Raw genomic sequence first — 72,089 nt, 5'->3', positions numbered from 1 at the left:
GTTCTTTGACACATATTACAGTTGCACTACCTTGTTTGAAGAGGAAAATGTCAAAGAAGAGGGTAGTGAGGAAAATGTCGAAGACGAGGATAGTGAGTCTAAGGGTGATGATTCTAGCTCAGGTGATGATAAGGATGAGCTCTTACACCAAGAAGAAATCCGCACAAAGAATAAGGGTGATCAATTGTCAACTAGAGTCAAGGAGGTTCCACTCATCATACGAGAAGGCCCGTGGTAGCAAGAAGTAGTAGTATAGCACGTCGTAGGAAAAGGTAAGGCTAAAGAAGTGGAAGCACTTCCCTTGAAATTAAAAGTGAGGAAGGCACCCTTGATCTTGGGTGAAGGACATGCAAGTGGATCAAGTAAGGAAGCCTTACCCAAAGAAGGTATGGACGAGGCAAAGCATGACCAGGAGGAGTTACCAGAAGGCATAGATGGTTCTTCAACCATGACCTTACACACTCTAGAGCAGCCTACTAGTCAGGTGCTTGGAATTGAAGAGCCAACTACTGAGACTCCAGTCTTAGAGCAGCTTATTAGTCAGGACCTTGGTAGTCAAGGGCGCATTGAGGACATTGATACTGTCTTAGAGCAGCCTATTAGTCAGGACCCTGGTAGTCAAGGGCCTAGCATTGAAGACATTGGTATTGAGGAACATGATGGCTGATGGCTTTGTAATCACAAGTTTTGAACTTCGCAAGTTTTAAACTTCTATGTAAAGCGAATATCTAATAAAAAGTTAACTACTTTTTTGATTTCTTTACTCTCATTATTGTCTATAAAGATTGTTTATGAGGTCCATTTTATACTTAATGGTGTATTTTAAACTTTATGTCAATGTACTTTTATAGTTAAGGGTGTTTTTTAATACCAATTAGTGAGGTGTATATGTACACCACTTACACATAAAAGGATTCAATATGTACACTACCTTTCTAGGGGGTTTATGTACACCACCTTTCTAAAAGAAATGGTCATAAAGGTGTGCACACCACTAATACATAACGCTGTTTATTTACACCACCTTTTAATAAGAGAATTGGTCATCTATTGATGTTCTTAGGTAATAATAGCTCAACTCATAAGAAGTTATGAAGATGTTTATGTAGACCACCTTTGTAAGAGATTTGGTTATGCATTGATGTTCTTAGTACGTAATCACCAAATCTTTTGTTTTGAGCTGTCAAATCTAGTTTAAAAAACAACATTACTAGTATATTAAAAAATTTTGGACTATTTTTTAGTCCATTTCTCAAATTGGACTTTACACAAGTCCAAAAGTTTTGAATATTGTGTTAGATGTGACTATGCCACGTGTCTGGTGATGTGGTAGGATAAGGATAACCACTCAATCGGGGTCAACTTGACCTGACCTAGGTTTGAGCCTATCTGACACACGGTACTCTATTGACCAGAGACCTCTAACCAAACCTAACCCCAAGTAGCTTAACTAGCCTTAGTTTGAACCACCATATCTGCCAAATGGAAATGGTTCAAAACTGTGAGAAGGAGGCTTTGTGAAAAGCTGTGGCAATGGTGAAGGATGGAGATGACTTTGAGGTTGCTTGTGATCTGTGGAGGTGATACAGTCGTGGGCTCTCACTGGGTATGGTAGAGCCACTAGCTAGCTACGGCGTTGGTGAGGGCATATTTGAACCCCTCATCTATCCCCCGCTATGGAAGCCGTTGATGCACATGAAGGGGAGCGCAAATAATAGGCGGCACTAATAGCAAGGGAGCTTTGAGGAGAAGGAAGCGCCATTGGAGACCCTGAGCACCCCTTCAGGACAGGGCCTTGGAGGGCTCCCAAACATAGCGAGACCTAGGTAAGTTCACCTGCACCCCCATCAATCCGATGGATGTTTTGTACACTGTCGCAGAAGGCAAAGTTTCGATGGCTAGCTAACGAATAGAACAATAACCATGCCTACCGCCCAAACTCGTGAGCCAAAATGGGAGACAATGGGCTCTATTAAGCCCTCCCTGAAGCTGTTTACCATTATCTTCTTCACGGTTCGTGGCTTGCAAGCAGCTACTCATTTTGTGCTCATGGAGCAGATCATGTACTATAGATCCTTCCCTGGGTTCCATGCGTGATGGCTCATCTGGGTAGACTCGACACTTCTGCATTCCCTTGGGTTGAGTATGTGCTTCGGTATATAGTCCACAACCCCCTGTGACAGAAGACTAGCATGCACGAGAGGATAGAATTGTCCACACATGGATCATTATTGGCTCTCGTCATTGAGGTGCTATTGGAGGAAAGAAGAATCACGTAGGTCCAATTGATCGGCTCTCATGAACACTACGGACTTCGATATCAACCCTCCAGCCTCCTCAAGTAGCGAACGCCATACCTTCTACTAAGTAACCTGTGTTTTCTTATAATATCGTGGTCTTGAAAGTGGAGGAGATGAAATATGGTTACGAGGAAACGCGTCCGAGCAAGTTGACCTAACTTCGTAGCTCTTAAGAAGATTATTTGCATTCCATATACTCGCCATGCAGACCTTCTATTGACTGTCGAGTAATAGCTTATGGATGCCGGTGATAACGCTACATATTCTACTTTTACTAGCTCTCGGCTTAAAGAGACCTCCATATTACCGTGCGAGCAAGAAGATTATGAGCCAAACTAAGAGCTAGATCATTGAATGATGATAGCATAAGTACTAATGTTCTCACTTTGGAAACAACAATATGACTCTACTCCTGCTCTATTTTACGTAGGACCCGTAATGGGTGAATTCTCACTGCTCTTTTACATACTATGTGTTATGACTTGCGGGAGAGCTTGATGCTATAGTGCTTTGATGCTTGAGAATTACAAATTATAGATTAAAATCCAAATATCGATGCAAAATAGGATTTAGAATGATACATATCTAGATGCGCTAAAGCTATGCATCGAAAATGGAACGAGAAGAGTAGAAAGAATTTGGATCTTTGGGAGACGACGCATAAATCTAAAGTTTCATATAGATTTGGAGCACTTGACTTAGTTAAACTTGAGTATAGATAAGAGTTGTCTTGAGGATTTCAACGAGGAGACGGTCATTGTGTGCCTTATGTTAGGCTCTTAAAAAAGTTTAGAACTAGTTTGCTAAGCAACAAGAGGATTTCAACAAGAGTCTCATTATACGCCTTATGTTATTTCTGTTAAAAAAGTTTAGAACAATTTTTCTGGTGAATTTTATATGGAAAGGAAGTTTTTACACCCTTAGCTAGATATTATTTGTTTGGTATAGTTGAAAATGGTTGGGCTAGATGTAGAAATCTAGATTTTGACTATCTATCTCTAACCAAGCTCACAATGTGGCCATTGTGATTGTATCTCATGAGAACTTGTATAGAAACAGGTACACTTTACACTTTATGCTCTGATATTTTACACTTTACACTTTCACTACTACACACGCATCCTATTGCGACGTTTACGTACCGACGATTAGCGCCCGCTTAGCGTTAATCGTCGGTATAAAAATCGGGTTTCGTAAATCGTCGCTATATAGCGACTTTTGCCAAAAGTCGCTATATAGCGACGTTATTAAAAGTCGCTATATAGCGACACTGAGACAAAATATTATAGCGACATTTTACAGAGAGGTTTTTTTTTTTTTAAAGGCCTTAAAAATTATTTTTTTCCAATGACAAAATTTTTTAAATTTTCATACATGTTTGAGCTCATAGAGAATTAAAAAATGAGAGCATGTACATCAAGCCTTTGAAGCTCATATATTCATGTCCAAGTTTGAGATGAGAAAAATCAAATAAGAGCATTTACATCAACTGTTTCATCTTGAGCCAAGTCTAAGGCGCCAAGCAAGTCTATCTCCAACTCTATACCGAGTTGATCTCCTATATCATCATCGTACTCTAGTATCGTACGTTCACCTAAAAGTATTTGATCATCTTCTTCAATAAAGCTTAAGTGTGGTGATTGATCTTGATGATTGTTGTCTTCCTCGTCAATATCATGATCTCCATCCTTCTCCCATGCGATGTCATTATGCGCATCTTCCTCTTGCCTCATATGGTGATCTACATCTTCTTCGCTAGATTCATTAATTGGATCCGGCATTGGTAGTGGCATCTCCATATCCACATCTCGATCTTCAAAAATCTGCTTACTTCGTGGTGCAACTTGGATCACGTACCACCATCTTGGATCAGAACGATCCGGATGAAAAACCACCTATATTGAAGATGAAAAATCACGTGCCAAATGTCATCAATTATATATATATCAATGGACTTTAAAAACAAAAGCTTCAACTAATTAAATCATTAGTATGCACCTGCTCACAGTGCTCGGGAAGAACAAAAGTATCACTTTCATCGGTCCAATGTTTGGTGGAGTCTATTGCAAAGAGACCGCTACTATCTTTTCTCACTGTCGCATGGGGACCGTTGTAAGTAGTTCTAAACCATTTTACATCAAGAATGAAAATAGTAAATCGTCTGAAATCAATTTCATAGATGTCACGTATGGTTCCACAATAATCCAACTGTGAGGAGAGAAGATTGGTATCCGAAGCACTTGCTCGGCTATCTTGTGTGAAGTTAGCCATGACTCCACAATCATACGTGACTCTCTTTAAATCGATGCGTTCCACGTGAAAATGTCGTCCATATGACCATAATGCACTGTACTTTTTGTACTGTAAAAGAGCATCATTAAAACAATGAAGATGCACCTATTTTATAGCATATATTACCACAAATAATTACTTAATTACGTCAAGAGATAAGAAACTTACATGCACCATACATCCAGATGATAACTCCCGCTCGCGCTCGTTTATTATCTCTCCATCACGTTCGGCTTTATGTACAGCTAGTTGTAGCCAATCAAGTGACATGTGAGTAGGGAGAAGAGCCAGATCTCGTGGATATGGTTGTGATCGCCTGTACATTACTCTGAATCTCGTCCTTGCATTTATTCTTTCTGCTTTGGCCACTTCATATCTCTCAATCCACTTCTGCATCTCAGGGCTATTGAGGATACAAAACTTATTGAATTTCTCCATTTGCTCTTCGCTCATCTTTCTTTCAATCCCTTTTCCTTGGGGGACCTCGCCAATGATGCGATCATCATCCTTGTTGTGCCAAGCTTGCGGCATATCAGGATCCGTGGATGCAAGAAACTCTGTGATATATACTAATGACTCTTGCACAAGCCATCCCTCTGCCATGCTTGCTTCTGGTCTTGCTCTTTGTCTTACAAACCCCTTTAAAGTTTTCATAAACCGCTCGAGAAAAAACATCCATCGATTATGAACGGTACCTGCTATAGCCACCTCATCAACTATGTGCACAAGCAAGTGGACTTGAGTTGTCATAATGCTTGAGGGAAAGTGCTTCTCAAGCAAGCATACGGCTTCGATGGATTCCACCCTAGCCTTCTCGATGCTCGATATAGAGATCTCTTTTTGAGATATCCACCTATTTCACATGTCCATGCATATGTAAGATATTTGAGATATCCACCTATTTCACATGTCCATGAAGAAAATACATAATGCGAATTGATAGTAAGCATACCTCACAATACCACAGATCTTGAATATAGCATTTCTAACATCTTCTTGTAAGCACCCTTTTATTGTAATTGGAAGGATGAACTATCAAAGCAACAATGAAATCATGTCAACAATATAACATAATAATAATTACGCTAATGCATCACTATTATCGGTACACTAATTCTACTTAGAATACCTGTAAGACCTTGTGCCAATCATGGGACTTGAGGCCACTAAGCTTATTGTCCTTTGAAAATGCTCCTTTCAAGCAATGCATGTACCCTGTCGGTGTTTGAAAAGAGGCAATGTCTGCCTTGATCGCTGCCTCCTCCCTCGTAGAGAGGATCCATGTTGCTTTTGGAAGGACAAATTTTCCTGAAGCATGCACTTGGGGCCACAAACGAGACATCCTATTCATAGCACACAAGTCTTCTCGCACTCCTCTCGAGTCCTTGGAACCAACCAAGTGTGCCCAAATGGTAGCCCCCACATTCTTAAAGATATGCATGGGATCCAAGAGATGATTGATTTGTAACTGATCCCAATAAGGAAGCTCGTGAAAGATCGATAGCCTCTTCATACCAGGAGGAGGTTCCTCTCCATTCTCCCTCCAAGCTTGAATCCAATCACTTGCTTTCAAATATGATGGTGGTGGATCAAGCTGACCTCCACGTGCGAGATGGTCGAGCGGAAGGTATCGAGCATGACCTTCATAAACATTTTTCCTCATATGTTTGGAGTAGCGTGCAAGCGATTTCAGAGCAGGTCCACAAACAGGACAAGCATGGTACCCACTTGTAACAAGTCCTGCACGAGTGCATGAATATGTTAGTACAAGACATGCGTGCAAAAGAGAGTAAAAAAAGCATAATCCCTCATTGTACATGTAAAGACATAACCACGTACCTGCGCACTCTCCATATCCTGGGTAGTCATGCATGGTCCACATCAAGATACCCCTGACCAAAATATCATTGGTATGCTTAGGAGCTCTGGAAATATCAAAGACCTGCACTCCTCTCCATAATATCTGTAACTCCTCTATCAAAGGTGCCATGTACACGTCCATGTTTTTTGCCTTGTACTTTCCTGGCACAAGTAGTGCAAGCATGAGGTGTCCCTTTTTTATTGTTAGCCATGGTGGGATATTGTAATTCACCACGACTATGGGCCATGTCGACCAAGATATCGAGCGTAACCCGAAAGGATTCACGCCGTCCATGGCTAGCCCAAGATGTAAGTTGCGTGGCTCTCTCGCAAAGTCCGGCCACTGATTATCTATGTGCTTCCAAGCTGCACAATCTGCGGGAATCCTCAATGTGTGATTAGTGGACCGATGAGATGCATGCCATGTCATCAACTCCACTATGGATTTGCATCGAAACATGTGTTGTATTCTTGCAATGATGGGAAAGTGTCTTAAGACCTTTACTGGTATCCTCTCACCCTGCAAGTCATCTCTATATCGTTGTTCCCCACACTTTGGACAACTAGCCAAATCTCCATGGTCACGACGAAAGAGAATACAATCATTACGGCAAGCATGGATGGTATCATAATCCATACCCACCATTGTTAGCATCTTTTTCGCTTCATCTCTTGATGCGGGCATGGTATTTGGTGCAGGCAACATCTTCTGGAGCAACCTATGACAAAGACACTATCCAAATGATGATTCTCAAAACAAACAATATCCAAATAATGAGTCAAATTAATGCTAGGGCTAACCTCATTAAGGCCGAGACACTTGTATCCGACCACCCATACTATACTTGTAGATTCAAGATTGAGAGACAAGCACGTAGTTTAGACATCCTAGCACCCTCGTACAATTGTGTTGATTGCAACTCTCGCATTTTGACCTCAGACTCTGACATCACGTGTACGTGGGATGTAGTGCCCCTAAAAATGGAATCCATCATGTCGACCATACCCTCGTCATCATCCGGGAGACTATAGTCTTGTTGAAAGTGAGAAGGTATATGTGTACCCTCGTCACCCTCCTCATCCTGTCATAAGCTCATTCGTGTAAATATAAGATCTTCTATTTTCGGGTATACAATAAGATTGCGAACTTAAATAGCTTTGACTTACCGATGATCCATCAACATGTGCAACACCAACGGGGGGTATTGGTTCCGGCTCCTCCCCATACATCCGCAAGTGGCGCATGATAATACAACGTTGATGTCGTACTTCTCGCTTGCAATGAGTGCAATGACAATATAACCTCTCCATAAGCCACTTCGTGCTCCCGGGTGTTGGCACATCATCGGATGAGCTTCCACTCGTCCCTTCCATCTACACTTATAAAACCACAACATAAGCATGAAGAGGAGATATTGACAATTATAAGCATAGCATGTTTAATTTGAGCTTCTCTTGAGGCCATATAAAAAGAATGATGTCGCTATATAGTAAGGATTGAAACAAAAAATCCTATATAGTAAGAGGAGATATTGACAATTATAAGCATAGCATGTTTGAGCTTCACTGGAGGCCATATTAAAAAAATAAACAGTAAGCGTCGCTATATAGCGACGCTCTGTTCCATTGCTATATAGCGACGTTTTTAATTTAAAACGTCGCTATATAACGACGCTTAAATTAAAAACGTCGCTATATAGCGACGAATAAGCATCGCTATATAGCGATGCTGTGGGTTAAAACCCAAAATGCTGAAACGCGCGGCGTTTTGCTCAATCCATTCCTAATCTCTCAAGTAAGCAACCCAAAATCTCCTCCCACCTATTTTCGACGACCTCCCATCTATTCCAAGCAACCTCCCACTCTATTTTCCACTCCTCACCCTTCTCCTACCTCTTGTACTCCCTCTCTCTCCTTTTTCCCTCTTTAGTTTCCAGAAAGAAAGTTCTTCAAGAGGTGAGTTTGTTTCAACAATGTAGGTTGTTTGTTTGTTAGCTTTGGTTTTGTGAGTGTTTCTACTTGTATTGCTAAAGTTGTAAACTAGTTTTCATGCTTGCTTTGAAAGGATTGAAACAAAAAACGAGATTTCAAGAAAGAAAGAAAGAAAACTCACCTCTTCTTCCTGTATTTCTCTTCCTTCTCTTTCTCCTTGTCTCCTCAATCTCCTCCTTTCCTTGTCTCCTCAATCTTCTCTTTCCTTGTCTCCTTTCAAGAAGTTGCTTTTGTGATCTCCTCTTTCCACTAACATCTTATTTGAAAAAATGGGTTGTTTTCTCTCTTTTGTAGGGCCAGTCCACTACACCGAGTGGGACATACTCTCTCTTTTGTAGTGGACATACTTTTACAGGTAAGTGCTTCCTCTTCTTTCCATTTAATATTTTTGTTATTTGCATTGGCCTGCAGCTAGCGCCTTAAGCGCTAGCTGCAGTGATGGGCGTAGGAATCCTCTCTTCCCTTCTCTCTCTTTCCGTCTTCCCCCTTCTCTTTTTCTCCTTTTTCCCCCTTCTATTTTTTCCCTCTTCTCTTATTCTCTCTTTCCCCCTTCTCTCTTTCCCCCTCTCTCTTTTCCCTTCTCTCTTTCCTTTCCCTCTTATTCTCTATTTCCTTTCCCTCTTATTCTCTTATGCTTATGCTTATGCTCATGCATGAGCATGAGCTTATGCGTAAGTTTCCGCATAAGCTTATGCGGAAATAGAGAATGAGAGAAGCTTATGCTTCTCTCAATCTCTTTTTCCGCATAAGCTCCTTCTCTTTTTCCACATGAGCATAAGCTCATGCTTATGCTCATGCATGAGCATGAGCTTATGCATAAGTTTTCGCATGAGCTTATGCGGAAATAGAGAATGAGAGAAGCTTATGCTTCTCTCATTCTCTTTTTCCGCATAAGCTCCTTCTCTATTTCCGCATGAGCATAAGCTCCTTCTCTTTTTCCGCATGAGCATAAGCATGAGCTTATGCTTATGCTTATGCTCATGCATAAGCATAAGCATAAGCATAAGCTCATGCTTATGCTCATGCATGAGCATGAGCTTATGCTTAAGTTTCCGCATAAGCTTATGCGGAAATAGAGAATGAGAGAAGCTTATGCTTCTCTCATTCTCTTTTTCCGCATAAGCTGTTTCTCTTTTTCCGCATGAGCATAAGCTCCTTCTCTTTTTCCGCATGAGCATAAGCTCATGCTTATGCTCATGCATGAGCATGAGCTTATGCGTAAGTTTCCGCATAAGCTTATGCGGAAATAGAGAATGAGAGAAGCTTAGCTGGGCAGTACGTCCACCCATCGGTGTAGGGGAAGGAATTGTGGAGGTCCTCTGAGAGAGCAGAGAGAAGAATCTCGCTGCTTCCTCATCGCTCATCTGCGCTACAAACTCGTCGGGAGTCCCGACAAAGCCATGCGCGGCTAGCAAAGGAGTTCCCTGAGGGGTAGTCGCAGCGTTACGTGGAAGAGGGGTCAGACCAGGGGTAGTCACAATGCTAGGACCGAGAGGAGTCGGACCAGGGGTAGTCCTCGGGGTAGTCGCCTGAGAGGAATCAAAGTCCTCTAGAGCATATAGATCGTGAGCTCTCCTCCTGCGAGGCTGTCCGTACTCGTCGGATGAGCGACGTGATCCCATGTCTAACATAGACACAAACACGAAAATAGAAAACAAAAAATAAACATGAGCATTCTCATATGCATAGGCATAGGCAAGAAGAAAGAAGAGGGAAAGGAAAGAAGAGGGAAAGAAAAGAGGGAAAGAAGAGGGAAAGATAAGAGGGAAAGAAGATGTAAAGGAAAGAAAAGAATGAGAATGAGGAAATAGAGAATGAGAGAAGGGGGAAATAGAGAAGGGGAAAGAGATGAGGGAAAATAGAGAAGGAGAGAAGGGGGAAATGAGAGAAGGGGGAAATAGAGTGGGAAATAGAGAATGAGCTTATGCAGAAATAGAGAATGAGCTTATGCTTCTCTCATTCTCTATTTCCGCATAAGCTCACGCATAAGCATGAGCTTATGCAGAAACTTAAGCATAAGCTCATGCTCATGCATGAGCATAAGCATGAGCTTATGCTTATGCTTATGCTTAAGCATAGGCATCGGAAATAGAGAAGAAGCTTATGCATAAAATAGAGAATGAGTTTCCGCATGCTTATGCTTATGCGGAAAAAGAGAAGGAGCTTATGCAGAAAAACAGAAGGAGAGAAGCTTATGCGGAAACTCATTCTCTATTTCTGCATAAGCTCCTTCTCTTTTTTCGCATGAGCTTATGCTTATGCTCATGGGTGAGCATGAGCTTATGCTCATGTTTCCGTATATGCTCATGCAAAAGCTTATTTCATTCTCTATTTCCGCATAAGCTTCTCTCATTCTCTATTTCCACATAAGCTTCTCTCATTCTCTATTTCTGCATAAGCTTCTTATGCGGAAAAAGAGAAGGAGCTTATGCGGAAATAGAGAAGGAGCTTATGCATAAAAAGAGAAGGAGAAGCTTATGTGGAAAAAGAGAAGGAGCTTATGCATAAAAAGAGAAGGAGCTTATGCGGAAACTTACGCATAAGCTCATGCTCATGCATGAGCACAAGCATGAGCTTATGCTCATGCGGAAAAAGAGAAGGAGCTTATGCTCATGCGGAAAAAGAGAAAGAGCTTATGCGGAAACTTAAGCATAAGCTCATGCTCATGCATGAGCATAAGCATGAGCTTATGCTTATGCTTATGCTTATGCATGAGCATAAGCATAAGCATAAGCTCATGCTTATGCTCATGCGGAAAAAGAGAAGGAGCTTATGCTCATGCGGAAATAGAGAAGGAGCTTATGCGGAAAAAGAGAATAAGAGAAGCATAAGCTTCTCTCATTCTCTATTTCCGCATAAGCTCATGCGGAAACTTACGCATAAGCTCATGCTCATGAATGAGCATAAGCATGATCTTATGCTTATGCTTATGCTTAAGCATAAGCATAAGCATCAGCTCATGCTTATGCTCATGCGGAAAAAGAGAACGAGCTTATGCGGAAAAAGAGAAAGAGCTTATGCGGAAAAAGAGAATGAGAGAAGCATAAGCTTCTCTCATTCTCTATTTCCGCATAAGCTTATGCGGAAACTTACGCATAAGCTCATGCTCATGCAGAAATAGAGAAGGAGCTTATGCTCATGCAGAAAAAGAGAAGGAGCTTATGCGGAAAAAGAGAAGGAGCTTATGCGGAAAAAGAGAAAGAGCTTATGCGGAAAAAGAGAATGAGAGAAGCATAAGCTTCTCTCATTCTCTATTTCTGCATAAGCTTATGCGCAAACTTACGCATAAGCTCATGCTCATGCATGAGCATAAACATGAGCTTATGCTTATGCTTATGCTTAACGGAAAAAGAGAAGGAGCTCATGCGGAAAAAGAGAAGGAGCTTATGCGAAAAAAGAGAATGAGAGAAGCATCCCTTCGCGCCCCTTCGACTGCGGGATCATCACCTGCGCATGCCTCCTGCAAGGAAAGGAAGAGTAGGATGGGCGGCTCATGTTGTGCTGACTCAGGAGATGTAGACGAGTCAGCACACTCACGCTCCTTTAGGTCTCCACTTGGTCCGGAGACACAGTATCAGTCAGGTCCCTTTCCCTCTCCTACTCCCACTGCTACTCCTCGATCCGAAAGCGGTCGCGCAGCTTCCACTCCTACAGACTCTGCTACCGTCAGTCCCCCTTACTCATCAGGGGATCTCTCCTATAAAATCACATCTGCCGGAGAGATAATAGAAGACAAAAAGGGCAAAGCAGTGATGGCCGCCATGAGGAGGTTGATGAGTCATTACTTCAAGAGCGGCATAAATATCGATTGGCAGTATCAAGATGCCCAAAAGAACCAAGCAGTGATCGATGAGTTAAAACAAAGATACCCTAATCTGCCAAATGTGGAGTTTAATAACAATTATATGCTCGAGCGCATGGGTTTGGTCCTAAAGCATCGCAGATCAACCTTGTGTACTTCCATTACAAAGCGGTTGGCTAAACCCAGCTGGGCAGACAAAGCTGATTGGAAGTACTTCAAGAAGTAACATAGGGACCATCCTGAAATGTTCGAGGGTCAGAGGAGGGCTGCGAAGAGACGGCTGGACGTCGTAGGTACTTCGCACTTTGGTGCAGGCGGACGGTATGCGTTCGAGGCAACTGTGGTAAGTCTAGTTCTTCCCATTTAATGTATTGTTCTATTTGTTTTACTTACATATTACATGCACTTTAGCTAACTCTAACTCTCGTAAATTGGATCCACAGCAAGCTGCGATGGGTCGTCTTCCTACGGATGCAGAGACGCGGTGCGCATTTCGGATAGGAACAAAGCCGTGGTTCATTGAGCAAGAGGCAATGGGAGCGACAGTCGATTGGGCTGAGGTGGCTGCTCGCACGGTATAAGTTTACTCCTACTTGTAATCTCACTTTTTAATTTAAGTTCCAATCTAATTTTTGATTTATATGGTTCACTCTTAGGGTCAAAGCTCAAGCGTCCCATCATCGGAGACGAGCGATCAACAGGGGCAAGGATCGGACGCAGGTGCCGAAGACGAGGGAGAAGACGCAGGTGTCGGGGACGAGGGAGAAGACGCAGGTGTCGAGGACCAAGGAACAGGCCAACAAGACGAAGATGATTCGGATTCGGATGAGTAGTGGTAGTAGCATTTTGTATATCCGCTCGTTTGAGCAATTTTGTATCACCCTTTCACAGGGTAATTTTGTTACAAACACAGTTGTATATGTATATGCATTTCTTCCTCATCGTTCACAAGAACAATTTTGTATCACCCTGCAAGCAAGGGAAATTTTGTTATAAAAAACTTTCTTTTGTAATTACCAAAAAAAAAAAGGATTAGTGGGGCTAAACAGGGCCAAAAGGAAGCCCTGTTTAGCCCCACTAACCCTTTTTTTTTACTTTTGTTAATCGTCGCTATATAGCGACGTTTACCAGTGTCGCTATATAGCGACGATTAACAGTGTTGCTATATAGCGACGTTTGCATCGTCGCTATATAGCGACGATTAACAGCGTCGCTATATAGCGACGGTTTATAGTGACGCTCCTCTTCCGACAATTTTAACGACTTTTATAGCGACCTTTGCGCCCGTGAAAAAAAAAAATTTTAATGTAAAAAGCGTCAGTATTTCCTTCGGAAAATGGCCTATGCCTTGTAGTGTTTATACTTTGATTAATGGAAAAGGCCATCATTTCTCATTTATTTGCCATGAGTCAATAACTTGTTATAATTTGGAAAATTGAACTTGGAATGGAATCATGGCCTTATAGCATGGAGTTTGTCCTTCGATATTGGTAATTAGAAAATGCCAACAGGAAGTCAAGAAAAGGTATAAGTATATAGAGGTTATATCTGGATTTTTCGACCTTGGGAATTCCCTTGGACTTGGTTGGAACTCCCATATTTATGGTTTGTTTGAGATTCCCACTTATTACTTGGATTTCACTAACATTTTATATACATTTCTTCATATCTTTAACTGCCCACCTGTCATTACTATTGAATGGTAAAATGCGAGGATTTGATTATGCTAATCTAGATCGAGTGACATCAGGGATAACAACTGTGTGCCAGCATTGAAGCCTGCAGTCCCACAATTCATAGTGTACATGTTCTAACGTGCTATGTTTGTGGATGGATGCAGGTGAGTCAACATACCTCTCCATCAGATTTGCATTGAAAATTCTAAGGCAGAAAGATGGTGTTGGCATCTTCGAAGTGTACACTATAGCAGATTATCTCCAAGTACTAGTAAATATGATTGAACATTCTAGTGGAGACTAGCCACCATTATTGTTAATGTACTTTTTGCAATGCTCTGAAATGAATGTGAGTATAAAAATTGACTTTCACTTTATAACTTGGTCAGAAGGAATGATATGATATGAATTATTCTCACTTAGGCAGTATTAAGAGAGTGGTTAGCAATGGATTACTCATTAAATGTTTGAAAAGGGCAAGAGCAGATTTTTGCAATTGATTTATTTTGACATTGGAAAGTGGTCTAGTAGTGTAGTAGGATAGTTGTTTAATACGCAAAACACACACTAGTATGGCAATTGTAAGATAAGAAAAATCTTATGACTAATGGCTATACTTGGGTAGACGGAATAAGTTTCAGGCTTGATTGTGGCACGGGGACCATGGGACCAAACCCTTCCCCTGGTTACTAGGCCGTGATGCTTGGACTAGCATGAAATTATTGGATGCATCCATTGCCCATGATATGGAAAGTCTACGAGAAGATGTAGTTCCTCTTCATATTTATGATATTCACAATTAGTCTCCATATAGGAGAGATAATCTAACTAAAAGCTCGAAGTATTTATTCATAAGAAGATTTTTCTCTTGATACTCGGGATTGATACCCCTGACCAACTGGTCGAGGGTCTTGCACTTGATACACTTTATGAATGTCCCCGACCTACTAGTCTAAGGACCCTTCCATGACTATGGAATTTTGGCCACCCTCCACCGACTGGTTAGAGAGGAGTGATACTATTTACGTACTTTTCATTTACTCGTTGGAGAGGATTGGGACACTAGTCTATCCATTCAAATTTAAACTTATGATTATGACTTAATCTAGGGCAGTAGTCCTACCTAATCCATTGTGATGGGTAGACTGCTACCCTCACTTGGATTGTGTCAGACTTGCGGGAATGTGGTCAGTGGGAAACATACACACACACACACACACACACACACACCCTACCCGTTGGGGACCTTTGATCTCTAGGGGTGTATCCTATTGGACTTGACAATACTTGTTATTATTGCTTTCTCCATAATGCTTATTATTAGTGATCATGGTACTAGCATAGTGGAAGTAATGGAGGAACATGGCAAAACCATCATTGATTTATTGTTATGAACTTTACCCACTAATAGAGGAAAGTTATATGGTTTATTATGCTTAAAAACACGTAATTATTACTAGTAGGTGCCTTTATTTTGTACCCAAGAGTTAGGAAAACAATTGTCATATAGGAATGAGATAAGACAAAAGGACCATGAATATTTGATTCTGGGTCATGAAAAGGTTCCCCACTATGTCATTAATATGGAGGAAAGACATAAACCAGGCACCCTAAGGAATATACCAATGTTTCACTTGGACCACGAGAGGTACTACCATAGATAATGATGCACTAGAGAACTGTCTTGAGAAATGGAGCATTGATGAGGAGAAGATCTCGGAGGTAGGTATCTCCATGTGAACACAAGTGGAAAAATGGACTATATACATCCCATGCGGTTACGTGACGTAAAAGTTTATATTAATGAGGGATAGATTTAGGATGATAGAGGGGAGATATAGATGTAGGATGTACAAGCAAGCATGAGGAGCATGGAATAGAACAATAAACAAGGAAAATGAACCCTGAGTGGCATCAAAATGTGCATTGATTGTGATGACCACAAACTAGCATTAGTGCAAGTGGCAATACATAGAGAGGTATGGATTCCCTCTCATTTCCATCTTGGATGACTATTGAACATGCATACAACTCAAGAAGCTTGGGAATTTCTGTAACACCACATTATTGGGAGTGCAAGTAATAGGCGGCACTAATAGAAAGGAAGCTTTGAGGAGAAGGAAGCGCCATTGGAGACCTTGAGCACCCCTTCACGATAGGACCTTGGAGGGCTCCCAAACATAGCAAGACCCAGGTAAGCTCACCTGCACCCCATCAATCCGGTGGATGTTTTGTACAATGTCGTAGAAGGCAGAGTTTCGATGGCTAGCTAACAAATAGAACAATAACCATGCCTACCACCCAAACTCATGAGCCAAAATGGGAGACAATGGGCTCTGTTAAGCCCTCCCTTAAGCTGTTTACCATTATCTTCTTCACGGTTCGTGGCTTGCAAGATGCTACTCATTTTGTGCTCATGGAGCAGATCATGTACTTTAGCTCCTTCCCTGGGTTCACGTAGCTATTCGGATTACGCATGTGCTTGTATAGCTCCATGCGTGATGGCTCATTTGGGTAGACTTGACACTTCTGCATTCCCTTGGGTTGAGTATGTGCTTCGGTATATAGTCCACACCCCCCTGTGACAAAAGACTAGCACGCACGAGAGGATAGAATTGTCCACACATGGATCGTTATTGGCTCTCGTCATTGAGGTGCTATTGGAGGAAAGAAGAATCATGTAGGCCCAATGGATCGGCTCTCATGAACACTACGGACTTCGATATCAACCCTCTAGCCTCCTCAAGTAGTGAACGCCATACCTTCTACTAGTAACCTGTAATTTCTTATAATATCGTGGTCTTGAAAGTGGAGGAGATGAAATATGGTTACGAGGGAACGTGTCCGAGCAAGTTTTCCTAACCTCTTCGCACCACAAAACTTGAGGAAGAAAGCTCTATGCTATGACTCTCTACCTTAGCAAGCAAGACAAGTGGAGTTTGTGGCAAGTCCACTGGAGTATCTTGGTTGTGAAGATACTTTGAGATATCGAAGCTCTAAGAACTCGACTATGCACCCACTTTGCATTTTGCTCACCGTGGATTACCAGAGCATTTCGTGGCTCTTAAGAAGATTATTTGCATTCCATATACTCGCCATGCAGACCTTCGATTGACTGTCGAGTAATAGCTTATGGACGGCAGTGATAATGCTACATATTCTACTTTTACTAGCTCTTGGCTTGAAGAGATCTCCATATTACCATGCGAGCAAGAAGATTATGAGCCAAAATGAGTGCTAGATCATTGAATGATGATAGCATAAGTACTAATGTTCTCACTTTGGAAACAACGATATGACTCTACTCCTGCTCTATTTTATGTAGGACCTATAATGCGTGAATTCTCACTGCTCTTTTACATACTCTGTGTTATGACCTACAGGAGAGCTTGATGCTATAGTGCTTTGATGCTTGAGAATTACAGATTATAGATTAAACTCCAAATATCAATGCAAAATAGGATTTAGAATGGTACATATCTAGATGCGCTAAAGCTTTGCATTGGAAATGGAACGAGAAGAGCGGAAAGAATTTGGATGTTTGGGAGACAATGCATAGATCTAAAGTTTCATATAGATTTGGAGCACTTAATTTAGTTAAACTTAAGTATAGATGGGAGCCGTCTTGAGGATTTCAATGAGGAGACGGCCATCATGTGCCTTATGTTAGTCTGTTAAAAAAGTTTAGAATTAGTTTGCTAACAAGAGGATTTCAACAAGAGTCTCATTATATGCCTTATGTTATTTCTGTTAAAAAACTTTAGAACAATTTTTTTTGGTGAATTTTATATGGAAAGGAAGTTCTTACACCCTTAGCCAGATATTATTTGTTTGCTAGAATTGAAAGTGGTTGGGCTGGATGTAGAAATCTAGGCTTTGACTATCTATCTCTAACCAAGCTCACAATGTGGCCATTGTGAATATTGTATCTCATGAGAACTTGTATAGTAATAGGTACACTTTACACTTTATGCTATGATATTTTACACTACACTTTATAATTTGATTAATGGAAAAGGCCATCATTTCTCATTTATTTGCCATGAGTCAATAACTTGTTATAATTTGGAAAATTGGACTTGGAATGGGACCATGGTCTTGTAGCATGGAGTCTGTCCTTCGATATTGGTAATTAGAAAATGCCAACAGGAAGTCAAGAAAAGGTAGAAGTATACGGAGGTTATATCTGGATTTTTCGACCTTGGGAATTCCCTTGGACTTGGTTGGAACTCCCATATTTATGGTTTGTTTGAGATTCCCACTTATTACTTGGATTTCACTAACATTTTATATACATTTCTTCATATCTTTAACTGCCCACCTCTCATTACTATTGAATAGTAAAATGTGAGGATTTGATTATGCTAATCTAGATCGAGTAATGTCACGGATAACAACTGTGTGCTGGCATTGAAGCCTATAGTCCCGCAATTCATAGTGTACATGTTCTAGCATGCTATGTTTATGGATGGATGCAGGTGCTCGTCGGCATACCTCTCCATCAGATTTGCATTGGAAATTCTAAGGCAGAAAGACGGTGTTGGCATCTTTGAAGCGTACACTACAACAGATTATCTCCAAGTACTAGTAAATATGATTGAACATTCTAGTGGAGACTAGCCACCATTATTGTTGTACTTTTTGCAATGTTCTGAAATGAATGTGAGTATAAAAATTGACTTTCACTTTGTAACTTGGTCAGAAGGAACGATATGATATGAATTATTCTCACTTGGGTAGTATTAAGAGAGTGGTTAGCAATGGATTACTCTCATTAAATGTTTGAAAAGGGCAAGAGCAGATTTTTGCAATTGATTTATTTTGACATTGGAAACTAGTCTAGTAGTGTAGTACGATAGTTGTTTGATAAGGAAACCACACACACACACACACACACACACGCACGCACACACACACACACACACACACACATGCACACAAGGACATGCACACGCACATGCACACATATGCACATGCATGCACATGCTCATGTGTTGTGCACATGCGTGTGCGTGCGCACGCACACATGCAAACAACAGAAACTCAAGCCTCGACCACCCAGACGAACGTGGATTTTACAAAAATTGGTGGGAAAGGATGGACTATAAATGGAGCGAAAGAGAGTTTTTACTTGCGGTTATAAACCACAAGACAAAATACATCTTCATGATGGAGAAATGGAGAGAGAGAACTAGTAAGATAATTTTGAAAAGTAAAATAGAAGCTTAAAACCCCAAATTTCTCTTTTCCACTGATATTTACTACAAAATAAGTGCATCAATGATGCACTTGGTCCAAAATGTAAACATGTTACAAGTAATGGTGCCAATGTGATACTAGCTTCGAGGGAAAATAGCTAAAGAAAAGTTTTTAAAAGTCTAGCAACGCTAGTCATGCACTACTAGTTGGGAGGGGAAAGAGAGAGAAAAAAGTTTTTGTAAGTCATGAAAGGGTCTATGAGAGAGAACGGAGAGAACTAATAGGAAAACTATAAGAAGTAAATTACAAGTTAAAAATTTCCCAAAATTATGATTCATAGTATCGTTTATAGAATCTGATAAAACTAGAGTTTTGCATTACATTTGGATACAACGTAATCTAGTAGTGCTTCAACATTTTAGGACCGGGTTAATGGCTTTGTTCCATCGGATTAAATGTAGCATGATTGAGCTCCTCTCCACAATCAGGTTTTTGAGTTTTTGTAGTCGCCTAGACTTTGAAATTGGCATTGTAGCCAGACCATTTGATCAAATTGTTGTGGATTTCTTTTTGGTAAAATATAATTTCCATTCCTCTCGCAAAGTTTTTTCCCAAAATTGCATTACGCTAATCTTTTCTACAAAAGTATGAAGGTTCAGGTACTTTCAGCTTTGATGAGTGATTAGGTTTCTTGGGCTCATAGCCTGGCATCATAGCCCGATGTTTTACTGGGTCTGTGAGTTTGGGGTGTGTGTGATTTTGACCAGTGGCTGTGGAACCTGTGCCAAGTGGTCTGAGGAGTGTTGCCGTTCAAAGTGATCATGAGTGGGTAGTGTTGCAGCTCAATGTGACCATGAGTGGGTAGGTGAGGTTTTTCATTTTTCTAAGAGGGTTTACAGACTAGCTCACCATGGGCACTACCCATGTAGCATGGATGAGGAAGATTGCCCGCGACGATCCATATGCATTCAATGCAATTTGGGCAGGGATAAGACATGGAGCATGGATGAGGAAGAAGACATGGAGCATAGATGAGGAAGATTGCCCGCGACGGTCCATATGCATTCAATGCAATTTGCGCAGGGATAAGCAGCTCTAGTGTGTCACACACCCTAGTTCCTTTCCAAACTTGCATTAAGCTAATTTCCGCCGGTCGAAGGCCAAGGCAGTTTCGGCCGAGATGGGCGGTTACGTTCATGGGGCTCACGGCCGGCCCTCACGCGGCCTTCATCCATCATCTCCCCTCGCCCTTCCAAATCACACGCCATCTTCCTCTCCCGATCTCCTTCTACATCCCCTCGTATCACAACCCAAACTGGAGATCCTCCCTCCCTCCTTCCGCCGTTCCTTCATGGGCATCTTCAGGTTGCACACATTTCCCTCCTTTCCCCTTCTCACCGTTAGTAACACTCCCATCACAATACTGTCCTCGTTTTCCTTCTGTTACCAGCGAGTGCTTTGACAACCATAGACTCTGCGTATGTTTTACACTTTTGATTGCAGGAAGAAGCGACTACCCAGATCCGAACAGGCGCTGGCTGAAGCTGCCGACTTGGGACCTGTCGTTTTGAACTTGGATAACAATAAGCTTACTTACGACAACGGGCAGTGGACCGCAGGTACGTTATCTTTCTACGCGCATGCGTTTGTAAAGAAAAGGGCTCGAAGCTCCATTCTCTCCATACTAAAAAATGGTTTCCGAGAACAGACTACGCGGACGGACCCATTTCGGCGCCCGACGGGTCATTAGAAAAGCAAGTCGTCGAACTACGCCGGGAGAAAAGGAAACTCGTAAGGATTTAAACTCATTATCAGTTGTATTGAACACTCTGAACAGCTAATACGTGAGAAAATGCACTTTGAACCGGTTGATGCCTCCAATCACTAAAGTTGTTTGGTGATGTCTGCGATATGCGATAACCATATTACGATTACTGAAATGTATCACTAGCATTCATGGTCGTCGATGGATACAGAAAAAAGAACTTGACAAGTATGCGTCGCAAGTGCAAGATATGAAGGACCTGAAAGAGAAGTGGAATCTGTTGGATTTCAAGTACCAGCTCATGATTGACATGGTGCTTACACTTACCCTTGTCACTTGTTCATGCAGCACAATATACTGATTCCTTAACATCGACTTAGCCGTGAATGCTTCTCATTTTCATCTTATTCATGAACATAGTCCCCCCTATTGTCCAAGGTACTTATTCATGAACATCTTCAGAGGCAGCGGAGAGAGACACAAAGAGAGAGAGAGAGAGAGAGAGAGAGAAGGAGAGAGAAGGAGAGAGAGAGAGAGAGATTGTTGAATAGTATGCAGTCAAATTTTCTTAGCGTGTGTTGACGCTCATTATGAATAAATAACCTGTCGATTGCCTGGAGTATTACAATGCAGTGGACATTGAGGGTGCTCGACAACGAGAGAGGAGCCTATGCAGACAAGGAAGGAATCGTAAGTCCGGGAAGGACAAGCAAGAAGAACAGCTTGGCCCTTAATGCGTACTGATGAGTCGATCTAAAATTCTGACCCACTCTTTTACTTGGTCGAGTATGGTTTTGGTTCATTGCAATTGTGAGCTTCCTGATGTAAGATAAAATTAAGATCTATTCGAATGAAACGAAAATTTGCAGTATTTCTGGATAGTATGCTGAAATAGTTTAACATGACCTGTTATCGCAAACTTGAATGTGGTGAACGTAATAAATTTTTTAAAGCAAAGTCGTTCAACTTAAGATGGTTTGCATACATCTTTGCAAAATATACTTTGCTCTATCACAAGCCTAAAAAGGTGATTAGTTTGAAACCCACGCATGCATGAAAAAAAGAAGCCTAAAAAAGGGCCCGGATTGATTTTTATTATTTGGGGCATATGTATGGATGGTACTCTCAAAAGCCTACTAAAAAGGGGGGCACCAGGGGGAGGGGTGTAGCACGTGTGTGTGGATGTGTGTGCATGCGAGAGTTCATGTGTGTGTGTTTAATGTGTCATTGATGTTGATATATACACACATACACACATACATATAGGATACATGTACACACATGTACATATACATACATATGAACACACGCATGTATGCATGAATGTTGCATCCCTATATGCATTCATTCACGACGGAGTGTTTCTAAACAAGACCCCTTTCTAAAAATTACCTTAATGAATAGGTCAGCGGTCATTGACGATTCCTCCTTAAAGCTATCTTTGCAAGGATGCTTGGAATATGTATACCCAACCTCCTTAAAAGCTTAAGAAAAATGGTTATAACTTGGTGAAGGATAGTGCCCAGTGTGGAGATGTTTTGAATAATACATCTAGAGAAAATAAATTAAACTTTCTAACTAGATTACGAAAACTTTAAAGTCCATTGCCACCAATAGGGATACTCTTATTATCCCTTAATGAACACATCTAGAATGAGTGATTCCTATGTCGTGATGTCTCTCCCCCCCCTTGCATAAAGCACCTACCCCTTTTTGTGTGTGCATGTGTATGTGAGAAAATGGATGCATGGATACATGTGAGTGTACATGCACTCGTGCATGCATGCATGTCTATACATGCATGTGTGTGTTCGCGCAGTGCATGCGTGCATGGGTGTGCATGTTGCATACCTCATCATTAGATAAAGCATTTCTACTCATTGGATGACAAAGTCTGACCATGCTACAAATGTTCTTAAACATAAGATCTAATTAGATTGAATTAAAACCCCTTTTATTGAACTCATGTGATGTAGGGGGTTTACATAGTGAATGTCCTTGGGATTAACACTACAATATACACACGTATATGAAAGTTTAAGTCATCATATATTACAGAAAGTGCCTTCAAAAGGGATACAAAATCATACACCCTTACAAAAACGGAAACTATACATGATGCTGTAAGCTTCCTAAGTAAACCAGCTTTTTTCAAGATGCTCGGGGGGGTCACTATGTATAAACCCTCTATATCACGTGCGTTCAAGGCCTATATTTAAAGTCCCTTATCTGTTAAAAATTTCATTTATAAAATGTACCCCTTTTCTATACAAATCTGTAAATTTTTTCCAAAACTATTTTAAATAGTCCCTTATGTATATTTATTTATGTAAATTTTAGAAATAAAAAAAATCCTTCTGTTGAACTCACGTGATAGGGTTACATATGATGAGTGACCCCCCCGAGTCAAGATGAAAGAAGCTCATTTAGAAAGGGGTGGACAATCTATCTTATGCATTGCTACTTATCAAGTTGTACACCCTCCAAGCTTATTAAGATACTATGTGATGTATTGAAAAGCACTCTTCCTTGTTTGGTGATTGGCCAACCACATAATGCTAGAATCAAGGGGATTTATTCATGAGAGACACCAAATCAATAACTGACAAAAAAATTATAGTGTAAATATACCTCAAATGTACTATTAGGAATTGGACTGTGAAGCGAGCCTTGTTACCATTTCCAAGGTGAGAATTGCCCTTCTTTTACTCTTGATGCCTTGCTGACAGAAATTATTGGTAAAACTTGTAGTCATTAAACAACTCATCCTTGTCACATTTCTAATTTCTTTTTGCATATGCAATGACCTTTGTAGATTACCTCTCACTATGTCTTGGGTTAGAGTACTTCTCATTTCTATTTGCACGTGCAATGAACTTCGTAATTTAGCTATGGTGGAAGCACGCTACGATGTATGTAAAAAGTATCCTTTTTGGAAAAAAATGGTAGAGTTTCGAGAATCCATTTAGTATAATTAAATAGTATAGTAGTATTTCATAAAATGAGGCCCTCCTTCCTGCAATTGAGGATTCTATGATCTCCAATCAAATGTTCCCCTGCACAATGAGGATATTTTATTTCTCAATGTCCCTCTAGTACTCTCTCTCTCTCTCTCTCTCTCTCTCTCTCTCTCTTTCTCTCTGTCTCTCTCCCTCTCTCTCTCTCCCTCTCTCTCTCACTCTCTTTACTCTCTCAGTGTCTTGTAGGCTTTGTCTCACTCACTCGTAGGCTTCCAATCCCTCGGTTGTTATCTCGCATAGGTCCCTCCCTTGCTCCTTTCTACACTCTCCCTCTCTTAAGCTCTCTCAGTACACACACTATCAAGGATACTAATTATTGTCGTTTGATGTGGTCCGTATGCAGTGACAGAAGATGAAGTAGACACAATATTCTCTTTCCAATACATAATATTTCTTCACCAAGAATGCTTGTGTTAGCTCATCAATACTTGATGTCTCCATTCATTAAGCTGTCAAGATTAGCCTCTGAGTCTCTCATTATGTGCAAGATAGATCACTGAAGTGTAGCCATTGAAAGGTTGTGTGCAGATGGATGATTCGACTTCAAATAAAGTAGGGTTTGACATCAATGTCATCCAATTAGCCTAGCCATCTAGTAAAGTTCTACTAAGTGAAGACAAATTCTGATCATCTCTACTAGAGTTATCTGATTGGAGCATGCAACACATGACTTTAGCAATTTTGTGACATTTCAAACAAGTGACCAAGAAACTTGAGAGAAAAAGCAGACATTTTGACCAGGATTATACGACATTCATACATGAAAGAGGTTGTGAACAAGACAAAATTTTAAAGGAGTCACTATCAAAGGCAATTATTGATAACTTGAAGACGTCACTAGGTGTTGTCAAAGGAGTGCAAAGTGCCGATTAGTTAGCTATAAAGAGACCTGTGCTCCACATCATTGCCAACACATTAGCAATAAAACAATTTAGTGATATCAAATTTGCTAAAGCCCTTGGTATTCAACTACACAATTTTAAGATGCATCGTGTCGACATAAAAGGACTAAAATTCAAATGGGCTGATGGAAGTCGGAGGCACAGGCAAGATTTCCTGAGTTCTGAGGTGGTTAACTTTTTCATCGACTTTTGGAGAGACAAAACTAGATTGTCTCCAAACAAGAAGGATGCTTGCAAGTGGAGGCTTAGCCCAAATCAGTATGCACAACATCCCACCCACTACCTAGAGCTTATAGAGGTACATTGCCCTTATTTTGCAGAGGTGCATCATCCTGTACTTGACGAGTAGTAGCACTGTTTAGTACTATCAAAACAATTTAGTTTATTTAATACTATTTAGTACTAAACTATAAGAAAATAATACAACGTCTGTGCTCAACAGATAACAGGATCTCGTATGCAAGAGAGAAAACAAGATAGTATGGAGAGTAAAAAATTTGATTACTATAGAACTGATACAATAGATGGCGCTGCCTCCTAGCCGTGCGCTCCTATGAAAGAAGCTTCGATGGCGTGCTGGAAATAGTAGAAGACAGAGGCTGAATGCTAAGGAATCAAGGTTGCTATAGCTAGTGATGAAATGGGCTTCATGGGCTTGCTCTTATATAGCCACCAGTCATAGTCGGTTAGGCTCAATTGGGTGGCCGAACCAGTCCACGTCCCAAAACAGTCGATTGGGGGTCGGTCCCGCCGACCATACGATAGAACCGGTGCACAAAACATAGCAACTACCCTATAGTCTCCGTTCGGCCCACAGCCATCCGGGATTATCTGAGGCTCCAAACGTGCCCCGCAACCCAAGAGTGGGCTACCTCCGGAAATGCTCCGTCTACCCTCAGTGCAGTCAGTCAAGGGATGCCTTCACGCACTTGCATGTAGCCTAGTTGGCAGTGTGCCAACTCTATCTGAAGCTGTCCAGCCATCAGACCACACATGGCCCCCATCTGGTGTCCAAACCAGGACCTACCGGATAACCGAGCTGCTCAAATGCCTTCTCCTCATATGGGGGGCTTACAAGTAGAGTTAGCTGGTTCCCGCGTAGTTACACGAGAGTGGAGCATTGATATCTAATAAAACTACATTAAACTATCACTCTAATATATGCTAGTTACCACTCTTAGATGCTAAGTATGACTGTCATATGCTAGTTTTATTTAGTACTATTCAACACTATTAAGGTTCTACTGACCACTGTCATATGGTATTTAGTACTACTTGCATACTCCTAGATGCTATGTACCATTGTCATATTCTACTTAGTACTATGATTTAGTATTCTGAGATGCTATGTACCACTATCATATGCTACTTAGTACTATTTAGTACTCTCTGGGTACTATTATCATACTCTCAGATGCTATGTACCAATGTTATATGCTAATCAATACTATTTAGTACTATTTTGTCCTTGTAGTGAGGGAGAATGACACCACTGCCATTCTCCATGTGGGATTGTGGAGAATGGCATTAGTCTCCAAGTGAGTTCAGATTTCCTAGGGAGAATGACACCAGTGCCATTTTCCATCTGGGATTGTGAAGAATTTCATAAGACCAACAACAAAGATGTCCTTGCATTTGGGGAAGAATGGCACCGGTGCCATTCTGCATGTGAGTATGGCTTTCCTATGGACAATGGTGCTAGTGCTGATCTCCATGTGTGTTTATGGAGAATGACACCAGTGCCAATCTCCCCAAACCCACATAGAGAAATGGCATTGATGCCAATCCCTTGGTGGGATTTTGGAGATTGGCACAAGGTTTTTGGAGAATGGCGCTGGTGCCAATCTCTAGAATTCCACTAGGGGATTGGCATCAATGCCATTTCTCTATGTGGGTTTGGGGAAAATGGCACTTGTGCCATTCTCCATAAGCCCACATGGAGATCATCAATAGCACGATTGTCCATAGGAAATGCAGACTCACATGAAGAATGGCACCAGTGCCATTCTCCCCCAAATGCAAGGACATCTTTGTTAGTCTTATGAAATTCTTCACAGTCCCAAGTGGATAATGGCATTGGTGCCATCCTCCCTACGAAAGCCGCACTCACATGGAGAATGGCACAAGTGCCATTCTCCACAATCCCACATGGAGAATGGCACAGGTGCCATGCTCCATCGCTACAAGGACATCTTTGTTGGTCTTATGAAATTCTTAGTTGTAGTTTTCTCATAATTAAGTTCTTGTAATCGTAATGAGAGGGGATGGCTATTTTGGACAATGGCATTGGTCCCAATCACTAGAATCCACGAATGCGTGGACCAATTTTTTGGTAATTTGATAATGCTTTTTCTAAAGCATGAATTATTTCCACCATCATCATGACCTTGTCCCTGCATCTGAAGCATCCCCTCTCATTACGATTACAACTAATTAATTATGAACAAACTACAACCAAAGCATTTCATAAGACCAATAAGGATGTCCTTGTGGTAGGGGAGAATGGCATGTGCCATTCTCCATGTGGGATTGTGATGGAGAATGACATTCTCCATGTGGGATTGTGGGGAATGACACTGGTGTCATTTTCCATGTGAGTCTAGATTTCCTATGGAGAATGGCACTGGTGCCATTCTCCATGTGGGATTGTGGAGAATGGCATCAGTGCCATTCTCCACAATCCCACATGGAGAAATGGCATCGGTGCCATTCTCCCCAAACCCACATAGAGAAATGGCACTGATGCCAATCCCCTAGTGGGTTTTTGGAGAATGGAACTGGTGCCAATCCCTAGAATCCATGAATGTGTGCATAAAACTTTTGATAATTTGGAAAAACTTTTTCTAAAGCATGAATTATTTCCACCATCAACATGACCTTGTCCTTGCATCTGATAGCCATCCCTCTCATTACAATTATAGGTAATTAATTATGAACAAACTACAACAAAAAAATTTCATAAGACCAACAAAGAAGTCCTTGTGGTGGGGGAGAACGGCACCAGTGCCATTCTCCATGTGGGATTGTGGAGAATGGTAGTGGTGCCATTCTCCATGTGAGTTTGGCTTTCATATGGAGATTGGCACTGGTGCCATTCTCCATGTGGGATTGTAGAGAATGGCACCAGTGCCATTCTCCCCCAACCCACATAGTGAAATGGAACTGATGCTAATCCCCTCGTGGGTTTTTGGAGAATGGCACTGGTGCCAATCTCTAGAATCCATGAATGCATGCATAAAATTTTTGATAATTTGAAAAAACTTTCTCTAAAGCATGAATTATTTCCACCATTAACATGACCTTGTCCCTATATTCGATAGCCATCCCCTCTCATTAGAACTATAGGTAATTAATTATGAACAAACTACAACAAAAAATTTTCATAAACCAACAAATAAGTCCTCGTGGTGGGGGAGAATGGCACTAGTGCCATTCTCCATGTGAGTCTGGCTTTCCTATGGAGAATGGCATCGGTGCCATTCTCCCCCAACCCACATAGAGAAATGCCATTGATGCTAATACCCTAGTGGGTTTTTGGAGAATGGCACTAGTACTAATCTCCAAAATCCATGAATGTGTGCATAAGATTTTTGATAGTTTGAAAAAACTTTTTCTAGAGCATGAATTATTTCCACCATCATCACATGACCTTGTCCATGCATTTGATAGCCATCCCCTCTCATGACGATTACAAGTAATTAATTATGAACAAACTACAACCAAAAAATTCCATAAGACCTTGTGGTGGGGGAGAATGGCACCAGTGCCATTCTCCATGTGGGATTGTGGAGAATGCCTTTGGTGCCATTCTCCATGTGAGTTTGGCTTTCCTATGAAGAATGGCATGAGTGCCATTGTCCATCTGGGAATCTGGAGCTAGCAAAATCATGGTCAAGAACTAATATCCCTTAAGTGGCTTGTTTGATGGATGAATTTGGTTTTTGTCTCCGTCAAAGATATGAGAATACTAGCTATGAAGTTGACAGTAGCCATCCAAGTAGTCCAAAATGCCTAGGGACAATAAGATTCAAGGATCAGATCCACAAGGCCAAGACTGTGATGATGGAATCACATAATGTGACGGATATCCCTATTGGTATATTAGATGATATGGTTGTATAAGTTATCAAAATCCTACGTGAAAACATAAGAGAAAGAAAGGGGTATTAAAACTACCTTGAGCTAGTTACCATTGTAGGAATCTTAGGTCATCATGTAAAAAGATGTTCTCTTTATCTAAATATGTCTTTAGCTAGGCCCTCCCAATTTCCAAAGATCTATTGTGAGATGAAAAGCATGGATAATTGGTAGGTTGAAACAAAAGCATGGGCAATTGGTTATGAGATGAGTATGTCAACATAGATTGGTTAGAACAAGAAAAACTAACTACAACCCCCTCATTAGCAGAAGACCGTATCAAGGTTATCAAGGCCTAAAATGTAAACAAAAGTAGGGAAGATGACTTGTGTAATGTGAAAACTTCCTTGGAGCATAAGAAATTATAAGTTGAATAGGTGATACATACAAGTGGCACTTGATGGAGGATAATACATTATCTCACACTGTCTCCGATCCATGAACAATGAGGCCTACTAATATTAACCCATTCACTTTCATCCACAACTTTGACACCTGCAAAACTAATGAACTAGTCTTCCTCTTTTTATAGTATCATTGTGAGATTTGGCAGTGCCTCAAAATGGAGTGTCCAAAGTGGGAGAGGCATGGCCAGAGAGTAAGCAAAAATGCTTCCAAATCACTCAAACTCTTATTAAAACTCAATATCATCATTGTGTAGTTTACATGAGGTCAGTTCACCATCTTATTCTATATGAATTTTTTTTGTCTCTTTATCTTTTTATGTTAGTGAAAGGAGATTTTTTGGCAATCATTGGTTCTTGAAAGCATAATGGTGGTGTTTAAAGGACTCAATGTTCTCCTTTAGATAAGAAAAAATTATGAAGAGGCATGAATCGGCTTTCATATGATGTAAAAAAAACCAACGAAAAAAATAACTGCAAATAATCAAAAGCAATTTAAAAAATCAATCTTAAACAAACAAACAAAACCCTAAAAAATTCAAAAGGCCCTACCTCCTTCTCTCCCTCCAAGGTGGAAATCATCACAGCTTGCTCTTGGGAAACGAATTGAATTAGGTTGAGACTTCTCTTGGGAAACTAATCCAATCGCTCAACGTCCGTGCTCTTGCTCTTGAATCGCTCCAGAATCAACAAATCGTCTTGCTCCTGAATCAAAGATTCATCTTACGGCCTACTCCTAAATCCACGAATTGTCTCACAGCCTGCTCTTGAATCAACAAAGCATCTAGACTCATCATGGGTAAGTAATTTCATCGTCAGGTGGTGTGATTTTCAAGAGAGATTTGTAGCTTGGAAGTTTGTGGGTGAGAAAGATTTCCGCGGTTTGGTCTGTGTCTCCTTTGCAACAAGGAAGCTTGCACCAATATTGAGATTGCGGCTCATAGGATCGTTGTTCTCCATTGCCTCAAATGCGCTGGTAATCTGTAGGGCTCTACTGAATCATCTGACGAGCACAAAAATAAGGAGAGTCCAATCTATTGAATCATGTGACGAGCGCAGGAATGAGGAGAGTCCAAAAGGGTCTTCCTCTTGCTCTGGGAGGTTGTGGTTGCAGCTCTTCAAGAAGTTGCGACTTTTGGGGATTCGTCAAGGTGCTACAAGAAGGTGTCTGACTCATTTCTTCTTGCAAAACAAGCTGGGAAATGGCTGTCTTGTACAAAACACAAATAGAGCTCAAGTTTTGTAGCCACATCGAGTGTTGTAGCTTCACAGTAACAGATCCCCCTCTCGACCTTTCGCTGCTTTCCGTCAAAGATTTTGGGTTAACCTCCCCTTTAGCTCCAATCTTGCATGCCCTGATCGTAGATTACGAGTTCCCATTCTACGTTGGTTGCTCTTTTAACCTTGATCACTAGCATGAAGAGAACAAACAGCATAGTGAGTTGATGTGTGAAAATTTTAGCATTTTGTTGCTATCATGGCCATGAGTTGTTGCTATACAACAACGGGGCAACCTCCACTAAGCAATAGTGTTGAGGAGACACTTATATTTGGAGTAGATTATGTGCACAGTTTGCTGCAAACCCTCGATCGTCTTGCTTGCTGCAACAGCTAGCACTTGTTTGCGAGCCTCCCCTTGCCATCTGCACAGAAGTAGATGTCCTCCTCTTGCTCAAAGTTGTGTGCCTCCTTGCTATTGAAGCCTATCATGCCTCCCTTGCTAAAGTCATACCACAAATCGTCCAAGGCCTTTGCCCTCTATCATTGTTGCTGTCCAAAGCCTCTACCCTTTGTCGCCAAGGACTCTGCCCTCTGTCATCAAAGGCATCTTGTAGGACAACCTAAGGTCATCTCAGTATTCGAAACAATGCAAAAACCTACCTTGGTTGTTGGCACTGTCACGAGACATCCCTTTTCATAAAGCTTAAGAGATGGGGCTTACTGTGACTATAACAGTGGAGCCACGGTTACCACGGCTAGTCTAGGCTCTCATTCTCTGCTATTGCATCTTGTGAGTGTGGCATTTGAGGTGTCTTCCCTAGTACTAATTGCAAGGACCCAAATTCCTCAGGAATTCCTCACAAATGCATATTCAATTTGAAATCCAAATTGTAAAGCAAATTGAACTGTGACTTTTTAACATTATAAAATTGAAATAACGAATATTTTAAATTCTAAATTGGAATTTTCGGGCCTAAAACTCAATGATTATTGGGAGAAAATTTGAATTCAAAAATTTTTGAAGTTTGGAGAATAGCACTGGTGCCGTTCTCCTCAACATCATATGGTTATTGAAGAATGGCACCCATGCCATTCGTCACAAGGATTGAGGAGAATGGCACCAGTGCCATTCTCCATTCTCCATGTATGAATAGCATGGGTGCCATTCTTGAAATGTCCAGATCATGTTGAGGAGAATGGAACCAGTGCCATTCTCCAAACTTTAAAAACAATTTGAATGATCTTGAGGACAATTTGAATTTACATCAAAAAAATTTTGAATGATGTTTAAGACAATTTGAATTTAAATGATGTTGAGGAGAATGGCACTGGTGTTCTCCTCAACATCATGTGGACACTTCAAGAATGGCACCCATGCCATTAATCACAAGGAATGAGAAGAATGGCACCAGTGCCATTCTCCATTTTCCATGTATGAATTTCATGGGTGCCATTCTTGAAATGTCAAGATGATGTTGAGGAGAATGGCACCAGTGTCGATCTCTAAACTTCAAAAGAAATGTGAATTTCAATTCTCCTCAAGTTCATGTGGATATTTTAAGAATGGCACCCATGAAATTCATCACATGGATTGATGAGAATGGCACCAGTGCCATTCTCCTCAACATCACATGGATTTGAAGAATGGCACCCATGCCATTCACACATTGAGAATGGAGAATGGCACTGGTGCCATTCACCTTAATCCTTGTGATGAATGGCATGGGTGTCATTTTTAACATATGCACATGATGTTTAAAATTCAAAATTTTCAAAGTTTGGAGTGCCATTCTCCTCAACATCATATTGACAATTCAAGAATGGCACCCATGCCATTCATACATGGAGAATGGAGAATGACACTGGTGCCATTTGTGCCATTCTCCTCATTCCTTGTGATGAATGGCATGGGATCCACATGATGTTGAGAAGAATGGCACTGGTGCCATTCTCCTCATCATGTGGGCATTTCAACAATGGCACCCATGCCATTCATACATGGAGAATGGAGAATTGCACTGGTCCGATTCTCCTCTAAATCCTTGTGATGAATGGCATGGGTGTCACTCTTCAAATATTCACATGATGTTTGGAGAATGGCACTAGCGCCATTCTCCTCAACAACATGTGGATATTTCAAGACTGGCATCCAATGCCATTCTCCATTCACAATGTATAAATGGCATGGGTTGCATTCTTCAAATATCCACATGACGTTGAGGAGAATGCCACCAGTGCCATTCTCCAACTTTTTAAAGAAATTTGAATTTTAATCATGTGAATATTTGAAGAATGCCACCCATGCCATTCATCACAAGGCTTGAGGAGAATGGCGCTAGTGCCATTCTCCATTCTTTGTGGATGAATGGCATGGGGGATGCAACCCATGCGATTCATACATGGATAATGGAGAATGGCATTGGTTCCATTCTCCTCAATCCTTGTGATGAATTGCATGGTTGCCATTCTTCAAATATGCACTTGATGTTAAAAATTCAATTTTTTTAAAGTTTAGAGAATGGCACTGGTGCCATTCTCCTTAACATCATGTGGATATTTCAAGAATGGCACCAATGCCATTCATACTTGGAGAATGGAGAATGGCATCGGTGCCATTCTCCTCAATTATTGTGATGAATGGTATGGGTGGCATTCTTCAAATATCCACATGATTTTGAGGATAATGGCACTAGTGCCATTCTCCAAACTATAAAAAAGTTTGGAGAATGGAGAATGGCCTTGGTGCCATTCTCCTCAATCCTTGTTATGAATGGCATGGGTGCCATCCTCCAAATATCCACATGATGTTAAGGAGAATGGCACCAGTGCCATTCTCCAAACTTCCAATAAATTTGAATATGAGGAGAATGGCATCTCCTCAACATCATGTGGATATTTGAATAATTCAACCCATGCCATTCATACATGGAGAATGGACAATGGCACTGGTGCCATTCTCCTCAGTCCTTGTGAAGAATGGCATCGGTGACATTTTTCAAATATCCACATGATGTTCAGGAGAATGGCACTAGTGCCATTCTCGAAGCTTTACAAAAAAATGTGAGAATGGAGAATGGCACTGGTGCCATTCTCCTCAGTCCTTGTCATGAATGGTATGGGTGCCATTCTTGAAATATCCACATGATGTTGAGGAGAATGACACCTATGCCATTCTCCATTCTCCATGTATAAATGGCATGGGTGCCATTTGAAGTTTGGAGAATCACATTGGTGCCATTCTCCTCAACATCATGTGGATATTTGAAGAATGCAACCCATGCAATTCACACTGGTGCAATTCTCTTCAATCCTTATAATGAATATCATGGGTGCCATTCTTCAAATATGCACATGATATTGAGGAGAATGCAACCCATTTTTTTGAAGTTTGGAGAATGGCACTACTGGCATTCTCCCTCAACATCGTGTGGACATTTAAACAATGGCACCCATGCCATTCATCACAAGGATTGAGGAGAACATCATCTGGACATTTTATGAATGGCAGTGCCATTCTTCTCAACATCATATGGACATTTTATGAATGGCAGAATGGCACTGCCATTCATAAAATGTCCAGATGATGTTGAGGAGAATGGCACTGGTGCCATTCTCCTCAATCCTTGTGATGAATGGCATGGGTGCCATTCTTTAAATATGCACATGATGGAGAATGGCACTAATGCCATTCTCCTCAATATCATGTGGACATTTCAAGAATGGCACCCATGCCATTCATCACAAGGAATCACGAGAATATTTTGCATGTATGAATGGCATGGGGTTGCATTCTTCAAATATCCACATGCTATTGAGATCAAATATGCACATGATGCAAAATGGCATAGGTTCCATTCTCCTCAACATCATGTGGATATTTCAAGAATGGCGCACCCATGTCATTCATCACAAGGATTGAGGAGAATGGCACTAGTGCCATTCTCCATTCTCCATACTGTTTTTTAAAGTTTGGAGATTAACATTGGTGCCATTCTCCTCAACATTATGTGTATATTTTAGGAATGACACCCATGCCATTCATGCTTGGAGAATAGAGAATGGCAGCTCAATTCGTGTGATGAATGGCATGGGTGGCATTCTTCAAATATCCACATGATGTTGAGGAGAATGGCACCAGTGCCATTCTCCAAAATTTTAAAACCCATGCCATTCTCCAAAATTTTAAAAAAGTTTGGAGAATGGAGAATGGCACTGGTGCCATTCTCCTCAATCCTTGTGATGAATGGCATGGGTGCCATTCTTGAAATATCCACATGATGTTGAGGAGAATTGCACCAGTTCCATTCTCTATCATATGCATTTTTATGAATGGCACTGATGCCATTCTCAACATCATCTGGACATTTGAAGAATGCAACCCATGCCATTCATACATGGAGAATGGAGAATGGCACTTGTGCTATTCTCCTCATTCCTTGTGATGAATGGAATGGGTGCCATTCTTGAAATGTCCACATGATGTTGAGGAGAATGCAGCCAGTGCCATTCTCCATCATGTGCATATTTAAAGAATGGCACACGTGCCATTCATCACAAGGATTGAGGAGAATGGCACTCCTCAACATCATTTGGACATTTTATGACTGGCTCCCATGGGATTCATACATGGAGAATGGGGAATGGCACTAGTTCCATTCTCCTCATTCCTTTTGATGAATGGCATCTGTGCCATTCTTGAAATGTCCACATGATGCTGAGGATAATGGCACCACTGCAATTCTCCAAACTTCAAAGAAATGGGTGCCATTCTCCTCAACATCATGTGGACATTTCAAGAATGGCACACATGCCATTCATACATGGAGAATGAAGAATGGCATGGGTGCCATTCTCCTCAATCCTTGTGATGAATGTTATGGGTACCATTCTCAATATAATCATATGGTGTTCAAGACAATGGCACCATTGCCAAAATCTCTGACCATGATCCATGATAAGCATGACATCTGGAGAGTGGCACCATAACCATTCTAGCTAAGGTTTTGTCTATATGGCAAATGCCCTCAGAATGAATTTGGTGCATAATCTTTTCGCCAGTTTTCACCAGATGGGTTGACGTTTGGAGAATGGCACTGGTGCCATTCTCCATGAATATTTGGAGAATGGCACCAATGACATTCATCAGGTGGAGAAATGGAGAATGGCACTGGTGCCATTCTCCTCAATCCATGTGATTGATGGCACAAGCTCAATATAATCATATGGTGTTGTGGACAATGGCACCAATGCCATTCTCTAACCATCACCTGTGACATCATTGACATACATGAATAATTTGCATATTATATGAGTTGAAGTTTGGAGAATGGCACTGTTGCCATTGTTCACATCATTATATTGATATTAGAAGAATGGCACCCGGTTCCATTCATCACTTGGAGAATGGAGAATGGCACTGGTGCCATTCTCCTCAATCCTTGTGATTAAAGGCACATGTTCTAGTATCAATATAATCATATGGTGTGGTGGACAATGGCACTAGTGCCATTCTCTAACCATTATCTGTGACAACATTAACATCTAGGGAATGGGATATGACCATATGGAATTGATTTTTACAAGGTCAGATGAGAAAAATCTCATGTGATAACCTTCACATCAGGAGAATGGCACTGGTACCATTCTCTGCAATCCATGTGATGAATGGCACATGTGCCATTCACCTCAATAGCATGGAGGGTGGCACTGGTGGCATTATCCTCAAACTCTAATGGAGGATGGCACTAGTGCCATTCGCCACCACAATCTCATAATCCATGTGTTCAATGGCATTGATGGCACTGTTCACAACATCATATAATTGTTGGAGAATGGCACGAATACCATTCCTTATATCTTAACTTTGATAATGTGTACATTTGTTTGTAGTGTGGGTGTAGTTTTTCATAATGCATAGAGAAATTGCTTTGTCTTGGTTATTTTGTTAATAAAAGTTGCATTGTGGCTCGGGGGGGTCACTAATCATATGTAACCCTATCACGTGAGTTCAATAGAAGGATATTTTTTATTTCTAAAATTTACAGAAATAAATATACATAAGGGACTATTTAAAATAGTTTTGAGAAAAATTTACAGATTTGTATAGAAAAGGGGTACATTTTATTAATGAAAAATTTACGGATAAGGGATTTTAGAAATAGGCCTTGAACGCATGTGGTATAGAGGGCTTATACATAGTGACCCCCCCAAGCATTGTGGTTGTAATATTTCCTACTACATTTACGATTTTCTATTATACACTTCATTGTGGTGCTATTCATTTGGGTTGATCATTTTCTTAATGTACTTTCCCTTAGCTCTTTTGTTAACAGAAGACTGCAAGAATGGCTAGCAAGAAAGGTTCGAGAGGTGTCAGTTTATGATGGAGTTAGTTTTGGAAGAGGATGGTATTTAGATATATACAATAATGAATTCCAATGACTCCATAAAGCTCATTGTTTTGTGAACATTCAAGGAACAACTTTTGAAGATGTTGGACAAGTTAAGGAGATGGAGGATACTGAGAAAGATAACATTTCTTGTCTCAAAATTCATACATTAGGTGGCAATGTGTATCAGTTGGATCCTGCTTACTTTGATGATGTGAGGATGAATACTACCAGAGAGGACATGATGATAACTAGGGGTTGGAATATTGAGCCAGAAAATTATACCAACTAGCAGATATTAGAAGGCTTTGATTTGGTATCAAAAGGGATAAAGCAATATAATAAAAAGAATAGAAAAGGTTTTAAAAGAACAAAGAAAAGCGATGTTGAGGGATCAAGCTCTCAAGTGTCTCATAACACAGTGAAAGAGAAGGCTAGAGGGACTAGTGAGGAGGAAACAACAAGTGAGAAGGAAATAAGGTTAGATGGAACAACCAAAATTGGGGATAAATTGGATGAAGAAGCTAAAGATAAAGAGACAACTTCAGGAGCAAAACAGAGAGGTACCAGAACAGTCCTCATTGATGAAATAGGTAGTGGAGGAAATGCAACGAAGAGTGGTGAGATGCACATAATAGGACATGGTGAGAATTCATCTGAAGCAACAATCATACCGTATAGGAAAATCCAACCAGATGTTGACTTTAAGGCACTACAAAAGAAATGAGAAAGAAAAGACTCAAGTAGAGTACTTCCCATTTGGTATGGAGTTTGAGGTTTTGATCCCAGTGATGAATTGCTCTAGAGCACCAAGCCAATATGTGTATAGGACATTGACTCCAAGCTATGTCAATGACTTGGTCAAGAGTTTTGCAATGAATGCACGACCTCCTTCAACATGTGCCTATCTTCTGCCTTACAACATGGCACAAATACTCCTATGCGCAAGGAAGAGATAAAGGTGGAAAAGTTAAAGGAGTATAATTATTGGATTCTCGTAGGGTAGCATTCAATTTATGCTGCAAGGATGTTTATAAATAAAGCACATGGAGAAGACTTCAATCGACGAAAGGGTTTCTATACACGCAAGAAGGAAAAATTGTTGTTAATGTGCCAGTTGAAGCAAGTTGTAAGATATCATCAATGGCCAACATGGAGGCACAAAGTGTTTTGAAAAATTGGCCATATATCGATTTCTTACAACACGTAAGGGTGCAGTGGATTGCATTCAAGCGACCAGAGATAGTCCCTCCTCCCTACTTTTGAACAATTTAATCTTTATAACACATTATGTGTGTTTTGACCTATCTACTCTATTACTACCAAGAAATGCAAACCTATGTCACTCCATCATAATGTTGAATGAACTCAATTTTTATTGTGTGATGACAAAATATGAAGAGGGGAGAGGAGAAGAGTGGAGATGAGGATAGAGGACATAACTAGAGAGCACACCACAAATGACTAACTGTACACTAGATTTAGTTGAAAATGTAGAATATGTACAAATGCATTTCGGATTAGGGTTAGGGCTTCTAAACCTTTCCTTTATACCACTCTATTGGGTTAGTGCTATGCACATATCTAACACATGGTGTTGAGATGGTTTCTCAACACCATGTACAAATGTAGAATATGTACAAATGCATTTCGGATTAGGGTTAGGGATTCTAAACCTTTCCTTTATAGCACTCTATTGGGTTAGTGCTATGCACATATCTAACACATGGTGTTGAGATGGTTTCTCAACACCTTCCCTCAAGATCAACATCATGAAGTAATACTTCCCTCAAGATGATGATTCTGGGGAATTGGAGAAGGACTGAGCATTACATTCCATCACACCCCTTTAATGGGAATGTCCTTCCTCTGAGTCAAACCAAGAGCTTGTCGGTGCTTCTCAAAAATCTCTTTGCCAAGTGGTTTACTAAAGATTTCCGCAGCATTTTCTTTGCTATCACAATGGTACAGTGTGATGTCACCAAGTAACACTCTTTCTCTAATGAAGTTCTCTCTAGCATTAGTGTGCTTTATCCTAGAGTGATACACTGGGATTCTTTGAGCTGATTGATTATCACAGTATATAGTTGTTGGCTTTGATTCATCAAAGTAATCTGTTTCTAACAATAGTCTTCTAAGCCATATAGGCTCACATGCATTTGTATCGAGTGCTCTATATTCTGCTTCAATTTTCTGCTTCAATTGAAGACAATGAAATAGTTGGCTCTTGAGGGGTTTACCTAAAAATATGTAAGTATACCACAAGAGTTCGAATGTTGGGCTTTTTAATTCCAAAATTTAAGGTACATTTACAGAAATGTATTTACATAAGGGGATTATTTATTGATTTTTAGAAAAAACCATAAGTTTGTATAGGAAAAGGGTCTTTTTATCCATGAAAGATTTACAGATAAGGGGGTTTCCAAATACCGCATGAATGCACGTCATATATAGGGTTTATTGATAGTGCATCCCCCAAGAGTTGGCTATTTACTTGACAACCATGATATAACACCTTGACCAAGGAAAAATGCATATCTTTGTGTGGATCTTCTAGTCTCATGATCTCTGCCATAGTCACTATCACAGTATCCATGGAACCTTGGATGAATTCCTTTGTATTCTATTCCAAACTTTCTTGTAACTCTGATTTATCTCAAGACACTTTTGGCTGCATTCTAGTGACATTGTTTTGGATTTGCCATAAACTATGCTCTTGAGCTTACTACATAACAGATATCTAGATGTGTGATAGCCAGATACATAAGAGATCCGATGAGTTTCTGATAGTACCTGTCATTGACTTCCGATTTTTTGTAAGTTTTAAGCTTTGGTCCATGGGAGTGCTTGCAATCTTGCAATCTTCCATATGAAACTTCTTCAAGAGATTGTCAACATAATTTAGCTGACTCATGAAGGTATTTCCTGAATCTCTCCAAAACTCAATTCCAAGAAAATAGTACATATGTCCAAGATCTTTCATGTCAAACTCTACAAAGGAAAATGATAAGTGACTTTCATTGCCATGAGAGTAAGACTCCACTCAAATACACTCAAAATACTACAAACACAAGGGAGAAGAAGAGGTGTCATACATACAAGAGGAAGTAGAATCTCCAAGACTACTCTTAGAGAGAGAGATGGACTCAAGAGTCTACATAAGAGAATATCTACAAGAGGGAGAGAAGGCTCATGGAAGAGTCTTGACGAGACTATAGCTACAGCAACATGAGGCCTAATGATGGAAGAGACGATGAACAAGGGAGACGAGGGCTTCTTTTATAGAGATTTTGTCACCCTCCTTCACCCATTTACAATTATTGCCTATAGATTCCTTTCCCCATCAATCACATAAGCCCGTATGTCACCATCCATGTCCTTTCTGGCTACTCTTGCCATGTGTCTCATCAAAAGATGCTCAAGACTCTTAAAATATTGAGAAAGTCAAGAAAATAATAGTGATGGCCTTTGTAGCAATGGCAAAAAACCAGCAATAACCCTGAGGGGAGGACTACCCATGAGGCATACATATGCAATGAAAGCATCCGTCTTGAGTGCTATAAACCTGGCATGTGTAGATAGGCAGAAGATATTTTTCTCATCTTCGGATAAGTCTTGGCAAATTATGCGCAGATTTCTGGTCCCTATGGAACATTCCCATTTGATTATGAGCAGATATGATCCTGATTTGGAGTTGCTTCCATTGGATAAGCACGCGTGCATTGAGGTGATCTTCCACTTGTAGAGTAGCCACAAGCTCTTGGTACACCACCATTGTGCATTGTAATGGGGCTTCATTGGTGTTGTCTTCCATTGCCTCATTGTTGTGCACTAGCAATTGGAGTTTAAACTTTGAGATGATTATCTTCTAGGAGTGCATCTCATTCATTTTTTCTTTGTGTTTCTGGTAGATGATTATATATGCCTCCTTAAGCTTTCTCATTTGCAAGGTAACCTTTGCCTATTGAGGAATGTCTTCAGTGGTATTGGACCATTGGTCCAAGACTTGTGCTTGTGAAGTGCTGACCTCTTGAGCGGTAGCAAGTTGGTCCTTTAAGATTCTGCATTCCTTTGTAAGCTTGTCAATCCTGAAGGCATGTACTGCCAAATATTGTTTCATGTCTTCAAGTTTGTCTTTGCAATCCTAGAGCTCTTCTTCTTTGTGATTTAGAGTGAGTCGAGCTTGTGCCACTACCTCCATCTGTTGAGCATGTATGGAGGTCAAGGAGTTATAGTAGGTCTATAGGATTGCCGTTGCTTGTACTGTTGCTATCAGTTGTGTTTGACTTTGGTGGAGGTTGGAGGTCACATCCCTCACTACCTTCTCTTGAGCTTGGAGAGCTTGGTTCATGCGCACTGCTTCTACCTCCTTCTCATATATCTACACGTGAAGTGCCTTGACCTCTATGGTGATTGCTTGGAATTGGTCTTCGATTTTTGTTGCAGCTTGTCTGTCCAATTCTCTTGCATATTCTTCCTTGGCCAAGCTAGTGAATAGTTCTGACATTTGGATCATTTGGCTAGCTTGATGTTGGAGAATGACAGACGATGCTAAGGACTGGCGATACTGCTGATACAAGTGGTGCCCATGTAGCCATCTTGATGATTCTGTAGTACTTGGGGGAGGTTGTTCCAATGGTATTTCAGTCCCTTGTGTACAATAGTCATACTGTTGATCTAGCACTAGCTCCCCTTGTGGCTCATCGACTGGCATGGTGTCGATGGGTGGTTCTAGTGATGATGTAGCCTCAGGCTCTGGTGCTGATCTTTCCTCAAGTTCTGGTGCTGATCTTTCCTCAGGCTTTGGTTGCTACTATTGTTGGAGATAAAGTTGGTTGCAGTTGTGCACTGAGCTGTAGCATCTCGTGGGGTAATTCCTCAATCATAGAATAGGTATTTCTTCTAAGACATTTGCACTTGTCAATGTGATAGTAGGAGAAGTTGGTGACGGCTCCCATATTGGGGTGAGAAGGGTATACATGTGACCTAGTAGCTAGGTAGGGACTAACTATATGCTTTTTTTTTGTTACTCGGATTTCATAGGGTAGCATAGGGAGGGCGGGGTGGTGGAGGGGGGAATGGTCGAGGGGAGGGGGAAAAAAGAAAAAAAGAAAAAACTTGATGTAGGGAAAACTTTGATGGAAATCCCAAGGGAGGAAGAGATGGTCACCTGAATGCTCTCCAAGTCTTTCTCAATGTAACGTGATTGTTGAGGGAGGACCAATGGACAGTGGGTGGATGGCTAGGTTATCGCTGCGAGATGGGCTCGAAGTAACTTACCATGTGAGGATGGGAGTAGGGTGGTGGTTGATGGAGAGGGAGGAGTGTCTTGCATAGGGCTCGGAATGGGGAAGAGGATGGAGGCAAGATGTGAAAGAAAAAGTATGAGAGGGATGGGTGCTCTTTTATAGGGAAGGAGGGGGGCTATGGATTTCGTCAAACACATGTACACCTTTGAATTTGTCCATGTTTGACTAGGGAGGTGGTTTTAAATTTTCTTTTGGGTTATGGCATTTAGAACCTTTAATCATTGATTGCCCATAACTTTTGGTGGTTGTATCAGAATATGCTTCCATAAAAAGGAGAAATGTTTCGAATTTCAAGCTCTACACTTTGACAACCATCACATGGTCTGATTTATTCCTTAAGGTGCTGTTTTTCTAGAAAACATGCATTTTCCTAAACCGGTAACGAAGAGTTTCAGCTAGGAATTATTATTATTTATTATTTTTTACTTGGGTTGGAAAAATTTTAGCTCTCCTAGCTCTTGAGTGATATGTTCGTGAAGGTTCGAAGTAGTTTGTTTTTTACACATACATGTGTATGTTTACTCTTTACTTGAGATGCTAGTCTCCCCAGCAGCGGCGCCAAATATTGGCTCTTTCCCAAGGCTTCTGCGGGATGAGCAGGGTATTCTCAGTATGTTGAGGGTTTCGAGGCCTTTTGTCACCTATAGATATATCAGGGTTGTCGTTTGTAGTATACATGTAGCTTAGGACCTTGAGTCATATTCCAGTGAGAGACGCATGCTTAAGTATGGTAAGCAAACATAGTGCATGCATGTGTAAAAGGAACGTGTATCATTATGGTTGAGGTAATGAACGCTTTTGCCTTGATTGGGGGTTGCAGGGTTTAGGAGGAGTTCAAGGATTAGAAGGAGGTTCCATGGTTTAGAAAGAGGTTCTAGAGTTTAGAAGAGGTTCAAGGGTAAGAAGGAGGTTCCAAGGTTTAGAAGGAGGTTCAAGGGTTAAAAGGAGATTCTAAGGTTTAGAGAGAGATTCCAGAGTTTAGAAGAGGTTCCAGGGTTAGAAGGAGGATCCAAGGTTTAGGGTAGAGTACATGGTGGAGAACTCGTCTCCCTCATAGATCATGGAGGTTAAGGGTTGAGGATTTAGGCAACACCTTCATGAGTTAGCTAAATTATGTTGACAATCTCTTGAAGAAGTTTCATATGGTAGATTGCAAGATTGTAGGCACTCCCATGGACCAAAGCTTAAAACTTACAAAAGATTCAGAAAAGCCTATAGTCAATGATAGGTAGTATCGAAAACTCATCAACTCTCTTATATATCTGACTATCACACAGCTAGATATCTATTATGTAGTAAGCTCAAGAGCATAGTTTATGGCAAATCCAAAACAATCTCACTGGAATGCAGCCAAAAGTGTCTTGAGATACATTAGAGTTACAAGACAGTCTGGAATAGAATACAAAAGAATTCATCCAAGGTTGCATGGATATTGTGAGAGTGACTATGTTGGAGATCATGAGACCAGAAGATCCACGCAAGGATATGCATTTTTCCTTGGTCAACATGTTATATCATGGTTGTCAAGTAAACAGCCAACTCTTGGGGGATGCGCTATCAATAAACCCTATATATGACGTGCATTCAAGCAGTATTTTGAAACCCCCTTATCTGTAAATTTTTCATGGATAAAAAGACCCTTTTTCTATATAAACTTATGATTTTTTCCAAAAATCAATAAATAATCCCCTTATGTAAATACATTTCTGTAAATGTACCTTAAATTTTGGAATTCAAAAGCCCCTCCATTCGAACTCTTGTGGTATGCTTACATATTTTTAGGTGAACCCTTGAGAGCAACTGTTTTGTTATCTTCAACTGAAGCAGAATATAGAGCACTCACTACAAGTGCATGTGAGGCTATATGGTTCAGAAGACTACTGTCAGAAACAAATTACTTTGATGAATCAAAGCCAAGAACTATATACTATGATAATCAATCGACTCAATTATCGGCCAAGAATCCCAGTATATCACTCCAAGACAAAGCACACTGATGTTAGAGAGCACTTGAATAGAAATTTAAGATGCAAAATATTATGAAGGCAAAAAGTAGAGGGATTCATGACAACCACCAAAAAGACATTAGAATTGAAGACAAAAAGAATGTATGGGGTATGATACATAGCAAGGCACATACACAGTGCTTAATTTGTGAATGATAGACAATATGATGCTATATTTGCAAATGAAGAAGTATAACAAGAAGATTCAAAGAACCTAAAGACATATCTCATATAGTTGATATAACAAAGACGCTAGCATTGTGTTTCACTCATCATATGCCCTTGAGAGCTTGAGTACTTATGCGAAAGTCAAAGAAGGCTCCATTCATTCTTTAGGTCATGGAAATAAGTGAACCCAAAGGCCATGAGGGGCATGTTTTAGATTTTCATGTGCATATCTAGAAAAACAACATGGATCTAATTGAGCTCCTCGGATTGATCGAGAGTTAGTAACCAATATAATATTGAGCTCAATGAAGTTGAGTGGCACACCCATTGATTTGGAAAGAGCCGTTTGCCTTTGAAAGGTTGATGCCATTTCAACATGAAGGACCCATGTACTCACATGCTCGAGTTGGTTGGAGGGCATCGACTGCTGATGTGGCACATTATAACGGGTTAACGGCCTGCTTTGGAAGTGGCTTGCGCCACCATATCAAAATTGTTCCTTTGCGGACCTCGAGTCGTCAATGAGGCATCGCATTAAGAATTGTCACTCGCGTGGAAACAAGGCTGCTGAAGAGATCATTGATTTGAAGCTGTAGCGGGGCCATGCATGCTCGCAGTTCGTCTGCGTTCTTTCTGAGAACTGCAACCACGCGCCCAAGTTCGTCTCGCGCGTTGCTTTGAGAGGTGAATGCATCCTCTTCCATGATTTTCTGCAGCAAATTGTGCACTTGTATGACAGAAGCTTGTACGTTGTGAAGCTCTTGTAAAAGAGCACCAGCGCCATTGGCCTTCCGCGTCGCCACCTCCTTATTTACATTGCGGCGTAGTCTCAGCAGAGGAGCAACCCACGATGCCTGGCTCACCACTCGGAATGCAGGCAGTCGAGATCTCCTTGGCTTCATGGGCAACACAGCAGCGAGAATTTCGAGCACGCAAAGGGTAACTGCTTGCCCTCCATACAGTGCGGTGACTAAAGCACCAGATTTGGATTGGTCTTTCGCCCCAGTAGTCGGGAGCTGTCCTTTTATCCTTCGTAGCAAGGAGCTGCAGGCTGAATCCTGAAGCCTGGCGTGCGCGCTAAATTCCTTCTCCGTTCCATTCATCCCCCCAATACATTTTGAGAGAGAGATTCTTGCCCGCAATAGCATCGTATCACTGACACATCCTTTTGGCCCTAAGTAACGAAGGGCGAGCTGAACGTCCTTAAGATAAAGGTTCATGTCACCAGTTACATCTCTCAAAGCATTGCAGACGTCTAGTAGCGTCACGCTATCCTCCATGTATTGCTGAATTCTCTTGTGCTCCTTCTCATGCATAGGCATGTGGAGGCTAGGAATAAGGCCTTGAATGGAGGACTGTGCGCAGAGGATGACGGCCAAGGCATCAAGGAGCCAGTTCAGAGAGAGGTAGGAGGAATCCGGACACTGGTGGAGGTCGAGGAGAAGTTGAGAAAAAACTGTGTCGAAAGTATGCGAGGCAGGGAGGGGTGGCGAGGCAAGGAAGGAGGAGACCATGGTGGGGGATGAAGGGGTAAGGAGAACTTCGGAGGAATGGAAGAGAAGGGGTGTTGAGTGAAGGGGAACAGCAGAGGGGGGGAGTGAAATAGTGAGGGGCAGGAAGAGGACAGCGGGGAGGCTGAATATTGTGAAGCGGGGAGGGTGGGGTGGCAATGGCGGGGATGGTGGAGAGGAGACAAGAGAGGAGCTCAAACAACGGATGGAAACTGCATACTTTGGGAGCTGAATATTGTGGAGGGGAGGGTGGGGTGGTTATGGCGGAGATGGCGGAGAGGAGACAAAGGGAGGAGCTCAAACAACGTAAAGTTGATGGAAACTGCATAGTTTGGAAGCTGAATATCGTGAAGAGGGGAGGGTGGGGTGGCTATGGCGGAGATGGCGGAGAGGACACAAAGGGAGGAGCTCAAATTACAACGTAAAGTGGATGGAAACTGCATTCTTTTAGTCAGCGTGGTCCTCTCTCCCCCCTACCGCCCTGCTCCTCCATTTCCATGCTCCTCGACTTTTCCTCAACGCTTTAGTCTCTTCACGTGGGTAGCCTGTTCACATGTGTAGCCTGTTCTCTCATATGGAGGTACCGCTTTTCGCAAAGGAATCCCTAAATGTGGGTGTCAAAATATAAGCGGGTGCTTCACTTACAAGGTCCATACTATTTGCGCTTCTGCATGCCTTGGTTTTGGGAGGGGACCTCAGGGGAAGAGAGGTAGCGAGGTGAAGAGAGCTACTTCTTGTAGTCTTTTACTACATAACCCAAAAGAAACCCAAATTACAAAAGATATAGAGGAGTTGGAAGATCTCGTCATCGGCTATGCTTCATAAAGAAAAGTAGAGCATGTGCTTAGACATTGCTACTAATAGTCTCTTCACATGGGTAGCCTGTTCACATGTGTAGCCTGTTCTCTCATATGGAGGTACCGCTTTTCGCAAAGGAATCCCTAAATGTGGGTGTCAAAATATAAGCGGGTGCTTCACTTACAAGGTCCATACTATTTGTGCTTCTGCATGCCTTGGTTTTGGGAGGGGACCTCAGGGGAAGAGAGGTAGCGAGGTGAAGAGAGCTACTTCTTATAGTCTTTTACTACATAACCCAAAAGAAACCCAAATTACAAAAGATATAGAGGAGTTGGAAGATCTCGTCATCGGCTATGCTTCATAAAGAAAAGTAGAGCATGTGCTTAGACATTGCTACTAATAGCAATGCAAGGGGATCTTTTAAAAAATCTTAAAAGGAGGAAAACGTGATCCTCCTCATACCTTATTATTATATTGACCACATTTTACAAAACGAAAAAACGAAACATGCTTCACCATTTTCTACAATAAGACTAATACATGAAGTCACAAATACACACATGAAGTCACAAATACACCATAAGCTTAATTGAATGAATACATTGATAAAGTGTGTTATTCTTGATCCACCAAGATGAGTTGCACATCAACATATAGGTGACATATCCACCAATAAACTATCAAATAATTACAAAAAAATTGTGAAACAAGCAACTCCATTGCAACACACTTTAACCAAACTGAAACATGAGATGACATGTGTGATGCTAGGAGATGAGCTATTTTTAATTATGTACCTTCAATATGAAATCTTAGTACAAAGATCCTCTTTATCACAATTTCTAGTTTTGTATTTGTTTTGCAACATTGTTTGTCCATTGTTAACAATTACAATTAATTCACTTCTAGACAACATTATTCATTGGAAGGACTTACAAATGAACATCCTATGAAGACGGACCTGAGTACTACGTTGTGTGAGACACTGATTGATGATCAACAACAATCGGTCTTATCTCATTGGAAAAGAATGGTGGGGGAGGAGAAACAAAAATTGGAGTCAGACTTAGAAATGGCAACTGCACATGAGTCGGAAGCCACAAAATAGATTGACTCTATGAAACACATAGTCGACTGGGTTCATACCAAATTAAAAAATTCTAGTAGCACCATGCAAGATTAAGAATTAGCGTATTTGGAAAAGTTGAAAGCAAAGTTGGAATGCACCACAAAACATTTCGATTTGGCAAGAATGCACCGTGTCCAATCGCAGCACCAATGCAGCATCCAACATGCTCTGCAAGTATTCCAATTGTAGCAACATAAGTTGTAGTTACAGTTAACACATGCTTAATCACAAGAGCCTTCACATTCCATCCTAAACTCATGCCATTCCGAAATTTCAGTTTACCCTTAATGCAGTCTTTAAACCAACTAAAACATTGACTCATAGTTAGCCCAAGTCCCAAAGGAGCTCCCAGGTATCTTATTACTCCCCATGAGGGATCCACCGAACTGGGACCATAATAGTCTAATTTGGGGGGGCTCCGAACAAGACCTTAATGCATAAGATTTAGCCCAATTGCAAATCGATTCTGACGCTTGACATAAGTAAGTGATGGCATTCTTTAAGGACATCGCACATTGTTGGCTCTCCCTACAGAACACCATTAAATCATATGCAAATAATTGAGAAATCAATTGCTTCCCGGAGGGCAAGGTATTTGATATGTCATTGTTAGTTTAGTACTAATTATAAAACTAACGTAGTGCTAAATCAACAACACACATTTCATTAATTTTGGACTATGCAATGTCCAAAATCATTTTTGTAAGTACTTTTGAAAGTATACACTCCAAAATCATTTGTACATATTTTGGAGTACTTTAAGATGTAATTTTTAAGAAAAATCCACTCTTAAAGAAACAAATTTAAACAAGTAAGATAATTTTGTAAGGTTTTAGAAGTGCAAAAAATGAAAAATAAATTTTAACATTACATGTTATAGAAATTGAGACCTAACTTTTTCTTAACTTATTAACAATTTAAATTAATAAAAATAATTTAAATGCACACACGTGCACGCACACACACACACACATGTATGTATGACCCATGTATGACATTAATTTACCATAAGAGTCCTCTAAAATCTTCACGATATCATAATGTAATTGGTAAACTCCTTTTCAGAGTTTCAAAGCTATAAAATCTAGAAGATATGGCATCATAAGACGTTGCACATGCATGCATGGCATGAAAATGCCTTTGGTTCAACGATGAAAGGCCATGGGTACATATGGAGGATAGGTACGCTGCACTTGCACACATGGCACAGACATGCCTGTGGGGCTTTTAGCTCATCCTTGTTGGTGTGGGATTCACTTTCTCTGGCTATTGACAAAGGGGAGGGGAGGGCAAAGAGAGAAAGAGAGGGGGAAGGGAAGGGCGGTTAACTTTCCTTCTCTTCCTTCCCTCTCCTCCACCTCCCCTTATATTCCCCTTCCATCCATTCCCTTTTTCCCCTACCTTGCTATAACCATGACTGTCTTTTTTAATGTATTTTTTTCAAACAAAATAATAAATAAATCTGTTCGCGAACTTGGATTATAGTCACTATTTTTTCCGATGGCTGCAATACTTTGCATGCAAAATGAACCCACTTATCTTAAGGAATTTCCAAAGTATCATTGCCATTGGATATGGCATATTACACCAGTTTTTTCACAAAGTCTCATGCACAATGGTCAAAAAACACCCTCTGAGTTGTGTGATTCAAACATGCACAAATATGATGGCCATGATACTTTGCACATGTGTTAATCTCACCTATCTTGAGGCACATACAAAGTATTGTTGCCATTGTAGATGGTTTGCATCATGGAAATCGCATAACACCATGTTTTTCACCAAGTCTCATGCACAATGGTCAAAAAACTCGCTTCAGGTTCTATTATTCAAATGTGCATATATCCGATAGCCATGATACTTTGCACACACATCAAAAGCACCTAAAGTAAGGCACACACAAAGTATCGTGTCCATCAGATATGGGTAACATGGTCAAATAACACACCTCATATACTTTTTTGAAGGTTGTGCATAACACTCGGTGGAAAACGGGGTTTGTGGTGACTTCAACCATCCAAAGCATATCACATGGGCATGATACTTTTCCCACACCTCATTGTAGTTGGTATTGATGCACATGCAAAGTATCGTTCCTATGGGGTATGTGTACATATGAATAACACACCTCCCTCACACCTCAGAGCATGTTTTCGGATGGGTGAAGACGAGATTTATGGCGACTTCCACCATCCAAATCATGTCTGATGGGAATGATACTTGGCACGCTCATCTCAAGGTATGTGTGATTGATGTGCATACAAATTATCATTCCCATCAAGTATGTGCACATACGAATAACACACCTTAGAGCATGTTTTTTAATGGTTGTGCATAACACTTTGTGAAAAAACAGGGTTTATGGCAACTTCGATCATGCAAAGCATATCAAATGGGCATGATACCTAGCATGCACCTCAAAATAGGTGGTATTGGCATACATGAAAAGTATCGTGCCAATCAGATATCTCTGCCTCCTATGAATAACATACCTCAAAGCATGTTTTTGAAGAGTTGTGCATAACACTTGGTGAAAAACAGAATTTATGGCGATTTCAACCATCCAAATCATAGTCTATGCTCACAATAATTTTCATGCATCTCAACATAGGTAGGATTCATGTATGTGCAAAGTATCATGCCCATCGGGTATGTGTGCATTGGAATAACACACCTCTGATACTATTTTTTAACGGGTGTGCATAACGCTTGGTGAAAAACGAGGTTTGCAAGGATTCAACCATCCAAAGCATATTCGATGGGAAAGATACCTTTTGCAACTCCATCAAAATAGGTGGGCTTGAAGAACGTGAAAATTAAAGTCGCCATAAACCTCATTTTTCCCCAATTATTAAGCAAAATCGTCAAAAAACAAGCCTTAGGTATCTTGTTGGAATGTGCACATAACCATTGATCATGATACTTTTCATGCATAATAATACCACCTATTTTGAGGTGCATTCAAATTATTTTTTCCATTGTATATGCTTTGTATGATCGAAGTCACCATCAACCCTATTTTTCACCAAGTGTTTTGCACACCCCTAAAAAAGTACACTCTGAGGTGTGTTATTCAAGCATGCACATACCCGATGGGAATGATACTTTGCACATGCATGAATCCTAAATATTTTTATGTGTGTCCCAAGTATCACACCCATTAGATATACTTTGGATGGTTAAAGTCACCACAAGTCCCATTTTTTACCTCGTGTTATGCACACCCATCAGAAAACACGCTCTGAGGTGTGTTATTAGAACGTGCATGAATCCAAAATATGTTGATTTTATTTCAAAGTATCATGTCCATTGGATATGCTTGGGATGGTTGAAGTTGCCATAAACCCCATTTTTCACCGTGTTATGCACACTCCCCTTAAAAAACACGCTCTGAGTTGTATTATTTGAATGTGCACATACCTGATGAGAATGATAATTTTTATATGTGTGAGTCCCACCTACTTTAATTCACGTTCAAATTAACATTCAAATGGATATTATTTGGATGGTCAAAGTCTCCACAAACCCCCTTTTTCACCAAGTCTTATGCTCAACCGTCAAAAAACATGCTCTAAGGTGTGTTATTCAAACACACAGATATTTGATGGGAAATATACTTTGCTCGCATGTCCATTTTACATATTTTGAAGTTTTTTACAACTATTGTGCCCATCAAATATGCTTTGGATGGTCGAAGTCACCACAAATGCCATTTTTCACTAAGTCATCAAAAAACATGCTCTAAGGTGTGTTATTAGAATGCATACATACTTGATGGTAATGATGTTTTTCACATGCTTCAATTTTATCTATTTTGAGGTGAATTCAAAGTGTCTTTTCCATTGAATATGCTTTGGACAGTTGAAGTCACCATAAATGCCGTGCTTCACCAAGTGTTATGCACACCCTTGAAAAAACATGCTCTGAGATGTGTTATCTGAACGTGCGCATACCCAATGGGAATAATACTTTGCATGTGCTTTAATCCCACCAATTTTGAGGCATGTGCAAAGTATCATGCCCATCAGATATACTTTGGATGGTCGAAGTCACCACCACAAACCCCATTTTTTCACCAAGTGTTATGCATACCCATCAAAAAATAGTATCTGAGGCGTGTTATTCAAATGTGCACAGACCTAATGGGTCAGTGTTTGCTTGGGTATAGCCAATCATGGAACTATTTTCGGGGCCATTTTGGGGTGGCAACGCGATGCGCTCCTCGGTGAATATTTGAATTTTGTGTGGACCCGCGCTCTCGTCGAAAATTTTCTCGATGTCATAAAGGCACACTAGTGTAATAATGAGATGCAATCTATTTGTTCAAAACACTGATAGATCGACACATGGCATCTCTGCACTACTTTGCATAGCGCAGTATTTGGCCTATGCTACCTGATCACTTATCATTGTGCAGCGTTTTGCTACTGCAGCTTTGCACCTATCATTGAGCACACACCCATGCATATCATTAAAATTGAAGGTTGGCTTGGAGAGACCACTGCACTAGTTCTTGGCATAATAATTAGATGCAATCTATCATTATGAACATTGCCACAACGCAGTCTCTGGCCTGACCACCTGTCATCGTGCAGCCTTTTTGTCACTTCTTTGCCCGCAGCCCATGCAAATCATAGGTTGGCTTCGAGACACCACCGCACTGGTTTTTGGCATAATAATGAGATGCAATCTATCATTCTAAGTAGTGCCTCAATGCAGTCTCTGGTGACAACCTATCATCGTCTCTAGAATTCAAGGTTTTATCTTGGAGAGACCACCATGTTGGTTCTTGGAGTTATAGCTCCGTTACCTATTTTAACGTATTATAGGAGGAGGTCTATGACGACCAACATGCTGGCAAATAGGAGATCTATGAAAGCCACTGCATTGGTTCTTGGAGTTATATATTTGTGTACCAAGGAAAATGTATTCTGTTGTGCAACCAAGCAAAATGCAATTGACGATATGGCCCTTGAGGGGTCCCCTTTAGGGGCAAGGAACATATTGACATGCCATTTCTATCCAGTGGGATCTTGGATATTGTATAATGCTTGTGGATATGGCCCTTGCCCCTAGAGGGGACCCCTCAAGGGCCATATCATCAATTTCATTTTTTGAAAGTTTAATTGTATTTTTCTAGATGTATCTCCATGCAACCACAACGGTGGGGTTGTTGGAGTTATTTAGCGCTATTTTGGTCATAAACCAAGGAAATTGTAGTTCTTCTTTCTTGGCATTTTAGTCCTTGTTGTAATAAATATAAATGAGGGCAAAAGTATAATTTATCGAGTGAAAATTGAGCAAAAGAGATTACAATGTACATCTACGTCTAATAACAAGTTATATAAAAATTATCAACTTATACCAAGCAAAAGTTGAATAGAGGATCTTATCTAAAAGATTATAGGTAGCGGCCATAACCATTCAAATACAAATATAAAAGTTAACAAGGGTGCATACTGAGAGCCTCAAATTGAACAAAAAGAGATTACATAAATGCCTTAGAGACCAAAAAATTACATCCAGTGAGCCAAAAGATCATTGAGAGCCCAAAAGATTACATCTGGCCATTGCTGCTGAGAGCCTCGTCTGAGCAAGAGGAAATTTGTACAACTCAATTTTCCACCAATCTAGCTTGTTGCATTATAAATTTTTAGGGAGCCAAAGGAGGATATGATGGAGAGGCCAAAGACCATACACATTTCTAGGACTCAGATTATGTCCCCCCCAGCAAGTCGAGAGTACGCTTTGAAAATACTGAGGCCTTCGTCTCAACATCTAGGGGGGACCCATACATCACATCCATAAAGAGGCCCTCTGTGAGCATGTCATCTAAGGTGATGACATTTAGATGTGTGGGGAATCACTTGTGGGAATGAAGGGTCTCCACTAGTGCTAGCATTTCTACTCTAGGTGAGTGCAACGCAATCACCTTATATGAGAAGGCAGACATTATTGGGATCACAGAGCAGCATCGAGGGGAGGTGGTAATAGGCATGCTGAAGATGAGTGGGTGAGCAGCAGATGAGTAGGGGAGCAGATGCAATGAGACGAGTGTTGGAGGAGTGAGCGTGGAGCATGTTGTAGATATAGCAAGCTCTAGCCGTCATCATCCACCTGATGGATGATCTTATTGTGTGGATGTCGTTCTATCGGCAGTATGTATAGCGGAGTAAGCGATAGCTACCCGCCAGTTGTTTATCTAGGATTTGATATTACTAGATAGACTTATGTCTTGTACACTATGACCACTATGATAGTCATATGTGGACTTAGGGTATGATGGAATAAAAAGTAAGAAAAGGGGACACACATAGTAGTCTTCCTACTACTCCTCAACACTTGTGTCTTGTGCTCATTGTCTCTCCACCTCCTCCTTCTCTTTTAACATGGTATCAGAGCACCAGGTGTGCATCTCGTAGTCACGAGGGAGTTGCATCGAAGAGAGTCTTATGCTCAGCCAGTGAGCAGCTTTTTCGAGCACATACAGAGGAGGGGCAGCCGCCATACCACAAAATCCAACGGTGGAATTTTGGGACGCCGTTCGCGGTGAAGCTTCGGGTGGTCAAGGTCTCTCAGCATTCCGGGGCCATCTTGACCTTCATTTTTTTGAAATTCGTCATTTCCGCAGGCGATTTCAGACACCCTGTTTCTGCATGACAGAGTGGTCGCATCCTGAAAGTGAGTCTGTTTTTCATTCTGGACTCTATCCAAAGTTTTTCCTTTGCTACCTTCTATTTCGCAAGGTTGTATATGCCAGGAAAGAGGACAGGTACACTGCAGGTATCAGATTTGATGTAGGAACAGTGAACTGTTTATGCCAGTTTGGTTGGACGCTGTAGTCACCATTTGGCAGAGTTGTTTGATTCATGCTTCGAAGCTTATGCTAGTTACATACGGCAGTGGAAGGCCTGTATTTCTGAGTTCTTGGTGTTGTATGCCCTTATGCAATTGAATATTGCAGAGTTGTATGCTATTGGAAGGCAGTGAAAGTGATACTTGTATGCTCAGCAAGAGCAGGTTTCTTATGCACAGAGTTGCAGTAGTTTTTGTTGTTATTTGACTTGAGTCAAAGGTCTTGCAAGGCAGTGATTTGCTTTGTTTTTTCTCATCTCGCTGTGTTCATTAGTTTGCTGTGTTTATATAGTAAATATGACAGAACAAGCTTCAGCCTCTCACATCACAGGAGAGAAGTTGGATAAAAATAACTATCCTGCCTGGAAGTTCAGAATCAAGAACTTCTTGATGGGCAAGGAGTTGTGGGAGCTATGCATTGGCACGGATCAAAAGCCAGTAGGTGATGCTACAGATGCACCAGTAAGAGCATGGGTAAAGAAAGCAAGGCAGGCCATTCACTACATTTCTATCACAGTGAGTGATAGTATGATTGGCCACATACAGGATGCTGAGACACCCAAGGAAGTTTGGGATACACTGTCAAACCTGTTTGAGACGTCTACAAAGGCGCGTAAGCTGCAGCTAAAGCAGCAACTAAATGAAGTAAAGAAGGGGTCATTGAGCATCAATGACTATGTGCTAAAAATAAGAGCACTAACAGATCAACTTGGCAGCATTGGGGTTGTCATTGATGATGATGATTTGCTGCTTGTTACTCTGCAGGGTCTTGGCAAAGAGTACAAACCCTTTGAAACATCTATTGCTGTAAGAGATACCTTCCCTACATTTAATGAGCTTATTCCTCTTCTTGTCAGTGAAGAGATGAGGCTTGGACATTCTACATCCACTAGTGGAAACCAGGAACATGCATTGATTGCAGGCAGGGGGAGAGGTAGAGGACGTGGTCATAATAGAGGCCGAGGTGCAGGACGCTATGGCGCACAAGGAAGAGGCCAAAACAATCAAAATCAGCAAGGACAAGGAGATACTCTGTTCAGCAGAATGCAAGAGGCAGAGGAAATAATCATGGTAGAGGTAACTACCAGAATCAAGGAAGAAGGCCTGGTGTATGCAACTACTGTGGTGCAAAAGGACATTGGGCAAAGGAGTGTTTCAAGAAGCAAAATGACATAAGAAGTGGCAAGCTGCCACAAAATAATTATGCTTCTACAGACTATGAGAGTACCAGTAGAAGTGATCATCTATTGGCGATGACACATTCAATGGATAACACTATGCAGGAAAGTGCAGAAGATTGGTACATCGATTCAGGAGCATCAAATCATATGACTGCTCGTGGGGAATGGTTCACATCCTTGGAACCAGTAAAAGCCCCATCTTATGTGTTCACAGGTGATGATTCTCAACATGAGATCACACACATGGGAAATGTCCCAGTTAATACAGATGCAGGCAATATCAAGGCATTGGGTGAAGTGTTGCATGTGCCTAGCATCACCAAAAATCTGATTTCTGTTGGTTAAATGGTTGAGCGGGACTTGCAGGTTCGCTTCAACAAAACAGGATGTTATATTGAAGATATGAACAATAACATGCAGCTGGTTGCAAAAGGAAAAAAGACAGGCAGAATGTTTAAATTGGATGCCAATATGCCTGCAGTAGAGGCAGCCATGTATGCTCATAGTGATGCGCAAATTTCAGCACCACTATCCAACACCCATGAATTAGTGGTTGAAGCTTCTCAAACTAAGGAACACCCCTCCTCAATGGTCAGAAATAGATCCAACTCTACTTCCATTGTGTTAGCTGTCTCTTTCCCTTTATCTGTTTTCTTCAGGGTACCATTCTTTTCATCTGCTTTCTTGACCTAGCAATCTGCAATCACATGGCCCTTCTTCTTGTAGTAGAAGCATTCTCCCTGAAACTTCTTCTTGCCACCCTTCTTCTTTTGTCACCACTAGTAGAGGACTCACCTTTGGTGGAGGAACCACCTTTGCCTTTTGCAGTGGCAGAGAATGGAGCATCCCCATTGGCACCTCCATCTTGAGCTTTAAGCCTCAATTCCTCCTCCATAAGTAAAGCATAGACCTCCTCAAATGTCAATGATTGGGGTCTCACCTGAGTGTGAAGCACTATTACCAGTCCATCAAACCTTGGTGGACATATCTGGAGACACCGTCGAGCTAGCTCTTCGCTAGTCTTTTGTATCCTAGCACCAGCCATCTAGTCATGTAGATTTTTTATTCAGGTTATGAATGCCTCCCCTGGCTCTCCTTCATTAAACTTCTCAGTTGTGAGCTGATTCTCCAGGTTCTAGATCCTTGTTTGATTTCACATCTCATACTGACTCTTCAATATGTGCCAGGCCACAGATGCCTTAGATGTATGCTGAATCAAGGTCAAAACACTATCAGTAGTACTTGTAACCAGGGCACGTGGAGCATCTTCGTTCTTGTCTTTCCAAGCTCATAGAAGGTCGACATTAGGAGGTATCGTTCTCCCCAAATTTGTTAGGTCAGGGGTTTCTTATGGTTCTGGGTCAGTCCCTAGTACTGTCTCTAGAAGCTCATATGAATCTAGAATAGCAGTAATTTTAAACTTCCATAGAGTGTAGTTCGTACCATCTAGCTTGCCTTTAGTGAAGGCTGGTGGGTGAATCGTCAATGCCTAGATTGTTAGTATTGTTGGTGCAGCTATTGCTGAACTTGACCCGCTTCCTAATGCCATCACTCCGTATGCTATTGAAGCCCTCGCTCTCTTCTACTCTTCGATCCTTAAAGCCGCCTGGGCTCTAATACCATGTTAAATTACACGGCGCAGTGGAACAGAAACTGAACAAAGAATAGAGAGTACACAACAAACTAAAGATGAACAAAATTTTCCTTTAATATCGATGTAACTAGTACAAATGATGGCTCCATCCACCCGTGTGCTCCCACAGTGGAGCTTAGATGGCATCTAGACAGATACTAGGTGAAGAGCTACTAGCTACTGGAAAATCTGATCTAAAACAATAGACTACAAAGGTCGCCTCTTTATAGCTATGAGGGTGATAGTCAGATCAATGTAGTCGATGGAGCCGACCAATCAACCTAGTCGATGGAGCCGACCAGTCAGCCTAGTCGGTGGAACCGACTAGTTATCGAAACTCACTAGTCATCCATGGAATATTTAGGGAATATTTCCCAGACCCCAGCGAGAGCAAGGGGCTCCCACACAATCAAGACAATGTGCCTCATTATGCTACTAGCTTACCTACCTTGCCTAGCCCATAGGCTAGATTCACATAGATCACCTTTCTACCATCAACGGTCTCATTGATAGACCTCATCTGACATGCAAGTCAGGATCCATCCAGTGTCTTGGGCTCACACATGGCTTCTCCTCATATGGGGGCCTTACAACTTGAGCACCATGGACCACTGGTGGTTTACCAGGAGCATGGGGCATTCAGCATATCTAACATAGAATACTCGTTATGACTAATTAGTACTATTTAGTGTTAATTAGTAGTGTGTGATGTTTGAAATTGTTTGTATTAGAGGAGGACTTCGAGTGTAATCATTCTCTCCTTGCACTAACCCTGCTACTAGTTCTATTTAGTACTATCTAGTACTATTCCTTGCACTAACCTTCTACTAGTATTATATAGTACTGTTTAGATATTGTTCTCTTCCTTGCCTGAACTCTACTATTACTACTATTAATTCTATTTAGTAATATTTTGCAGTATTTTAGCACTATTTAGTACTATGTAGCACTTAGTAACATTTAGCACTGAGTAAGTACTATTTACTGAGTACTATTTAGGACTCAATAATTCCTAATGCTTAGTAATATTAGCACTTAGTAAGTACTCTTCAATACTATCTAGCACTTAGTAATATTAGCACTTACTATTCAATACTAATAGTACTATATAGCACCTAGTAATATAACACTTACCATCTAGCACTTGCTATTTAGTACTAATAGTACTATAGATCAAGCATTTACTATTTAGTAATATTATCACTTGCTATCCAGCATTTACTAATATTAACACTTCCTATTTAGTACTATCTAGCACTTACTATTTAGTACTATCCAGCACTGGCAATATTACCACTTAATATTTGGTACTAATAGTATTATCTAGCACTTACTAATATTAGCACTTAGTACTATATAGCACTTAGTAATATTAGCACTTACTAATAGTACTATCTAGCACTTAGTAATATTAGCACTTACTAGTAGTACTAATATTAGCACTTACTAATAGTACTAAACTAGCAGTTAGTAATATTTGCACTTAGTACTATGTAGCATTTAGTAAAATACCTAGCACTTAGTACTATGTAATTATATTTAGTAGCATTTACTATTTAGTACTATGTAGAATTTACAACAATACTTAGCACCTAGTACTATTTAGCATTTAGTACTATCTAGCACTTACTGATATTTGGCACTACTAGTAGCAGTTAAGCCTTTAGTAATTGAGTGATAGAACTTAGAAAAATAATGATGGCACTCTAAGTTTTAAATAATTATAGTTTTTTGTTTGCTGTCTAGGTTTAAATAATACTAATTGTTGATGATTGATTTTGCAGGCAGAATTCTTCCTTAATTTCAAGGAGGAGTATCCTTCCATAGATATTGGTTTCCATTCTTTTCAGAATATGAAGTCCTATTTCATTAAAAACTAAAGGAAAGGAATAGTTGTTGTTGTATTTACCATACAAGAATAGACTTTTTCTGACGCAGTGAATTCCATGAGGCAAAATAGCACATTGTTACATGGAGATATGTGTGATTGCTTATGCAAGGACACGTGTGTTGCCCACACCAGCAGTTGTTCTTCTGTGTCTAAAATGTGGCATTCAACAGTATGTCCAAAGGAAGAGGATGCTGAATGGTACAAGCTTGAATGCTTATTGCGCAAATGTGACAAGTGCCCACAACTGTTGTTTTGCCCATGTGAGTTGGATGATGCAAATGGTGCATTTGATAAGGTGGAATACATATGAATATGTCACCGAGGATACGAGAAAATGTGATGCAAAGAAAAGAATAAAATTCTTATACAAGGAAACTCCCCCATCCATCATCATCCCTCAATACTTGCAACACTTAAATGTGTTTATCACTCACAAGTTCCGTAGTTACTGGCAACACTCTCAATTCAAAGAGTGCACCACAAATTTTCTTGATGATGTGGTGCTTTTAGTTGTTGAATTTGCAGAGAACTATACATTCAAAGTGCAGAATGAGGTTCAATCAATGCATTGGCATAATGACCAAGTGACCATCTTGGTTCATATTTGCTATTGGAAGGAGATGAGCGAGATAAAAAAGCAATCCATTTTTTACATTTCAAATGACAAAGAACATGACACACTATTTGTGTAGCATTTCTTTATGCTCCACCGTCAATGGTTGGTGTCTAAAGGCTTGAAGTTTAAAAGACATTGGGTTTGCTTAGATGTGGCAGCATCTCAATTCAAGGCCGCTCGCCCATTTTACTTTGTTGCAAGGTAAGACATTGGACACTGCCCCCTTATTTTCCACATCACACTGAAGATGTTGCATATTTTAAAATGCAATATATCTGCTGTTGTTATGCTAGGTATTGCTCTTTGATTGCCATTCGGATGATGTGAAACTTTTTCAAAAGCGGTCATGGCAAGGGAGAACATGATGGGGCTGGTGCAGTCATAAAGCGTGCACTAACCAGTGAGCAATTGGATGTAAATGGTGCAAAGCTACAAAATGCACACGATGTTGTGGAATGGTTGGCATGGAAGATGGGAGATGATTCTAAACAAAGGATCTTCATAGAAGTAAAGGTTGGTGATGCTGACAGGTCTAAACCATGGAATTGCCAGACCATCAAAGGAAGTCGTTCAACACACTACATATTGGGTTTTAGTAACAAAGATCCCACACAAGCCTTGTTTAGACATTTGTCATGCTTTTGTTCATTCTACATGGATGAAACATGGGAGAAGTGCACCAATAACACACTATTCAAAATTTTTGGACTTGTATAAAGTCCAATTTGAGAAATGGACTAAAAAACAGTCCAAAAATTTTGAATATACTAGTAATGTTGTTTTTTGAACTAGATTTGACAACTCAAAACAAAAGATTTGATGATTAAGTACTAAGAACATCAATGCATAACCAAATCTCTTACAAAGGTGGTCTACATAAACATCTTCATAACTTCACCAAAATCTCTTACAAAGGTGGTCTACATAAACATCTTCATGACTTCTTGTGAATTGAGCTACTATCACCTAAGAACATCAATAGATGACCAATAATAGATGAGCAATAATAGATGACCAATTCTCTTATAAAGGTGGTGTAAATAAACACCTTTATGTATAAGTGGTGTGCACACACCTTTATGACCATTTCTTTTAGAAAGGTGGTGTACATAAACCCCTTAGAAAGGTAGTGTAGATAAATCCTTTTATGTGTAAGTGGTGTACATATACACCTCACTTGGTATTAAAAAACACCCTTAACTATAAAAATACATTTGACTTAAAGTTTAAAATACACCATTAAGTATAAAATGGATCTCATAAACAATCTTTATACACAATAATGAGAGTAAAGAAATAAAAAAAGTAGTAAACTTTTTATTAGATATTCGCTTTACATAGAAGTTCAAAACTTGTGATTACAAAGCCATCAGCCATCATGTTACTCAGTACCAATGTCCTCAATGCCAGGCCCTTGACTACCAGGGTCCTGACTAATAGGCTGCTCTAAGACTCTAGTTGACAATTGATCACCCTTATTCTTTGTGCGGATTTCTTCTTGGTGTAAGTCATCGGATGCAGAGCTTTCATCCTCATCATCACCTGAGCTAGAATCATCAACCTCAGACTCACTACTCTCGTCTTCGATATTTTTATCACTACCCTCTTCTTTGACATTTTCCTCTTCAAAGAAGGTAGTGCAACTGTAATACGTGTCAAAGAACTGAATTTGATGGGGGGTATCAATGACATTTACATTTCTACCTTGGCATAGCGATTTCTTAGGAGCAAAACCCATTCGATACAATGCTACTTCCCACCCATCATTCAGTAAATTATTTGTCATCTCTAGTATCACATCAGGATCCATCGGCTTTCTGTAATCCACCATTGCTGCATCAAGCTTAACCTTATTGTCCTCAAAGTAATGAAGCTCGAGAGTCCTTAAGGAATTTTGATTAGATTGCCACCACCCCTGGATAAGAAGCATATCAAGAAAGGCTGCAAGACTTGAATGGCAGTGCCTTCCAAGACAGTCATATGATTGCGTAGGACTACACCATGGTATACTTTTGAAGTAAATACCCAAATGCAGATGTCAAACTCGCATACAAGGTATCCCTTTGTGATTCTATCATGAACAGGACCAACGTTGATCTTTTCTTATCTGCCATAGGACCTTCTGCAATAAACCACACAAGTTCAACTATCTGTGACACTGTAAGGTCTTGCAATTCATCTATGAAAAATACGCATGGCTTCTCCCAAGCATGATCGCTCATTGTTATGAAATGCTCTGTATCAATGCCATTGATGTGTGCAAATTTTGTATCATTCTCTGATAGTAGGATATCATAGGAGAAGCTGAATGGAGAACCATCATCTAAACCACCAATTGCTCTACCTTGGGCAGTGGATTGCAAGGCCTTTTTCTTGATGTCCATATATTTTGTCTCAACAACCTTTGGCATTTTAGCTCTTAGATCCTTTGTTGGTGTGGCATATGCATCCATTGAAGCCAACCACTTTCTAGCCCATGTCTTATCAAGGAGTTGACCTAGGCTAAGTGCTTTCTTCTTATCCACATCAATTGACTTGCCAGCTAACTCATCATCAGATTTCAATTAAAAAAATAGTGCCGAGAGAGCAGCCTCACTTTGAATCATTCGGGTAACCACTTCATCCAAGTTACTATGCTTGCTCTTCTTTCCAAAGAAGCAGTCACCACTTAGGATCTTCTTGCATACTTCTTCTGTTATTGCATCTAGAACAAACCTTAATGCTCTCCACCAAACAATAGACATTGGTTTCTTTATTTCTTTCCTCTGAGTTGCAGTATGCTCTGGTGCCTCAAAGGATATCTTCCCTGTTTCATATGCTTGGCAAACATCCACCATGCTCTGAAACACTGAGTCCTCGCAGAAGACAATGTAAGTAACGTCCTTGTATCTTGCAACAGCGGTGTTCAAATCCTTTGCCACTTACAACACCTTTCAAGCATCTATAGAACTGAGTCCTCTTTGCCATGTACTCAGATGTAGGTCTCCTGCCCTTCACTGTTTGTGGCTTTCCACAACCCATCCATAACTCCCTTGCCTTTATCAAGATCTCAGAAAGAGAAGAGCTTTTTTTCAACCTAAATGGAGTAGAATTCAGCCTTTCTGATTCTGGAATATACTTCGAGTCATCGTTAAATATGCATATATGACAAATGACCTGTTGAAACTTTTCCATCCACTCAATCTGTGGCAAGTTTATTTTTCTTCCCTCATCAAGGGTGATCCTGCAAGCTTCACAAAAGTGTTGCCCATCAATGGGCTCAAACCTACATCTTTCCAAGAATCTATTCTTTGCCAGCATGTATCTCTTCTCGATGTCAGTCCCATATCGGCTTTGGTACAAAGCCTCTCCACAAACAAAGTCACTCCTTCTAAAGTTCTCAAAAGCATCAAGAAAGTCCACGTGCTTTTGAAATTTGACATCAGGCAATGTAGGATCATCTTCTTGAAGTCTCTTGAATGCCATAGGACGAAGAGTGATATTAGTGGCAACTGGAGTTCTTGTTTTCCTCGTATCTTCATACAATTTGCATGCAAATGTCTTATCTAGCTTTCTTTGACTTGTGAACAACGAAGCTCGATCAATAAGCATTGCGGCCACGCTGAATTGTGAAAATTCCCAAATGTACCCCTCATCCTCTGGAGGATGTAAGTTTGCCACACTTAATAAAAGTCTTCGCGACTTGTATCTTCTTCTTGCGGATCCTCCTGTTCATCGCTATCCAATTTTTTGCCTGGTTTTGAATAACTTGCACTTGAATGATCTACACGTGGAGTAGGAGTTATTTTTTCTCTCTTTCTGGGAATAGTTATAGAACTTGAATCTGCTCCACGATCACTCCTTGTTCCTGTAGTTGTAGCAGACGATGGTGTAGGTACAGTTGGAGATACTATAGTTATTGCTGCAGATATTGTAGTTACTCTTGCCGGAGCTACTGTAGTTATCGCCACAGATATTGGCGATACAACTTGAGGGTTACATGTTATAGATGGCGTACTTACTGCTGCTGAAGGTACAACACCACCACTTGGAAATGCGTCCCACATTTTCTTCAATGCTTCTAAGGCACTAAGTAATTCTTGGGATCCCTCAATTAAATCTGGTAAGGGCTTCAAGAAGTGCTTGTGCGTAACTCGTAACTTGTAAACCACCTCGTCATTCTTTCCTTTGCACACAACTTCTATCAAATTATTTTCTTTAATGTTGATGTTTGAGATCATGCCACCATTTCTTACTGCCTCTGGAGAATATTTCACGCTTGACACATTCTCTGTAGTGATCACCAAAAAATACTTTGATTTGTGCTCCATAAAATACCAAGCATGTTCAAGGTATTTGAAAGACACCTTGGAACCAAAACTGGAAGCCATAGTTTTTTGAAAAACAATCAAAAATAAAAAATGATAATTACAATGATTTTCAAACTCAAAATATTAAAAAAATTTCTAATTAAATATTATTTTAAGATTTATTTATTTTTAATTTTTAAAATAAAATAAAATAATTTATTTTTCCATCTTTTTTTTAATTATTTTATTTTATTTTATTCATTTATTTTTATATCTAAAATTTAATTTGATTTTTTAAAAAAAGTTTTAAGTTTTATTTATTTAACTTTTTTTATTTTTTTTAAAATAAATTAAATTAATTTTTTTCATCTTTTTTTTCCTTCTTTAAGTTAAATTAAATTAATTTTTTGTCTTTAAAAATAAAATAAAAATTTAAAGCCCTTTTGGGGGCTTAGGGTAGGGGAGGGATGAACCCCCAACCCGTTGCGTGCGCAATAGGTTAGGGGTTGACCCCCTCCTCTCCTCCCACTTCCCCCATCCCGCCTCTTTCTTCCTCTTTCTTTGCCTCCTCCTCGCGTCTGCCTCTTCCTTCCTCTTTCTTTGCCTCCTCCTCCCGTCTGCACCCTCCCGTCAACCCCCTCCCCTCCCTCCTGCCTCCCCCTCCCGTCTGCGCCCTCCCTGCCCTCTCACCTCCTTGCCTGCCTCCTCTCCCTCCTCCCTCCCGCCTCCCTGCGTACCTCCTCCCTCTTGCCTCCCCGCGTGCCTCCTCCCTCTCGATTGCCCTCTCCTCTCCCTCCTCCCTCCTCTCCCGTCCTCCTCACCACTCCCCGCCTTAAAAAAGAGGGAGAAGAGGGGGGGAAGTAGGAGGAGAGGGGAAGGGAGCGGAGGGAGGAAGGGAGGGGGCCGACGGGAGGGGAGGCGGGGAAGGGGGAGGGGGCGACGGGAGGGCAGGAGGAGAGGAGGGAGGGGGGGTTAACAGCCAGGGAAGGGAGAGGGGAGGCAGGGAAGGGAGGGTGGGGAGGGGGCAAGAGGGTGAGAGGAGAGGAGGGAGGGGGGGTTTACCCCCACCTGTTGCATGCACAACAGGTGGGGTGGAGGGTATTATTACCCCCACCCCACCTATTGCGTGCGCAATAGGGGGGTTAAAACCTCCCCCTCCCTCCTCTCGTCCCCCCGCCCTCACGCCTCCCCTCCCCCTTCCCTGCCTCGCCCGCCCACCCCACCTGGGGTGGGGGGGTATTATTAACCCCCCCACCCCACCTATTGCCTGTGCAATAGGTGGGGGGAAATCCCCCCCCTCCCACCTGCTGCGCACACAACAGGTGGGGTGGGGGGGTTAATAATAACCCCCCCACCCCACCTGTTGCGTGCGCAAATAGGTGGGGGGGGGGAAACCCCCCTCCCCCCTCTCTCAATGCCCTCCCGCCTCCCCTCTCCCTTCCCCGCCTCCCCTCCCCCTTCCCCATGCCTCCCCTCCCCCTTCCCTGCCTCCCCTCCCCTTTCCCCTTCCCTGTGCCCTCCCTGCCTCCCCTCCCCCTTCCTCGCCCTCCCGTTGACCCGCTCCCCTCCCCCTTCCCCGCCTCCCCCTCGCGTTGGCCCCCTCCCCTCCCTCCCTCCCTCCCGCCTGCGACAGGGAGGGGAGGCGGGGAAGGGAGGGGCCGGCAGGGAGGGGGAGGGGGAGGGGGAGGGGAAGGGAGGGACGGAGGGGAAAAGAAGGGAGGGATGGCGGGGAGGGAGGGGCTGGCAGGGGGGGAGGGAGAGGAAGGGGAGGGAGAGGGAGGGGCCAGCAGGGAGGAGAACGGGGAGGGAGAGGAGGGGAAGGGAGGGGCCGACGGGGAGGGGGAGGGGGAGGGGAAGGGAGAGCAGGGAGGAGAGGGGAAAGGGAAGGGGGAGGAGAGGGGAAGGGAGGGGGAGGGGAGGAGAGGAAACAGGAGGAGGGAGGAGAGAAGCGGGAGGAGAGGGGAAGGGAGGGGGAGAGAGGAAGCGGGAGAAGAAGGGGGAGGAGAGGGGAAGGGAGGGGGAGGGGAGGGCAAGGGATGGGAGGGAGGAGAGGGGAAGGGAGGGGAGAGAGGAAGTGGGAGGAGAGGGGATGGGAAGCAGGAGGGAAGGGACGAGAGGGAGGGAGGGAGTACTTGGGTGGAGAGGTGGTGGAGCTCCAGGAAAGTTGTGAGAGAGAATGAGGAGAAGTAGAGTTTTATAGAAAATGGGTAGCTTTTAGGTCAAGTCAGCTTTTTTTAGTCTTTTAAGGTTTTTTTAGTTCTTTTAGGTTCACTATAAGTAGAACATTCTTCATTCTCTCTTTCATTCAAAGATCATTCTTTTACACTCCATGCTTCTCTTCTCTCATCAACCTGTTGCAGGATTCTAAAAAATTTTCAAAATGTTGCAAGAGGTGAGTTCATTTCTAACCTATTGCGTATGCAAGAACTTCTAAGAATCAAGTTTTTGTAAATTTGAATATTTTTTCAAATCCGATTCTTTTCCAAAAACTTGTGTGTATGCAACAAATTCAAAAAACCATTTTTGCATTAAATCTTTTTTCCCACAAATTTTCCTCTTTACCTCAAACTCTCACAACCTATTTGCACGCAATAATTTTTCAAAAAAAAGAAAATCTATTATAAATTTCTCTCAACCTCAAAACCACTCAAACCTCCCTATCTATTGCGTACCCAACAACTTCAAAACAAAATTTAATCATAAATCTCTCCAAAAAACTCCTCAACAAAAAAAAAATAATCTATTACAAATTTCTCTCTCAACCTCAAAACCACTCAAACCCTACCTATTGAGTATGCAACAACTTCAAAACAAAATTTAATCATAAATCTCTCCAAAAAACTCATCAACAAAAAAAAACAATCTATTATAAATTTCTCTCTCAACCTCAAAACCACTCAAACCTCCCTACCTATTACGTATGCAACAACTTCAAAACAAAATTTAATCATAAATCTCTCCAAAAAACTCCTTTTTAAAAAAAAATCTATTATAAATTTCTCTCTCAACCTCAAAACCACTCAAACCTCCCTACCTATTGCGTACTCAACAACTTCTAAACAAAATTTAATCATAAATCTCTCCAAAAAACTCTTCTCATGACACTTTATTACAAATTTCTCTCTCAACCTCAAAACCACTCAAACCTCCCTACCTGTTGCGTACGCAACAACTTCAAAACAAAATTTAATCATAAATCTTTTCAAAAAACTCTTCTCACAACACTTTATTAATATAAGAAATCCATTTATAATATTTGTACTCCATAATATAATACATTTTTATTAACTAATGTTAAAATATAATTTTGCTAAAAATATATATTATTAATCTATAAATTAATATAAATATAATATAATTATTTTATAAATAAACATATAAATACATTAATTAAAAAAATATAACTTGAAAGGGAGGTCTTCTAGCATATGTGCTTTATATAATACTTATTCTTAAAACAATGAAGAATTAGTGAATATATTGCTATTCTATACATTATTAACTTAAAAACTAATATAAATATAAATTAATTATTATATAAATTTAAATAAATATATAAATTATTAATATTATACATTAATAACATTTAAAATTATGTAGATTAAATACTAATAACCTTTCAATTTTAAAAAGTAGTCAATCAAAGAGTTGAATTAATTTAAAAAATAAGAAAATATTAAATTTTACACACTTACTTTTAGCATGTATGCTTTCTTCCATGTGTATAATACTTGTTAGTTAGTCGAAGAATGAAAAATTAGATAATGTTTTTGTAAGGTAGGTATTTAAAACCATACAATCTAGAAGAGGTTTAGCATACTTACTTATCTTTGTTACTATGTGTAATACTTTGCAAAAGCCTTAAACTTTGTTTAAGGCTTTGCACAAAACTATAGTATCATTGCATCCGTATCATTTTTTTACTTTAGCAACCACCAGATATCCATGGTATCCATGATATGGAATACATATTTCTTCTGAATATTTCTTATCACATACTTTTTCATTTCTTCTGATACACCATGCAGCATGAATATAAGAAACTATGAATCGGTGTGCTTTTAGCCTATGTACTTGTCCCTAATCAGTAGGATACTTTGACTAGGTAGACTTATAATTACTTAAAGTAAAGCCTTTGCAAAGCATCGTACCTTCTGATACACCATGCAGCATGAATGTAAGAAAATATGAATCAGTGTGCTTTTAGCCTCTGTCCTTGTCCCTAATCAGTAGGATACTTTGACTAGGTAGACTTATACTTACTTAAAGTAAAGCCTTTGCAAAGGATCGTACCTATAAACAAAACACTTTGGAAAGCATATAACATATAGTCTATATATATCTAAACTAAATACTTTGGAATGCATATTTTATATAGTCTATATACCTCAAATCTTACACCCTAAATCTTAAATCCTAAAGTTCCCTAAATCTTAGGTTATACAATCTAAGCTCTTGAACTTATATAACAGTTATAATCCCTAAACCCTAAACCTTATACTCGAATCCCTATAACTTAATTTTTAATTCTAAACCCTAGATTCTAGACTCTAAGCTCATGATCTTATATACTAAACCCTAAACCCTAAAACCTAAAACCTAAATCCTAAATCCTAGACCCTAAAACAATAACCCTAAACCCTAAATGCTAGATCCTAAACCCTAAACCCTAGATTCTAAACCCTAAATCCTAAATCCTAAACCCTAAACCCTAAAAACATAATCATAAACCCGAAACCCTAAACACTAAATCTTAAATCCCAAGCCCTAAATCCTTAACCCTAAATACTAAACCCTAAACCCTAACCATAAAATATAATCAAAATTTAATGATTTTTTTCAATTTGTGCAATAGGTTTGATATATCCCCCAAACTGTTGCAAGTGGAATAGGTTAATGGTGCACTCAACCTATTGTAAAAATCAAGTAATTTTCTTGATTTGTGCAACAGGTTGGATATACCCCCCCAACCTGTGGCTTGAGCAACAGGTTGGGGGGTATATCCAACCTGTTGCACAAATCGAGAATTTTCTTGATTTGTGCAACAGATTGGATATAACCCCCAACCTGTTGCTCAAGCAACAAGTTGGGGGATATATCCAACAACAGGCCTCAGTTGGGGATTTTCTTGACTTGTGCAACAGGTTGGATATACCCCCCAACCTGTTGCCGACTTGTACTTGGTCTTGTACACCCACTTAGTGCCGATTACCTTGCTTTTTGGTGGTCGATCCACAAGGTCTCAAGTGTTGTTCTTCATTATGGAGCCATAATCTGGCTACATAGCCTCCATCCACCTATCATCACCCTGTGCCTCTTCAAGACACTTGGGTTCTTCAGCACGGATCACCTCTGTCATCAAAGCGTAGTTGACCAAGTGTTCCTGCGCCCTTCTTTGCTTCTCTAATCTCTTGGACCGGCGGTGTTCGGATGATTCGAGCAATAGGTTGGGGGGTATATCCAACCTGTTGTACAAGTCAAGAAAACTCTTGACTTGTGCAATAGGTTGGATATACCCCCCAACCTATTGATTTTCTTAACTTGTGCAATAGGTTAGATATAAACCCCAACTTGTTGCTTGAGCAACGGGTTGGGGGTATATCCAACCTTGCACAAATCAAGAAAATTCTTGAGTTGTGCAACAGGTTGGATATATTCCCCAACTGTATATCAAATTGTTGCACAAATAAGAAAAATTCTTGATTTGTGCAACAGGTTGGATATATCCCCCAACTTGTTGCTCAAGCAGTAGGTTGGGGGATATATCCAACTCGTTGCACAAATTAAAAAAATTCATTAAATTTTGGTTGTATTTTAGGGTTAGGGTTAGGGTTTAGGGTTTAGGGTTTAGGATTTAAGATTTAGGTTTTAGGATATAGAGTTTAGGGTTTAAGGTTTAGGATTTATTGTTTAGGAGTTTAGGATTTAGCGTTTAGGGTTTAGGAATTAAATGTTTGAAGTTTAGGATTTACGATGGTTAAGATGTTTTGGTATTAATTATTTAAAGTTTAGGATGTAGGGTTTAGGTTTAATGCCTTCTCTGCTATTTTTGATATAGAAGTTATTAAGTAATAATAAGCTCAATGATTATTTATTATGTTCATTTTGAGTTGCTAATCTATTTTTGTACATAAAATAGGTATTCACCCTAACAAAGGGTATGGATGTGGTGTTATATAAGAAGAATGAAGTGGTGACTTTTGGACGAATTCATAGTCTTGATCTTATGAATGTGTGTCATTTCCAACATTGTGGTGAGAGAAGATGTGTAGTGATAGTCATCAACGTTGTAAATCCTGAAGTACATTTAAAATATCCACATGGAGACTTTAAAACATTGGGAGATATCTTACAATGTGACATATTTGATATGCAAGCACATAGAACACTCTGGGACCAAGACGAAATTGTTCCAAAGACATACTTTCAAGATATCAAGAAAACTTATTTTGAGGGGGAAAAAGTAGAGATGTTATCTTGCTTCGGAGAAGTTTTAGCAATTGGCAACTTTAAGGGCTATGCTCAAAGTTTTCTCTATATAGTGGAGATAATTAAGTTGACTAGTGCAAGTGTCATTCAAAATGCAATGGATAGTACTTCACATTTAGATGTTGGATGGACAAAAGTAGTAGAGCCTAATCTGCCTTCACAGCCACCCTCATCCACGTTTAAGACAACAAAACAACACCATCACAAGGTAAAAGGCATTCATTCAACATCCTTCTCTCTACACACCTTCTGATACAACTCACACTATGGCTATTTTCCTCCAGAAGCTAGACAACCTCAAAAAAAAACCCAATGGACTACACAGCCCAACATGATGCTCTTAGAACTGAACTTCCCCCCAAAACTTAGAGAACAGTCAGCCTCAAAATACTATAAGCCCACAGCCCACACTCCTAAGCTTCCATCAAGGACAACAGCTTGTAACTCCCACAAAGCTACAACAGTGCCACCTCCTCTCCTTCTCTATTAGTACCCAGGAATCTCTCATGATCAAAATCAGCATAAGATCACAACCATGTCAAAGAGGCTTCCAATTCCTTTAGGATAGCTTTTCTTCCCTCACAAGCAGAAAATCAGTGATTGACGAACATCTACACCAAGCATCAATCTCATGTTCTTCCATGAAAAGTGCCCAGCTCCTTTAGGACAACCATCATTGATGAAGGTCACATTCCATTTTGCCTTATCCTGCAATTCCTTCGTCCCTCTCTCTGTCATGTGATCAAAGCTATGCTACAGCTTCTCCTACTTATGGAGCACTCAGCTCGTATAGATAGCCACACCCCTACTATTGCATATGAGCCTCAGACCCGTCACCTCCAGTCCACCCCAGCTTCGGGGCTCTCAATCGCCCTACACACTTCAGCTTGCAGTCGCAATCCCCAACTTAGTCTTGGTCCTTGTTTTCAGTCAAAAGCCTCTCCTTCTCAACCTTGTCTAGATTATTCTCTACTCAAATGATGATTAACCAGCCCACGCTCCTTCTCTGTGCAATCCAGGCCTCCTTATACTCCAACAACTCCTCCTTCGACGAACTCACATTCTCTTGCAGCCGGCTCCTCATGAGGCGCTTCCACAGTCTCTCCAATGCCCATTATACATGATTTTGTCCTCCTCCAGCAGCTCCTCTTTCACTGAGCTCCCATTGCATGTGGTCCAAAATCCTCCACCAATGCACAGTACTGGCGACACCTCCCTCGCTCACGAGTCTCTTCTTCATGTGGCCCTCTTGTGT

General features: G+C 40.7%; 2 protein-coding genes across 2 annotated transcripts; one reads left to right on the top strand and one right to left on the bottom strand.

Moving 5' to 3' along the window:
- Positions 1-20,301: 20,301 nt before the first annotated feature.
- LOC147883269 (uncharacterized) lies at positions 20,302-21,630 on the top strand. The gene is made up of 5 exons (XM_087399452.1): positions 20,302-20,486; positions 20,625-20,740; positions 20,830-20,912; positions 21,098-21,199; positions 21,520-21,630. The coding sequence occupies exons 1-5, from the start codon at positions 20,302-20,304 to the stop codon at positions 21,628-21,630; spliced, it is 597 nt and encodes a 198-aa protein (XP_087255578.1).
- Positions 21,631-44,960: 23,330 nt separating this feature from the next.
- LOC147883268 (UPF0496 protein 4-like) lies at positions 44,961-45,956 on the bottom strand. Its single transcript, XM_087399451.1, has one exon. The coding sequence runs from the start codon at positions 45,954-45,956 to the stop codon at positions 44,961-44,963; it is 996 nt and encodes a 331-aa protein (XP_087255577.1).
- Between the last annotated feature and the right edge of the window lie 26,133 nt (positions 45,957-72,089).

The sequence above is a fragment of the Dipteris shenzhenensis genome, chromosome 28, assembly GCF_047967505.1.
Source record: "Dipteris shenzhenensis isolate YYH24624 ecotype China chromosome 28, Dip_SZ_1.0, whole genome shotgun sequence".
NCBI lineage: Eukaryota > Viridiplantae > Streptophyta > Polypodiopsida > Gleicheniales > Dipteridaceae > Dipteris > Dipteris shenzhenensis.
Note: the sequence above shows the minus strand (reverse complement) of the source record. Positions and strands in the feature narration are given on the sequence as shown.

Coding starts and splice junctions, on each gene's coding strand:
- LOC147883269 (XM_087399452.1), top strand. CDS start 20,302: ATGGGCGGTTACGTTCATGGGGCTCACGGCCGGCCCTCACGCGGCCTT. Junction 20,487..20,624: donor TCCTTCATGGGCATCTTCAG/GTTGCACACATT, acceptor TTTTGATTGCAG/GAAGAAGCGACTACCCAGAT. Junction 20,913..21,097: donor GCCGGGAGAAAAGGAAACTC/GTAAGGATTTAA, acceptor CGATGGATACAG/AAAAAAGAACTTGACAAGTA.
- LOC147883268 (XM_087399451.1), bottom strand. CDS start 45,956: ATGGTCTCCTCCTTCCTTGCCTCGCCACCCCTCCCTGCCTCGCATACT.